The following is a 72,089-nucleotide window of genomic DNA, read 5'->3' on the forward strand; positions in this document are numbered from 1 at the left end:
CTAATGAAGACTGAGCTACGCAGGCATGGCCTGCACGAAGGATCAATATGTGTTCCTCAACCAACACTGCGTAATGAATAAAAAAGCAAATATTAGCGTGCCAAGTCCCTTCCCTACCAGGAAAACTCGCAGAGTTGACTTCCGGGTCTTATTGGAGCGGAAATGCGCCATAGGATTGTCAGACGGAACAATATGTGTGATACTGCGTATTTGATCGGCTGATTGAAGGTCCTCAGCTTTTACGACTGTAATGATCTTGCGTGCCAAGGTTAAAATAAATTTAGCTTCAAGAAATATTTATATTAATTAAAGCTGACCAAGTCGCGCAAACATAAGGATACTAGATTAAAGTTGATTAGACTATAGGAGCGGCAAGGCGTAGGGAACGGCTTGTTCTACGGTGACTCCCAATAAAGAATAAAGTATAATTTCCATTCAAATTGACATATTACATCACACCTTTATCAAAGTAAAATGAATCATCAATATCAACAATCACAATATTAATACAACCCCAGGAAACACGAGATAGCAAATACAGTATCAACAGATACAGTAGAATGTAAACACGATACTAGAACATTATCAGTACCTCTGCAGTTGCTGAATTACATACAAAAATTCTTAAAAGTAAGCCAAAGGCAAGTCCGCATCGAACTCGCACACAGCTACGGGATCGTCAATGAGCTTTCTTAATTTTATATTCATCACGTCGGTTACTCTGATCTTTTTCTTCATTTAGTGTTCTAGAAATCGCAAATATTCTGCCAATATCCCTACAACGATTTTTCGCACTTTACCGTTATAATTCAGTACCCCAAATACCTCATTGTACTGTTGTATTTTATATTGCCGTGCGAATAAAATTTAATTCCGTTCAAGCCCAGCATGTTGGAGGAGGTCAGTCAGAAAATCAAAAAATGAAAATTAAATTTCATTCTACTGAAAATGCAATGAAAAGCATTCTCGTGGAGTTCCTGAGACACCGCTCAGATACGCGAATCGCTGCATAATTTTTTACGAGATGCTTTAAATCAATTTTTAATTTAACATTTTCCATCCAATCATTACTGAATGTGAAGACCGATATAAGATTAAGTGCACTTCTTCCATGATTTCACTTTTTGATTTTTATTTCTATCGCTTCTATGATCTTACTTTTTAATTTAATCTATACGCTTCCATGAGTAAACTCCTGAAATTTTATTCTAGCTCGGTGAGAAGCCCATGCAGTGGCAACACCATACTGAAGATGAGCTGGCAACCCTCCTACGTCAACGGATTCTGGCTCCCAAGCCCTCAGCTGTCGTGCATCTGGCGACTGAGATGTCCAAGGCATATGACCTGGACGCTCTAGAAGCAATATTGGAAGCTGCTTCCAAGCCAACAAAAGATAAGAGCCAGGCTCGATCTGATAATCATGCTGGCTTAAGAGCTAAACGTGAAAATAAAAAAAGAGTCGACGGCAAATCGGTTATTCACGGAGAAGAAAGTATCATCAATGACAACTCTGGTAGCCGGTTAGTTATTTTTCTTCTGAATATTCATGAGATTCTGTGTGTTCTTCTGTTTTTTAAACTTCAATATGTTATACACACATTAATATCCAAGCGAAATAAAACTAATATGCAAAAAAACTTAGAAATTAAGTAATTAATTCTCGATATGGTATTAAAATTAGAAAGACTGTACTATTTCCCTCCATGATACGCATATGTAATTCATTTAAACTCATATTCAACAGTACTCTAAAATTCCACTAATAAATTACATTTTCATTTAGAAATCCGGCGAACTTGAGCTCGGCATGCCTGAGTTGCGGCAAGCATGGCAGTCGTGTTTGTTCTGGATGCAAGACGGCACGTTACTGTACGAGGTGAGAATTAAAATAGTTGCGTTATCAATTCAGTAAAAGTAACTGTACGAGGCGAGATTTTAAATAGTGTACTGCTTAATCAATTTGATAAAAACAACCATGATTACCCTCAAGATATTTGAGCTTATCAATTCAATAGAAGCAACTATGGTTAGCCTCACGACAATTGAAAAAATAATTTGTTCCCTCGGCCCTAAATAATAATTTCATCAATTGAAGGATCGATTCCTTGTAAAAGTCTTAGTGCTGAAAATCGTACTGCAAATTGATATGTTTAGTTGTTGATTTCTTGAAATACATCTCGCCTCTCAAAAATGGATTGAAATAATATTAATTAGATTCTTAAGAAAACCATTTCTAATTAACTTATTCTCGATTATTTTGCCTACAGTGCTTAAATATTGCTTTACTCTCGCAAAATTCTGGTGTTATATTAAGTGATTGACTAGCTGAATTTGTACATCATATCATCGATTTGTAATCTATATTCTCTATGTAACTTTTTATCCTTCAATGTTTGTAAATAGATATGTTTAAAAATAAGTTGAACCTAATGATAATAAATTAATTATAGCCAGAGAATTATTATTAAAAAAATCAGATGACCCTAATAATCTTGATTTTAGTTGGAATGAGCGAATACTTGTGCTGCGGTCTATAATTGTTGGGAATAATTCCGTACATTTCTTCCAGTGAACTTTAAACTAAAATTACAAATTAAATTTAGAGCAGTAAACCATTTTTAACAAATAATACCGCCTCACTTTACATTAAAAATGACAAACATTTTCTAGCTCTTACAATAGTCCTGGTTAGCTATTCATAATTTTACGTAATTTTACTGTAGGCTTCTAAAATTCGCGCGCAAGTTTAGAGTAGCCGTTGCTCAAAAACTTTCAGCTTCTAAAGTTCTTGAAAGTTATTGCCAGTGTCAATGAACGCATTCGCTATACTTTTAAATCGAGTTTGCGAGCATGAGGTCAACTTATCGAATGCTGTACTGAGAGTTCTCCCTAACATAAAACGGGCTGCCTCACAGCATCCATCTTTTGCAGTTAACTTAGACGGAAAAGAAATAAATTCATCACTGAAACCCCGTCTATTTCTAATTTTGTAAGTGGGAGCTAATGTATTGGAAATATTGGAGTTGCTCGGCATACCATTACCAACAAGCGTCAGAACAGATTGAGCGTGAACTATAATAATTCTGCGTTGCGGCTTCATTTCTTCGAACTGCAGACTGTAAAAAATTTGAAGACTTGCGAAATTTGAAGAAATAGAGTAAATCATGAATGAAACTAATTCAAATAAGGGAACTGGGTGAATCTATTGAACCAGAAATATATAAAGTAGTGGTCAAAAATATAAACCGCTTACACGTCATATAGTATCATATTATAGGATATAAAAGGTGGTATTTTACTATAGTTCAAGGGCAAGATTGAGTAACAAATAACTAATACAATTCGCCGATGTTTGAAAGCAATGTTCAAAGATATGTGTTCACCAGTTCGGCCACCAATCAAGAATCCATTCAAAAATTGTTAAACCAACAGGCCTCCCGGAATCGGTTTCTTTAAATAAGAAAGTTACTGGAAACTTAAAAAAAGTTAAAAATTAAAATTAATCCTAAAATTCCATACAAAACTTACGTTCACCATTCTAGTACTGATAAAGAAAGAACTCAAAGTAAACTTTTCGATAAAAAGCTAAAAATTTTGGAACATTCAAAGAGCAAGTTCGCACACATCTCAATTTAACTGTTTCTTTAGTCTCTTTACTTTAATTTGTTGACTTCATCAATTTGAACATTTTTGAGGACATGTCCTCATTACCTTTAATCAATTCTAGGAGATTTGGCGCAGTAATTTTAACTTTTTTCGTATGAAAAAACCTCATTCCGTGACAAATTTGGGCTTGTTCCTGGCAGTAGCTTGGTAATGAAACTTAATTAATAAAATTTTGGGAATTTTCATCACCTGACTCCACTTAGGAGCTTTTATTACCCAAAGTATGCGGTTCCTTAAGGAAAAAATTCTTTGAAGGACAAAAAAAGTGAGTTTTGGACTTGAGGAGCGCGACTGCGGCGAGGATAAGTCATGTCTGGAGGTCGCCGCTGCGTCTGATCTACTTTGAGATGTTTGAAGGTTGTTTTTAGCGTCGCCTGGCATTAATTAATGCAATGAAGCTTGGTTTACGCTTGCCAGACAAGGCAAAGAGAGGAGCAAGCGTTCTAAGGCGTGTGGCTTTATTACTTATTTTGATTAAAGTCATAAATATTCGTGGTCATCCTAATCATGCGGTCATGAAAAGGGCGGTCATTTCTTAATTGATAGACATAGCGGAGTATATGGTACTGCATCTGTATCTCGTGTCGCTTTCATAGAAATTATGAGACGATCCTACGAACATAATGAACTAAATTACAAAATAATTCAACTAATTTAACGTATGTAACGTAACACCCAATTAATGGTGTGTAGCTCTGAACAAAATCATTCGTCCGACATTAAATACACACATTTGTGCATGGACAATACATGTGAAAAATATCATAAGCTCTTGTTTGTTATTAGGAAGTAAAATCAAGCCACTCCGAGAGGCACATTTGCCCGAATAATAAATACTCCTCCACCCATTGCTTAGTTGATTGGGAAATCCGCATTTCCTTGCTCTACTGTATATACTTTATAAAAGAGCTATTACGAATCAACCGACAGGCTCCAGCTTACAAATCGAAAACCCTAAATGTTAAAAGATCTGTTCGATGGGCCCCGTAAAATAGATACCACAGGCTATCGGTGTTCCAATTATTATCTAATTTATTCATTAGCCATCGATAATTCTTCTATTAGCCATATCCATTTACGCAGTTCTGCACGAATAATAAATTTACAACTTAATGAGACATTTACAATGAAAAGGTAAATTTATGTTGAAACTTTCGATATCATTTCTAATCTGGCATGTTCGAATTTTATTAACAAAATAAAATTAAAAGTTCTGTTCTATTTCTATTTAGTTCTATGTTCTCAGTACTAAAGTGTGTTAGAATGAGTTTTGCTAGTATTGACATACTTTGGATTCAAAATTATAAATTGGTTTCAGAATTGCGGGAAATTGGGTGGAGTCCCTAGGATGACGGGATTGTTAATAACGGGAAGCCATAACTTCAGGGATAACACATATGGGGTAATGGGCTAACCTGCTAGCTATAATTAATTCGTTAAAGATAATCCAATATGAGGTAGTTGTTAAGAGTAAATGCTAGGTGGTATAATACTAATGACTTTTTAACATACAGCAGCATTATAGACTTAGTGAAGCTTTTGGAGGCAGTAAAATACTTGAAATATATTCTAACATTTCACATTTTTCAAAAGTATTAAGAAAATAAGTACTTCAATTAATATTGAATTAGGTATTGAAATGTTCATGATACACAAGATTTGCATCTATCAACAAACATTATAACATTTAGGCGTTCTACGCCATGCAAAAATAGCGTTAAAGTTCCAATATTTGTTATATTTTTTTACGCCGTCCAAAATGTTCACCAAATATTCACCACAAAGCACTTTTTGTGGCATAATATTTCCGTATGATATAAATTAGATCACATACTTTAAAGTTAGAATGATTGTTGCGATTTGGAGTACAGTTCTTAGTACATCTTGTTTTCATCTTCTATCTATTCAATATTATTCAACGCATATATTTATATTCCTGCTCCGTTTTATTTGTTTAAAACGAACTTCTATTTCTGAGTAAAATTTCTCGTTTATCTTAAACGAAAGTCTTTCAGTTCTGAAATGACTTTTTCATTCTTAAACAAATTGTATTCATTATTAATTAATTATAAGTCCTCTACTTCTTAAGCAAACTTCTTTTCTATTCTTATAAGGTATAAGTAAACTTCCTTTGCTTCTTAAACGAATTTTGTGTACCTTTCGAACTAATCTTTTATTTATTTATAGCACTTATAGCTTTTCTTTTATTAAGTATAATATATCTACCTTCCTGGACCATTTTTACTTACCTAATAAATAAATTTGTGTTTATTCTCATTCACACAATTACTTCTTTTACAATTATCACCTTTCCATAAGTGTGAAGTTTGTCAATTCGCTGGAGGTTTCAAACCAAAAAAATTCCAACGAGGTTTTTTTCCTGTATGACGATGAAGATGTCACTTGTCTCCCCGTAGCCCAACAAGTAATGTCTGATTGGTCCTCTCGATGAGGGCGGCGGTTGATTGCATTGCTGAAAAAAAAATCGATTTGTCTCTTTCGCTCCGATGTCGAAAGTTTCGAAAAGTCGACGGCGAGGTGCAAGGTTTTTGCTGCTATGGGTGTACTATAGGGAGTCCTAAATTAATGATCTCCATTGGATTACCAAGGATCAAATCTATTTCTGGAAGTCGTTTCTTCAGCTAGTATTCCACTATCGTAGTTCACTGAAAGAGGGCTAGTAGTATCACATTTTAATACGGCTTTTTAATTCCACTATCATTTTCACCCAGCCTAAATAATGCATACAGATAATAGTGTAAAGGATTATTCTAATCAATTTGAATCAATCAATAATTTGGATTTAGGATAACTGAATAGTTCATTCAACACTGATTTATTTGAAGAAAAAACATACTTTGCATTAATAATTCATCAAATCTTTAAATTGTAATTCCTCCTTACCTGCAATGGATTAATGAGGATCACTAGAAAATTATCCTGTATCCTACATACGTAGGATTTTTTCATCCATTGCAATGGACAAAAGAAAAATAGAAGAATAAATATAAAAAATATAACTCAGTACTCACTGCAGTGAGTGACAGAGAGCGCATTTTTTCGTTGACGAAAGCGTGAAGTCATGGACGGACAAACAGACGGACAGACAGACAGACGGACAGACGGACATGGCGAGCACAATAGTGCATTTTTTACTAAATGAGAAAATGCGTTAAAAATGGCCCCGGAACTTGATGAGCTGCGGGGAATTGCAGATCCTCAGCGTGACCTAATTAATATCGTAATTTTATAACTTATTTCAATTTTCATTTGAAAATATAACGATATCTCTGTGGAGCTCGTTAATTATCACTAGCTTGATTAATTGATGTCTGGAATTTATTGGCATGGCTGATTTTTTGAGCAGATTTCAATGAGAATTTATGATTATCACAAAAGGCTTCCCTGTCACGTGCATTGTCGAAAAATATCTTTTAATGCAAAGTAAAATGATTAAGTTTCATCCATTTTGTAATGTAAAACAATTTCTCAATCATTACTCGGTAATAATAATAATTATAATAAATAATTTCTCAGTCATTACTCGGTAATAATAATAAATATAATAAGTAATTTCAGTCATTACTCGGTAATAACAATAATTATAATAAATAATTTCTCAGTAATATACACTTCTCAGTAGCAGTAGGACGTAAAGCTGAATAACATTAAAATTGAATCATAACGAATTTGAAATATTTATTTTGCGTTATTGTATATTTTGAAAATTTCCCTAATATGATTCTGTGTTGGAAATTCAACGCCTTCTATGTGTGAAATCAAAATGGTAAGAAATGCAGCAAAAAAATAGTCTGACTGCCTACAAAGAAGAATTGATCAGACGATTAATTTTGCTGTGATCGAAAAACGAAACGCCCACCCATGAGACGAACTGCGTAACGAAGAATTTATTGGGGTAAGAAGGCGCAAGAAATTCAAGAGTTTATTTTAGGGACTGAACGCTTGGGCGTATTGGCAGCTGTAGAACCTTTCGGCGCCGAGGCCATCGATCTGTGAGAAAAAATTAAAAAAATATTAAAGAGGCCTAGGCTGAGGGCGGATCACCTGAGCACTCCGCCCATCTACGTCACCTGCAGCCGCACCCACACCTCCTACGCTCGTTCATTCATGGAGTGGGTGGCTCCACCATCATCACCATCATCACCCAGCCCTCTGACGTCATTTATGGTTCAACAACGCGGTCTGGTGTCACGAACTGCGCAGTTGGCGCTCTATCGATCTTTTGTTAACGCTAGTATTTATTATGAGTAAATGTTATTGTATTAATTTAGTTACGTAATTTAAGTAGAAGTTTTCGTTTTTAGTCATTTGCGTACATTAAGTAGGAATTACCGTATTAAATCACTTACTCATCCCGTATAAGTTACTCAGTTACGTACTCTACGTAGAAGTTATCATATTATTTCAGCAACGCACTGTGTGTAGAAGTTATCGAATTTAATCATTTATACGCAATTTAAGTAGAAGTTATCGGATTAAGTCAGTTATACGTACTTTAAGTAGAAATTATCGTAATAATTTAGTTACGTAATTTAAGTAGCAGTTATCGTTCTAACTCAGTTACGTACCTCAAGTAGAAGTTTTAATACTAAATAATTTACGCATATTAAGTAGAAATTATCATATTATTTCAGTTACGCAATTTAGGTAGAAGTATTCTTATTAAATCTGCATCTAGTAGATTATAAAACAAACACAGTATACCTACTTTAGGTAGGAGTGAACATCGAAAGATTCATCATGGGCGAATTCATGATACTCAAGTTTAAATTCACCTTAAAATCAACATTTATTAATTAATTAGATCACAAACTCAAATTTTATCGAAATGCATGTCATTTTTCATCTAATTTGTCATAATAAATCAAAGAAAAAAATAATCATTAAGTTCTAAAACCATTAAGTAAAATGTAATCAATTCATAAAATCGAGCAATCTTGTGCTAATTGTTTCATTTCGGCCGCTGATTACGACCAATCCAGTGGACGTTCGGCAAACTTTTTTCACCTGAAGAAGGTCACAACCGAGTGGGTGTTTGATGAACCTCTAAATTCACGTCCACATCTAATAGAGACACTGGGCTTAATTTTCTTGCCTCAAGAAATTCAGTCTTATAAGTAGGTCGCTACGGGGAATTTTAATTCAGATCGTTACAGCAAATTTTGATCGCTCGTCACGTGCGAAGGAAAGTGTTGGCGAAGTTAGCAGAGTTTCTTCCGTTATGGAAGTTACGCGAAAAAGTTTATAACAGGTCATTGCATTACGAGTTGTTTACGCTGAATCACTATTTTCACGTCTATGGGGGCGACCGTGAGAAAGTTCGAGGTGTTGAGGCTGAAAATTTGTGGTTCACGTTGCAAAACTTGAGCAAAGCTGGATAAGTAATCAGGGTTCGTTGAGTTTTTAAGTTAAGTTATATTCCCTTCAATGAAATTGATGAAATTTAATGAGACTGCAAAGAAATAATTTCATTTTTTGAAATTGCACAAAAAATATCCCGAAATCACTAATAAAGTTATAATACCATTGTTTGAAATTCTTCATCAAGAGCATCGCCATTTATGAGAAATTAAAAATGGTCCTAAACTGCATCTTGCCCAATTTTATTAGCATCTCGTAGCTTAGAATAATCTTCAGGCAAAAAAAGTGATTTATTGCGCGTGAACTTCAATTATTTGGCCATTTCAAAGCATTAAGAAAAGAATAGGCACCGTTGAACACAATTAAGAAAAAGGAACATGAAATACATAAGAAAATACATTAGTGCAAATTCTTATGAATAACGTCTTTTATCTGTTTTCCGACAGATCTTGCCAGGCGAATCACTGGCCAGTCCACAAGCAAGAGTGCAAAAAGCGCACTCTCCGCTCCTGCAAGTCTCAAGGCGTCCTTTGATCTCTTGTTGAGTGACCTACCAGTATTACGATGCTGATGTATCGGGAGACTCCGGCTCTTGCTGCAAAGCATGACTCGAATGGAAAATGTACCGTGAAGGTTTGGTGGCTCAGTCTGGTACTATCTGCCCTAGTCTATAGTTCGCTAATGTCAACACTATGTCAACAAAATTGGCGGGATGACCCAGCTGTATGCGTCGGGGTCGTTGGGAACTAGCTTTGCCATTGCCGTTATTTCTGTTATTTATTTATGCATGCTTGTCAGTGAGTGTGCGCCTCAATCCTAAGAGTAATTCATTTGTGGCGAAAATCATTAGGAACGAGCCACACTGAGCAGAACAATCACTAAAAGTCTAGTGGGATTATGTTATTTCAGCGCTACTTTTCGCATTCTGCATAGGATTGAGATGTCATTTTTACTAGATGAAACCCTTGCCTTTTCAGCTTTAGGCTAACAACATTTTCCTGTCCCCTTGTTTACTTTAAAAGTGACTGGCAATTGATTTTTATTTGAATAAGTTAAGTTTGATACAGACTTACCATACTCTGCGGTGAATGATTGCATAAATGATGCATCACATTTCCATTTCTGTTCAGGAACAATTTCCTTTTTCTCTCATTTTCTAGTACGTTATAGGGAAGCTGAATGTTAGGATGAATTATTTCACACCTCATTTGAAGCATCAAAATTAATTTTGTGTGGAAATTTCTGCAGATAAAAAAACTTTTTGTTAGTGAAATTGAATAGTAACCGTTAATTGATAACTTTAGATCTTTTAAGTAACTAATTAACTTGTAACTTCAACACCCTGCCGAGGGGATAATTAATGACACTACAACTTGACATAAGTTCTTGACAACTTGACATACAGAACTTATGTATGTGCTTGATAGATTATCACCTAAAATTCCATTGTTGCACGATAGATCTAATGAAATGGAAAATAATAGTGTCTGTCGATACTGAAATTTAAACGTAGGAACATTTTTGAACACCCATTTTAAATTTTCTTCTTTTTTAAAGGAAATCGGAGCTAGGGCGCGACTAGCATTAAAGGTTAAAAAATTGTTTTTCTTCTGGTATTGAACTGATAAAATTATTTTAAAAATCAAATAAAACGTCAAATTCGTTGTTTCTATTCGCATATTATTATTTATCATTACTTAAAACCATACTCGTCTCGATACGGGTCCCATTCTCGCCTGATATTTTTAACCTTTACCTTTACCTACCGTTAATTATAAACAAAATTTTCGTAGAAGATGAAAAAAAAATTGGACAATACGCGAATACCAAACTACGATCAATATATGCGTTCAAAGTTATATTAATAAATACTCACATTATTTCTATCCTGAACAGTATTAACAACTATGTTTCAACATCAACCTTCAAGTCAAACGATCTCTGCAATTCAAATTTCATTGATAATTTTCTCTTAAAAAAATCTAACAAACTTATTTGCATTGCCGCAATATCACTAGAATACGTTCGTTTGAACAGAAATAACGCGTTATCGGGTATAATAATAAAAATTATTATTAAAAAAAATGCAGCAATATCATAATTGCTGCATTTTTGTGAGAGTGATAATGCATTGCTGCAATATCACTCGAATTCGTTCCTTTGAACTGAAATAACGCACCCGATGAAGGGAAATGAGGGGACATTTGTCATCTGTAACGCCATTTCTGACAGCATTCAACCCCTTCCCTCCAATGTTGGAACAAATTCAATCGCTGATTGCTTGATCCCGTTTTTATCCCAGTTCTGAAAATGAACCCTGAGCCATTTACTGATTACATAAATGCTGAATTTTTGGCAATTCGCTTTTCAGGCAAAAAATTATCTATAAAGGTTCGTGTCACTCACTTTATTTAAGCTCATTTCGATGTAACGCAACGAATTTACAAAGGGAATTATTTTCATGTAATTCAAAAACATAATTTAGCTCATAAAATAGTTAAATTTTCCTGGATATTAATTTTATTAAAGTGATATTGGTGACTTTTTGTGGGATATAGAATGGGAATAAAAAACTTTCCCACAATTTTTAAAGTTTTTGTAGGTAATCGATATAAAGTTTTATTGAGAGTTTTTATAGGTAATCGATCATCAATTACCATAATATAATTTTCACACGGCAGCCGAACGAATGTTTAGTGTCAGAATTTTTTGTTGAATTTATCAGTGCAACTTTCCTTGCTGTTCATGTGAAGTGAACTAAGTCGAAATTTTTCTCCCACGCGTAAATTTATTTCAAATGCAATGATGAATTTCACACAAATCTCGTAAATACTTGTAACATACGGTTTCACATGAAATAGTTCGGAGACAATGATATATAGAAGTATTCGTTCCTAGTATTTTCTAGCATGGTCTCTAAAACATATATTCCTAATTTTCCACATGGTTCAGCTTTCGCAACCGTCGTTTCTATCTCAAAGCTGTAAATGATTAGTAAAAATTTTGACATGTAAGAACATGTGATGTGACGTCATAATTTCCTGCATCTCTTCAGTATAAGCGTTTGATAATTCTTCAATGCCACGTCGAAAAAAACCACCACTCTTTTCTAGAATCGGTAACATTTTTCAGCACCTCTGTAAGTTCATGAAAATTCCTTTTCACTGCATGTGAGTCTACTTTTTCGATCCGGAAGCCACAGATCAATAACCGCGTCGCGTTAATGGGCGGGATTACGTGAGCTTGACGTAATGACAATCAGATCAATGCCCGGTAATTCGCCGATTACACTCTACGCTTTCTGCACTTTAACACGTTGACTACGATTGCTTCATCTTGTACTATTATTTCATTTTTTGTACTGTTTTTAAACAGGGTAGCCAGACGGTCTTTTTTTCCGGACAAATTCCGTGATTTAGTTTTTCTCAATTGCGTAGGCCGGCAAAAATTTATGATAGGGGTACTTCCTAATTAAATTTTAAATACTGCAAAAAGAAAATAAATGGAATTTTTATAGCGGAACCTACAAATAAACTAGTATATATTGAGTTATCGGCCTTTTTTGGCCTTTTTTGTTCTCGGATTTGGCCGATTTTAGGGAACCTGAATTATGTACCACTATGTCCTGGAGAAATACATCTCGTGGTACGCATATGTACCACTTCGGAGTCAACGTGTTAAATTAGTTACATCAAGGATGCAGGCGAAAATCTGAGCCTTTTTAATCGTTATTTGGCTAACTGCACAAATAGTATGCGTCGTACTTCGAAAATTTGTAAAGTGTCTTCTTGAAAAAATCTAATCTTTCATCAAGAGGTATGGGCTATTTTTCAGGATCTTCATTTTATACGTATAAGTCAACTGTTAATCGAAATGATGTTCACTTGATTCTTTTCAAAGTGAATCGTTTTTATACATGCCAATTACACAAAATACATGTCAGTTACACGATATTTAAAAAACCAATTAATACGTTTATAACCGCATAGTTATGTTCACGTGTCTTACAAATAATTACTATGTAACTGCTTACTTATCCATTTTTTATCTTAAACATAAACTCTCAAGCTTTCCGTTTCACGATTCTTTCATCCTCTCTAAGAGAATCATGAACTAGATTCTGCTACAGTTCATCGCTTATAAAAAAGTAAAAGCCTACAAATGTTGTAATAAAAGAGTGGGAGAAGAGAAATTAAAAAATAAAAGTCCGCAAATGTTGTAAAAAAAGACAGCCTCTGCTCATCAATCTTTAGGATGGCTGGTAAACAAGCCACCAGTTCAATGAGGCCATCTACAAACTGTGGGATTTTCGTTGGGTGGAAAAGAAGGAGAGGCAGAGGTGCCAAAAAGATGAGCATTTTATTGGAAATTATTGCGTTCTAATCGGTGAAATTAGTCTGGTCAAATCTGGTCGCGATGTTTTACGTCATTGATTTGTGTTATTATGGCCTCTTTCGTATCGCCTCTGGCGAGTGTATTTCAGACAGTTATTGATAACGAAAAACGTATTTATGCCATTGAAGAACAGCTGTGCAAACGAATCACTCGGACTTTTGATATAGGATTTTTCAAGAAAATGATCATATAACGATTACTACAGTTACTACGTAAGTATAAAAGTAAAAATATATTTTAAGGTTATACAAAAATACCCTAACAAGTTAAGATGACTAGAAATTAATTAGGATAAATTTCATTTACCTCGAAATTTTAGAAATACTAATAATTATTTGTGAAGTGCAAAATCTTTTTGGATTTTTAAATTGTTAATATCCATTGCGAATTTCTTGATATTAAAATTACCATCAGTATTTCATAAATTTATGGTTAAATTTTATTTTCTGATTGGGAAATATACAATATTCTACGGACATTGCGCCTAACATTTGATTTATTCATGCCAAATCCCTTGCTACAATATTTCGCACAAGTTGTTTATAAATTGTGGCTACAACTCCATAAATAAACTTATATTCTACTTTTAAAAACCAGCTATGAAAACATAACGATAAGCTGCAATATAAAAAATCGGCACAGCACTCTCTGTACAATGAAGACTGTAATAGGCCTCCAATCAAAAAGAACGAGACGGAAGAAACACGGAATGGAGACAGCGCGACAGCATGGTTCTGTACAATCTTTAGTCCAGAATAATGTCGAGAAGCAGCACCAGCTTCGCTCAATGTTGGTCCGAGAACGCCAAATTTTGGCAATTCCGCCCTCATGCACCGCACAGAACTCTGATAGTCGCTTGGCGGGGATGCGCGGTTCACTTGCCAACTTCTACATTTTTTTTACTGGCATTGTTTTCTTTTCTTCTAAGTGTTCCAGAAATAAGATTTTTCGGAATTTCTTCTAATATTTTTAGATTCACGTTATTTTGATATGTACGATAATTTTTTCCGGTTGAGTACAGAAATTATTTAATTAAACTCATCTTCTGAAAAATATTTTTCACATATATTTTCCCGAATCTTAATCCTAATCTTGACTAAAAATTTTGTAGATAAAAATGTGAAATTTTTTGGGTGCTGCATAATTTCAGAACATTGCTAGAATATTCAAAGCGTTTTAAAGGTATACGAAATATTCTTCGGCTGAATGAGTGGAACTATTCATTAATTCTTATAATTATGTAACCTGTCAAGTTTTTTGCATAATTTGCGTTTACTTTCGTATATGGGTTAATTTTGAAGTCTGTTTGAACGCAGTGCAATCAATTTAAAAAAAACTATATCAGCAAATGTTTCTGAGGGCTCTCTTATTTTAATTCAACGCTATATTTACAAACTAAAGTGCAGAAATTAGCCAACAAAATGTATTTTTACCTATTCTATCGCACGAGAACAATAAATAAGAAGTTAATATCCATCGATTCCAAAATTTATTACGGAAAGTGTCCTCTCAGAATTACATTTACAGCACCATTTAGAAAAACGAAAGTGAGAAATTAATAACAATAGATTATAAAAAAACGTAAGCTTCTTAAATACAATGATCTATCTGTAAATTGAACACTTTTTCCAAGAAATCGGATGCCTGCAAAGCAAGAAGCAGTTTTAGGAAGATCCTACTGCAAATGATGGAGATATTTTTTTTTTGTGTGTGGTTGTGCGAATGCTTTTGCTTGTCGACCCTAAACAACAGTTTGCCTTCCGGCTGCCGAAAACGGCCTTTAGAGAATTTGGACGTACAGAGAAATGCTCTCTAAAGGTTTGTACAGTGAGATATTTAGCCGATTTTAATGATCAGCCACGATTTGAGTGACTTGTAAAAGTTACAGGTCGGGACTCAGAGGCTGTGTTTGGTAACGGCTGTAATTAAACTTTAAAATTTGATCTTTAATTACGTGGATGAACAAACGCACATTATGGTGGAGTTCATCTTACAAAAAAAATTTAATGATACTGTCATACAAATTTATGTAAACTCAAGAATGAGCTATCGTCAAATATTAATTGATTATTGTACATTATCTATGTAACTTTCAGTTTAAGCTATTAGGATTAATCTTATAAATGATTAAGCATACAAAAGTTTTCTCTAAGAAGTGGTTCTCACAGGAAATTTTAAATCATTGAATTACAAAAACGTACAATAGACGTAAAACATTATTTAATATTCATAAATAAATAGTTTTCAAAGGGAAGAGAAATCACTGCACAAGGAAAGGGGACCATGATAAGAAAGACGACGCAAGCTCGCCAGGAAGTTGACTGCGTCGGCTAGAAATGTTTGGAATTGAGATGCCAATTCATCAGAAATTTTAAGTCAGTTTGCCCAGAAACGAGTAAATTCTGAGGCCTGGGTAATCCCGCTATTAATTCTATTTCAGAATGGAATCCGAGCTCGGAATTTGTGGCCAAAGCCTGAAATTTATGAGGAACTGTCCCGAATAAAATTTTATTAGAGAACAATACGATTCAATTAGAAGAAATTTACCAATTTGAATATGAGTAAGATGGCGAAACTTTTTCTCATATTTAATGTAAGTTTTTTTAAGTTTTTTCTCTTATTAAATGTATAAAATAAATTAATGTGCAACTCTCGTGAACTTAAAATAACGAATATAATATGAAACAAGAAATTATGCTTAGCTCTTTTTAATATAATTGGATAAGAGAAGATTGCCCAGTATGTATCAGGATGACAAGGAAACTTGTATAATTCTAGACACAATTTCTATGCTAGATGTCTTTTTTATAGTTAACATTCAATATATAGCAAAAGGGATAATCGTTCATGTCATGAAAAATATTTATTTCTATTCATTGCTTAATTTATTTTTTCCCATTGTACGTGGAAATTAATATTTGATGTCAAATTGCTATTATTAATGATGTTAACTCCAAATTAGACATGTAGGAAAATTTGAGTCCTACAAATTTAATTTTCGTTACATTAAAAATTTCCCTCTATTGCATGAGATGAAAAATATTTGATATAATTATCCTGGTGATAACATCCTAGCACTAGATGATAAAATATTCACTGACAATCATTGGCTGAGTATTTGTAAGAGCGCGATGGTGAGTTGGCCGAGACATGCTCTTGAATACTGAACAAGAATTTACATGCCACGATCATTGGGCGTCCATATAAAAGCGAGAACTCCACGTGATCAACTCAGTGCCGGCCGAGGGTCGGTGCCGTGACCATGTCAGGCTCCCAGCCCCGGACATCGCAGCAAAACCTCTGCCGGCACTAAGATAGGCATCTAATATGTGTGCTTTAGTGACGTGAGTGTTCTTTAGAAGCCTCACAAGTTGAAGTATTGGGAGTTGTATGAGTAGAGTGGTAATTCAGACTATTGCACCATATCCGACATTACGCACATGACAATAGTCACAATTTTCTGGCAGAATTTCAGAATAAATGATAATGACGGCCTTTTAAACATTTTTTTCAATCGGTATTCCGTACTTTTCTCAAAAATTGCCTGCCAAATTTTATTTATCTAAATAGTTTTTGCAATGAGTATATTGCGCCGGCGCAACCTATGAACTATTTTTACCACTATTTTCGAGCTGAATTTAATTAAAAATATGACGAAAATGATATTTAACTTCATGTTTCCTAGATGGGAACATTCATCGTACAGGACAAGAAGCAAAAACACAAGAAATATTGCTATTTAAATAAAAACTTCTCAGAATAATATTTCAGTTGGAATAAACTGGCTGGCTGCAATTCGAGTAACTGTCTGTAAGCCTTACATCACACAAATCTTTTGCAAAAATAAATTTTTATACCCGTCTAAACAATTGAAGAATAATTGCGTCTTATTCTGATGTCTCCCAAACTGAATTACACTGGCTATGCAATGATAATAAAGTTACTTGAATTCACAAATATATACAGCGAGCCTCTCGAAATTTAAAATTACATGAATGTAAATTTCAAAAAGAGTCGCGTCTCAATATTTAAGCGTTAGACTCCACAGCGATTGAGACGATGAGATCTTGCGTTGTATGAGTCACCCTCGAAATTTTCTTATTCTCCCGACGATTTTGTCGAAAAGAGTGAAAAAATCTAAATTGTTCCTCTTAGAGTGTATTTTTCGAGCGGCTTATTTTCTCACATGAATTTAGATAAATTTCGCAAGCATTCGTCCACGTGATGGAATTAATTCGAAAATTTATAAAGAGGCTGCCAACTTTGGAGATATACAAAATTATCGAATGCGAATTGAATTTAATGACAATTGCATTGCATCGAAAAGTGCAATAGAACTTCACAATTCATGTATTACCACTCTTTCCTTTAACAGAAAATTCAAAAGATTGACATTAATAAGCAAATTTAACGACAAAATATCATCAGTTTATTTATTTTTCCACATGGCAATATTTAAAAAATTTAATACCTTAATTATAAGGCTTTCTAATATGCACTTTATCAGAAATCAAAAATAGGAAAATCAAAAAACCCTTCCTCTTCCCCTCTGAAAAAAAATTAATTGTCAAGTAGGAGAATTTTTAGTTTCTAATCCATTCAAGCTTTGCAATTCCAATAAAAAAAATAGTACTGCGAGATACTAATTTAAATTAGAATAATTTAAACGAGCGTCAACTTCAATGGAGATCCAGCGCCTGCAGCTGCTGCTGGGGCTCACTGTATGCCTCCTGTCTGCGACAGCGCAAGGTAGGTTATGAATTGAAAATAATTTAATAAATATAATACGATTTTGACATAGTTGTTCCATGAATTCTATTGTTTATGTATTGAGAATTTTTGCCTTCCCGATATGTAAATTTTTTTATCTATCATAATATTAATTGAAAAATCTAAATTCAATTAATGTTGACAAATAAAAAGTTTATCCCGTTTCCTGGTCAGTTTTGTATTTTCGTACTCGATTTCAATGGTATTGATTATGTAAAAAATGATTGGGAATTCTTTAGAGTCAATCAGCAGGCAAATGCTTCGTGTCTCTTGTGCTGTTTTTCTGAATATGATGAAGATATGAGAACGTTTAACAAAGGTAGACAATGTAACCAACTAAATAACTTTGAAGATAATGAAAAAAAAATTCTAAGCTTTATACATTCCTTCCTGAATAATCATAACCTGATAAAAATGCAATGGAGATTCTATGGCGTGTGAACAGCTCTGTGTTGAACACAAAGATTCCTTAACTCTAATTTGAAGAACATGAAGTCAACAATGCGTGAATTTATGGGCAGTGTTCGGTCAATTTACGTCGCTATAGACAGCTCGTAAAAACTCGGAACGATTCCATAGTCACTGCGTGTCCCATTTTTGGGTCTGTACAGAGCATCTTGTCAGGGACGCTAGCAATAAAACCAGTCACTGCATGCAGTAATGATCATCTACGTAAAGACGAACAATTTATCTTTCACTGCATAACAAAACTAGTAAATTCATGCAGTAATGATCATCTACGTAAAGACGAACAACTTATCTCTCACTGAATTACAAAACCAGTCAATTTATGCAGTGTTGATCATCTACGTAAAGACGAACAATTTATCTTTCACTGCATAACAAAACTGGTAAATTCATGCAGTAATGATCATCTACTTAAAGACGAACAATTTATCTTTCACTGAATAACAAAACCGGTCAATTTATGCAGTATTGATCATCTGCGTAAAGACGAACAATTCATCTTTCTGTGAACAATAAAATCAGGCACTCCTTGCGGTACTAATCATGCATGTAGATATATAGTTTTCCATACCGATTCGTTTACTACAAAAATTTCATTGTATTTTACGATAGTTTTCCTTCCCTGTTTGTTTACTACAATAATTTCCTAGTATTTTACCCAAAATCAGAGATGAGCAAGTCACTAACAGCGCTGATCCATTTGATGAAGTTATTGACAAAGTAAATTTCAGTTTTCATAATGAGACATTAAAGCAAGAATCTTACTTTACGAATTGTTACAAAAGTAGAGATCATCGTCTTAGTCTGTTTACGTTTTTATATCGGGACTCCATTATTAGTTATCGTAAGAAATATTGAGTGACTGTATGAAGTTATGAACTGAAATCAGACTTGCAACACCAAATAACGGTTGTTCGAAGCAAGAAATTTTAATTAGTTGTTAGAACGGAAAATGTCAGTTTTTTAGAAGAACAGAAGCACAAATTATTTATTCAAGTACGGATGAACTTATGATCTCATGAGCAGACGTATTCGGAAATTGCAGACATTGAGAAATAAAGTTTCTCAGGAGCCCCTTTTATTAAACTTAAGAAATTCAGAAAATATTATAAATGATTCCATCCCACCGTTCTCTGCCACAATTGTGGATTGTTTCTGTCTGACGCTCAGTAGCGGAGGCTCTCTAGAAGAATGGCTATGGGCGTGCAGAGGCAGTTAGGCCAACAATTGGCGGAAAAGTTCCGGATGTTCGCGAAAATCGTTAGGTCCGTCCGGTGATCTGATTAAGAACCCCAACATAAAACGCGGATCAGTTTGTAAAAGTTTTGTCAAGAATAGAGATCGTGGTTCGTGATTCACGGGCGGTTATAAAGATTACAAGTATTAAAGTTTCCAAGTTAAATTTTTTTGTACAAATGTCTCGCACGTGTTCTGCAGTGTTCGATTGTGTTCAAATATCAGCACCCGTGAACGAATAATTCTAACCGTTTACCACCAAAATGTATTGTTTCCATTTAGCCTCGATATTGTATTCGCTATCGAATTTTTTATCGTAAATTTGTAATTTTTTCGTGTATGTGTTAAATGAACGCGCCTTTTTCGCGATTTTGTATATGTTACTCTTCACGTCTGAGGCTCGCGGTTGAGTATATTTGTGTCTGTGGGACTGTTTGCTCGAGGGAAACGGAGCTAGGGAGAGAAGGGTGAGCGTGCTGTGCTAGGAAAAAAGCTCCGGACACAAAAAAAGCCACAGACACCAAAAAAGGCAGGATAGATGAATAACAGACGTTTGGTAAATTAGGGCTGTTCTTAATGGAAAGTGCGGCCAAGAAAAAGAGTTATCTACCTTAAAAGGGGAACAGAATGGGCAAATTTCTGTTTGTTGCTTTCCATTATTTTTAATTTGATATCTCTCAGATAAGAATACTGTAACAAAGAGTAGGAAAGTTAAATCTACATGACTCCTAATTACGTTTAAAGTAGGAGAACGATGAAAAAGAGAAGAGGGTTGAGCGCTGGGAAAAGATCTATTTAACATCCTGTAAGAAATTACAATAAGAAACGTAACATATAAGAACTAAAATCATGTGAGTACCTTAAGATTTAATATGCAATGAACCGATTATAATTAGCAGAATAATATATCCTGCCTAACCTGTCATAATATACTTATATTTTTTGGAGATTCGGCCATAATGAGCCAATTCCAAGCAAAATTACGGGAATATAAATGAAATTTCTGCAAAAAATGCAGATGAAAAGAAGCATAGTATGAAGGACCAAAATCTGGTAGAACTTTAAATATATTCAAAGAAATGTGCTGGAATTTTTCGAGTGTCTGCTAAGAAAAATATTCGTTTGAAACCTCCTTTGTGATTGCTCTTTAAAAGTATTCAAGAGACACAAGAAATAACGCTTCAAGAAAATCATCTACTCTTAGGTAAATAATGTAGCATTGAATGCCAGGATTCCAGTTGCGAAGTTTCTAATTTCAGAATGAAACCTAAAAAGTAGGTATGGCGTTGGCACAAACTAATGTTGTTTGGGCTGACAATTCATGGCATTCAGTTCCTTACAGGGGAAAAATATAAGTGAAAAGCGTGTTCTGGTCTCAGAACGACATTTGCGTTCGCTACAGAACATGTAATAGAAACAATAATAAATATTCCGACGGCAATAATCAATAATCAGAGGTTATTATTTAGGAAAGGCATAACGATATAGCGACTAGAATAAAAGTTAGTTATTACCGCACAGACCAGCAAAGTCGTTGCGGTATCATCGCATTAGTGTCAACAAACGATGGCAAAGATCAAATTGACGTGGGCAAAACAAGACGGAGTTGATGGATGAATGAATAATCAGCAAGAAAAACTCGACGGCAGGGAATAAAGAATCGTAAAGGGAGATCTCCGGAAGACAGAACCGTCAATCTACCCCGTGGCCTATAAGTACGTCACAAGGCTGTCTGCTGGCCAGTCTGATGGACTGAGAGCCTAATTTATTGACTTACTTTGTTCTCCGTCTTCTCCCGCGCATCCCTCTTGGATAGCTGAGTAGAATGGAAGTCATTTCGCAAATTAGGTTCTTTTTAATCTATTTTTCTTGTATGTTTGGGTTGCGGTAAGATTATTCTATAAATGAAATATTCTTATTCCAAACATTCTTGAAATAAGGCCATATTATCCAGCTATAAAAATTAGAATACTTCATATGAGACATGATTAAATAACTAAACGTATGACAATAGTCGTTAAGCTTCACATTGTATGCATAAATTTCTGAGGCTTCGAGTCAGAATTTAAAGGTTTAAAAAATTGAAATAATTGAGACAGCCAAACGGCCCATTAGAGGTCACTGAAAGTAGTGTCTGGAATTTCCCTGCTCGTTTGGGTGGCAACATTCGCGAACCGTAAGTCCGGCGGACACTGCCGTTGTGTCACAGTGCATTACGGCCCGGAGTGCGACACAAGTTGAGTCGTAATGTCGGGCAGATTTTGGGTGCGCCTCGGTTGGGGATGGTTTAGAATGGGGAACGAGGAACTACAGGCGTAGGGGGAACTAGGTGTTGGCTTGTGGTTGGGGCGAGAGGAAGCGCGTCTGGACGTATGGGACAAGAGACAGTGCAGTCCGTGGTGAGCGGGAAGCTGTGGCCTAGGGGGAGGAGGTTTGGTTAGTGGGAGATTTTGGACCGAGCGTTGGTGACGGATGAGGTGCAGGCGGGGGATTAGAAGGGAATGGGGAAGAATGAGGAGCATCCCTCACAGACTGAGGAGAAGAAATGCGTCAGATGGAAAAGACAGATGGAAAAGAGATGGCTTGGAAGAGAGAAAGAGCGTCCCAATACGATAAAATCAAAGAAAATTAGACTTAACATAAGAGACATGTTCGGCTGAAAACCTTGCCTTCCAAAGCACCCGAGAAAAATGATTCCTCGAAATATTTCATTTTATTATACAAAATATGTATTTATCATAATCATTCCACCGAATTATTTTATCAATAAAGAAACTTCATATGATTGCACTACTTCATTTGGATAACTGGTTTATTATGTACGCATCCGCAGGCATGACGTGCTCCATGTCAGGACACACGTACCAGGTCGGCGACGTGTGGCATCTGCGCCTGCGTAACACCGAGTCCAACTTCTGCGTCACGTGCTCCTGTTACGAGGTACGTGATTCTGGTAAGAGGTACGTGCTCCTGTTACGAGGTACGTGCTCCTGTTACGAGGTACGTGATGGTAAGAGGTACGTTCTTCTGTTAAGAGGTTCGTGATTCTGATAAGAGGTCCGTGCTCCTGTTAAGAGGTACGTGATTCTGGTAAGAGGTACGTGATTCTGATAAGAGGTACGTGCTCCTGTTACGAGGTGCGTGATTCTGATAAGAGGTACGTGTTCCACAGAGAGCTACGAGTATTTAAGAACAAATACAATTGCCATATTAATTTCTTGTGATTTCATTTATATCATACTTGCCTATCGTTGATAGCCGGACATATTCTGTCAGGGCTATATTAGGTTGCAGATATGGGCACAGACATTTATTTATTAGTAATAATAACAACTGGAACGAAAGCAGAACGAATTGTATCAATGGGAATGAGAGACACATTCCTCATCAGGTATTACCGCTGTTGGAATGTTAGCAGCATTATTGAAAGCGGCTGGAATTGAGCATCACAAATTATAGCATCACATATTAAAGGTACGGGTGTGAGTGCATCAGGAATGAGAGCGTCAGGAATATGAGCGTCAGGAATAAGAGCATCAGGAATGAGAGCATCAGGAATAACAGCATCAGGAATGAGAGCATCAGGAATGAGAGCATCAGGAATGAGAGCATCAGGAATTAGAGCATCAGGAATGAGAGCGTCAGGAATTAGAGCATCAGGAATGAGAGCATCAGGAATGAGAGCATCAGGAATGAGAATGTTAGGAAAGAAAGCATCTGAAAATGAGAGCATTAGGAATGAGAGCATCGGAAATGAGAGCATCAGGAGTGAGAATATTAGGAAAGAGAGCAGCACGAATGAGAACATCGGGAATGAGAGCATCGGGAATGAGAGCATAAGGAATGAGAGCATCAGAATATTAGGAAAGAGAGCAACTTGAACGAAATACGTGTCCGAGAAACAAGAGCACTAGGAATAAGTGCTCGAAAATGAGAGCGGCAAAGTTTTCGGGATTTTTATTGCCAATAAAGGCTATGATGGAGCAAAATTCTCAGCATTGGCGCTTAAGAAAAATTCTGAGCATCGCGGCTCAGTTGAGCGAGCTTTTACGACCAGCGCCCTCAGCGGTTCTGCTCACCAGCCCGCCCGTGAGCAGGATGTTTGAACAACGTGACCTGCGGTCACCGTAAAAACTTATTTTTTTATACTTAAGAATTATCAAGCAGATTTATTTTTAAAGATTTAGAGATTTGAAAAGATTTATATCTGAAAATTTTTTACTAGAATTTTGAAAGCGAAGAAAACTCAACAAAAATTCAGCATTTTTCTATTGAAAACGTTTCGGAGACCAGTTTCATCGTCAGCTCGATAAATCTAGAACACAAATTCAGTCAGAAAATTAATAAAATTTATAGTCAAAATTTATTATTTATTACTTTATTAATTTTCTGACTTTATTTGTGTTCTAGATTTATCGAAATGACGATGGAGCTGGTCTCCAAATTTTTTTCAATAGAGAAATGCTGATTTTTTGTGGATTTTTCTTCGCTTTTATATTTCTAGTGAATCTGCGATTCAATCAATCTAGTGACATTACTACTGAAAATTTTAAAATTGGCGTAGTTCGGCAAAAGTTGTTCTTTAATGCAGGGTTCATTGGAGACCAATGAGTATTTATTATGGACAAAAAGGAGAATTTACTATAAAAACCGAAAATCACCTTTTTAATAATGAAAAATAATCCATGCGAAAAGTACGGACCATTACCTGAAGCCTATGTTACTTACAAATATTCGTGCCACAAATAAGGTTACTGACTTCTCCAGAACGTAAATTACATCGGTTTGACCAGCACGACTGGATATATAGCTGCAGGATTGCAGGATATATGGCTGTAGGATATACTTTGAGCCTCCGCCTAACATGCCACCTCCAGACCGGAGGACCGAAGAACCACATGAGGGAGGCTCATAATGAGACCCTCACTCGCGCGACGTTGGAGACCCACACCAGAATCGTCATTAGATGCCCAGACGCCACAAGACTGGCCATAGCTGAGGCTCTCAGCATGGATGAGTGTCCAGCTATAAATTTGTAATCTACTGGTTTTGTAAGGACGTTGAAACTGTTTTCGTAATTCAAGCTTTAATTGTTCTCGTAATTCAAGCTATCGTCTTTCTTTGTACTAACGTCATTTCGAAAATTTCAGTTTCAAGTTCTGCAAAACTCATCTACTACTTGACAATAAATGTATTTGCATTCGAAACGCCGTAAATTATAATAAAATGTCTAATGGAAACCTAGTATTTGAATTTTTAATTCCTATCAAAAGCCTAATTCACCGAATTGAAAAAACTGTCAATATGAAATGCCCTCCGGTCTTCAATGAAACCTGCATTAAATCTTAATATTTATATAAATCAATGGTTTCATTCCTGAATCTTATAATGAAGAAGATTGCATCAATAAACGATGTTTGTAAAATAAACATTATGTAATGGAAACAATTATACAATGAAAACGAGTGTGAAATAAAGAATATTGTACAATGATGAAAATTGTTGAATAAACAACGTTATACAGTAGAGAAGATTATAAATGACTCCAGATAGGCTCAGCTAACAGTGGTCATTACCATTGAAAAAGCCGCCCGAACCGATGAATATAACAAGATAAGAATGTTCAGACATGAAGTTTCAAGTACGCCTCCGTAAACTTCCGACCAAGTTTTTCGTTGGAGTCTCCCGGCATAATTCTATGATTCGAACGTTATGCGTGTGTTCATGTGGAACATGGATAAACACTGTCTACATATTAATAATGCAATTACTTCATGAGTAATTTTATGCATGCTATTACTAGTCGTTACTGCGATTATCGTATCGTATGTTTCGACAATTATCGTATCGTATTTTTCGACAATTATCGTATCGTAGGTTACAGCGATTATCGTGTCGTTTGTTACGGCGATTATCGTATCGTACTTCACTGTGATTATCGTATCGTATGTTATGGCGATTATCGTATCGTACTTCACTGCGATTATCGTATCGTATGTTATGGCGATTATCGTATCGTACTTCAATGCGATTATCGTATCGTATGTTATGGCGATTATCGTATCGTATGTTATGGCGATTATCGCATCGTATGTTACGGCGATTATCGCATCGTATGTTACGGCGATTATCGTATCGTATGTTATGGCGATTATCGTATCGTATGTTACGGCGATTATCGTATCGTATGTTACGGCGATTATCGTATCGTATGTTAAGGCGATTATCGCATCGTATGTTACGGCGATCGTCGTATCGTATGTTACGGCGATTGTCGCATCGTATGTTACGGCGATTATCGCATCGTATGTTACGGCGATTATCGTATCGTATGTTACGGCGATATCGTGTCGTACTTTACTACGATTATTGTATCGTACTTTACGGCGATTGTCGTATCTTACGCTACTGCGATTATAGGATCGTACGGCCATGGAATGCTGAAGATGAATGCCATCCACATTTTAATGCTGAAACTACTGCATTATAAATCCCGAAGAAATTTAAAAAATAAACATGGCATGTGAAGATAACTTCAAGTTTATGCTAGCATGTGATACATTTCAATGATAATCCGGTAAAATAAATCCAATTTAGTCCATCAATTGGATGGAAAGCGTCGCTGTTAAATATTGTGTAGAAACTCTTTTTCATTTAATTTACACACATTTTATATCATTACCATTGAATTTAGTATTGCTCTAAGGCTGCTCATTTAACCACAAAGTCGTAAGTCGCCTGGAAAATCAAGTCTGGCCGAAGGAAAATTTCTCTTGAGGTCTTTGCCTCTGGCATCGCTTGGCATTGTGCCATCTCATGCTTTTATTGGCTGTAGTGCCACAGCTCATGTTGTTATTGCATGCAGCGCCTTGTCATGCTGTTATTTCACATGCAGTGTCACATATCATGCTGTTATTGCACATGTTGTGTCACACATCATGCTGTTATTGCATGCAGCGCCTTGTCATGCTGTTATTTCACATGCAAAGACACATATCATGCTGTTATTTCACATTCAGTGTCACATATCATGCTGTTATTGCATGCAGTGCCTTATCATGCTGTTATTTCACATGCGGTGTCACATATCATGCTGTTATTGCATGCAGCGCCTTATCATGCTGTTATTTCACATGCAGTGTCACATATCATGCTGTTATTTCACATGCAGTGTCACATATCATGTAGTTATTTCATTTATTGCCATATATAACGCTTTTATAGCGTGTAGTGCTGCATATCATGCTGATGTTTCATCTAGTGAGACATATCATGTTGTTATTGCATGTAGTGGCACATATCATGCTGTTATTCCACGTGATCTATATATCATGCTGTTGGTAATAGGAGTATCTCTTATCTTGCTTTTGCTTAACCATTCTATTTGTACTAACTAAATTATTTCGCTTCACGAGCAGCTAACAAGGATGTTATTGAGCTAACCGATTAACTTGGTTCAGCCACCGAAATAACTCATTCTGCTCAGTTTCTAAAATGTAACTCTTTGTTTTTAATGCAGTCTGGAGTTTACCGCAAAATTTAATGCTCAAGTGGAAACATAAATTGAATTTACAACTGACACCTTGAAGTTTTGTTCTTCCATGATACTATTAAGGAGCCCAGGAAAACCATGTTCTGTTTCGAAGATTTTTTTTCCCATGATATTTTAGTAGAAGTTGAGAAATCAAAATATTTCAATAAATATTAATCCTAAGAAAAAGTTAGCGTTTGACTCTATTTTTTTTAGATACAAATATATGATTTCATCTATTGTAAACTATGAAACTCCCGTGCTGAGTGTATATGAGTTTGAACCCACTTCGTTCGAAATTCTCTATTTCAGCTATCATTTCAGCGCATATCAAGCAATTTCTCTGCCTAGAAATCATTTTCGGCTTTGAACAACATAGCTCTTCTCAAAAAATCCACTCTGTATTCGAATTTATTCTATTTTAACTTTTCTCCCTGCCTTGAATTAAATCTTCACTTCGTTTTCCATTCCTCGATATCATTCTAAAATAATCCAGCCTATCCAGGGATTCTCCCGACTCTATTTTTGCAAGAAGACATCTTGCGATTCATAAGCTCCCAGACGCTGGCCTGGAGAAGGCCTAATTTGCGGCTTCTACGGCCATTTGGTAGCTCGCAGAAAGACGTCTCAGTTCCTATTGAATAAATAACCTTTCAAAAGTCTCTTAGGCCTCACAAAACCGAGATTTTACAGCCTGCGGTTTTTTTAAAGATTTTCTAGTGTATTTGACCCATAAATTTATGATAAAAAATCAAAAGCATTGCTTGCATGCCACGCAATGAAAGATCCGAGGTCATTGCTTGCAAGGGTTTGGTTTGGTATCAAGAGCGGTATTTTCTTTGATTTTGTAAAGGTTTAAACTGTTATTTTATGATGCAGTTGAAAAGTTAGCAAAATGAAGAATAATAGTATGAGGCAGTAAATTCTATGCAAATTTTCTTTTGTATAATAAGTCCAGTTCTAATCTTGTATGTCAGCGGCCAATTCACTTGACCTGATAGAGATTGAGGACGAGTCAACATCTGATAGACACGTGATAGATCACGCGATCAAGACCGCAGTAGTGGGCGGAAGCGAACCTGTCTCTTATACACATCTAGATGTGTATAAGAGACAGGTANTACAATGGAAATTGTAGGAACAATTTTCTCCAAAAAAGAGAGGGAATGAATGATCAATATAAGTCAGAGAGAGGAATCTAAAATCATAACTAACCTCCAACCGTATTGATGTCGTCTGAATCTAATCAATCATGACTTTGTTTATAAAAACAGGCCTAGTTAGCTACGAGTCCAGTGTGTCACCGAGAGCTTGCCTTAAACGCTGAGTCGGCAGCTTAACCAGCTTATGTGTCACAAGGACATATGAACCCAATGAACGGAAGAACGTAGCAATGAATACCACGAGGTGTTATGAAAACCACGAGGTGTATTCCCATTGGAGATTTCCTCCATAATTGTGTTGGAGATGGACTTGTTCTTTTCTTTTAAAAGTACCATGCTCCGGTTTTTCATACTTTCAAATGAAGGAATTATATTATTCTTACATTACTGTTATAACCTTCATTCTTGTATACTTAAGATATGAGATACGATCGGACCGGAGGTTTTGAACAAGATGTTTTTTGATTTTGTGTCCATACGATCGGGACGATCTTTCCGGAAGAGGGGAGGTGTCAGCGGCCAATTCACTTGACCTGATAGAGATTGAGGACGAGTCAACATCTGATAGACACGTGATAGATCACGCGATCAAGACCGCAGTAGTGGGCGGAAGCGAACGTTATAAAAGGGCTAGCAACCTAGAGCAAAGCCCCCCAGTAGCTGATAAGCGCTCCGCGATGTAGCGTGTAGCTTGAGTTCTCCGACCTTACGGTCGATGCCGTAGCTCATAACTCTGTATCGCAACTCTGTATAACCCCCCCGTATACAAGATACGTTATCTGGACTTATGTGTCTTACTTAATATTATCCCTCACTACCTTAGTCAACGAAGAACCCGATCCTCAGGTAGAGCTTATATAATGAGTTCAATGTCTTGAGCGCAACCTCGGACATGTAAGTCCAGTTCTAATCATATGGAAAAATCAAAATTATTAGTTCATTTCATTGCTATGCATTGAAAATGTATTTCAACACTACTTGTCATACCTGCTATACCTAAATGAAGTGGAGATCAGATCTTACAACAAAATGATATTTTGACAGAGATTTGATGTCCAAAAATTTGTGTTTCCTGGTAGTACTCTGACACCATAACCATTGTGAATATGCCCCCAACCTGACCCTAACATATATCTAGTACCAGTCTTTATACAACAAATACATTTCAGTCAATTTGTTTTTGTGAAAGTGAAATTTCCAAATTGGGATGTATTAATGTACATATGAATAGAAACAGAGCTTCGTTCGTATTTTTAACATGATGCAAATGTGAGTTCCTTGTAAAATGTGATATAGGCGCTTGAATAGGTCAATCCTTAATTAGCATATTAAAGTTTTGTTATCATTTAACGGATTCGGAGCACTATATGATTTCGAAATTTCTGGAATTATCGATCAACTGCAACGCGGTGCTAACGTGCTGGTATACTATATACGCGGCTTGTCGATTTTAAGTTCCTCATTGGCAACACTGTCGGGGCCCATTCGATAAATAAATGATATATAAATAAAGCCGTCAGTGGCCACCAGACATTTACTTAAAACGTGTCTTAATAATTAATGCCATTAAGAAGGATGAATAAAACTGAATAAATGAACAAACAATAATAATTGAAATAAACAATTAAACAACAAACAATAATAAATTGTCATCCTTCACAACTAATACAATTCGTATCTGATATTCTCAGGGTCGGGACGGACGTGGAGTTTACAACTGCAGCAGCGAAGACTGTCCACAGGGATGCTCCGAGTCTCCAGGTCTGAACGAGTGCTGCTCCATTTGCACAGGTTAGCCAATAAAATGGAAACTATTTCTTTAATTCATGCTAACATCTACAGAAATTCTGAATAAATTCATAGGCCGTTTCGTATAAATGCAACAGCCCAATTAAAGCGCATACGAAACAACAGCTTCATGGCTGTCATGGTGGAATTTCCGAGAAGTGGAGAATAGTTGACATGAGCTTCCTTCCTTTCGAAATGGTTTCTACGAAGAAAAAATTATTATGGTATTGCAGTTATAGACAACTAATATACGTGATTATTTGTGCTGGAAATTAAGTGAAATTTTGTTAATGAACTGAACTTACCAAATTATTGAGAGTTATCTTGACTACAGAACGGTATGTATTGCATTGTTACTTGACAATGACTTACACTGACAAGAACCAAAAATTTGAACTAAGCTTCTGTCATGAATGTGCCTACTATGAATGCACGGAAAAATGTTCACTGTACAACTAGTCTATTTAGACAATTCTATATGGGTTTGAGATATAAAAATAATTCGTTTATCCCGTTTTGGTTGCATCACCATCATATATTAATTATTTTTTAAGGTGCAATTGTACTCGCCATTCAATTTTCACATTGTTCAGTTCCATTAATCTCGCCAAGGAACATTCGCTTACCAAGCGCAAAAAATTCATAATATTTCAAAGCTATATTAAAAGCGAACAAGAATAATTAATGGAGTTAATAGAATGATCGATTTACCAGTTCATAGATGAATGAGAAGGTGATTCAAAATAAATTTTTCCGGCAACATCATCATTTCGGTGAAATTGGTGAAATACAATTTTTTTCTGATAGCATGCATAGCCCATTAACCTGCAATGTAGAATTGCAGTGTGTATTATGTTGGTATGCTTTCTGGTGGCGTAACAATAATACTTCTGACTACATTAATCGTTTTAAGCTTAGAGGCAATATTTACATAGCTTGCTATTTTTTAAAAAATTTTGTGCACAAACAGGAACTAATAATACAGCGATTGGATTTGTGCCCCATCATTAAGTACAAGATAATCATTGAAAATAAATAATAATGAACTTAGATGAAAAATCCCCCAAGTCAACTTGGATATTTATAGAAGACACGAAAGGAAATGTCTTTTCAAGGTTTTTCCGGGGCCAAGTTTCTCAACAACTAGAGTTCTAGCAGGAACATTGCAATAGTGGCAGTCGATGCGTGCAAATCTAAAGTTGGAACTTATTTAAATACATATTTTATTCATTCAGTTTAAAATCGCGCAATTTCTTGCACCAAGTTGTTTCCTCAAAGAAAAGTAATAATGTCTATATAATCAGAATTTTGTTCGCATAAAAATAGAAATATTTTAATGCATTACATGAAATTGTTTACACTAAAAAATAGCTTTAATTCAATAACGATGTGAATTTTTTTTCAACTACTTGACATCTGTTTTACGGTTAAGAATTTAAGACTATCTTTCTATTGATATGCTGCTGTTCATAGCATATTTGTTATTATTTTGTTATAAATATAATTCCTGTTCTGAAAAATAAAATCAGTAAACAATAATTCAATTGGTCGCGAAACTTGAAAATATCACAGGATCCCAGTTAAAAATGACTGGCAAGGAAATTCCTAAGCCAGCACTTTATCGTGTGGGTTCGTGTAGAAAACAACAGCATTGTGAACCGATGATGACTTGATTGAACCCATATTATCAATAAATGATATTCTTATGATCAATAACCGCTCTGATTCCCTTGTACCAACTTTTTCACCAACTTCATCTCGATCAATCTTTAAATTTCGATTTAAGCAAGTTTTTGCTTTCGAGTTAATTACGGAAAGCCTGAAGAGATTATACGTGTTGGATTTTCAAAAATTTTAAATGAATACGCCGATAAGGTTATTCCCTCATCGATGACTCATTACAGCAGCATCGGTAAAAAGCTTTCAAACTTCCCTTACGATCGTCCTCTGCCACGGGCTAATCACATGATATGTTAAATATGCTATAGATGAAATGAACATAGACGGTTTTTAAGTCACTTTTTGTTTTACTGATTTTTGTTGAGTACTTCACAATTTTTTTTCGTTTCAAAGGAAATTTGCGAGCGAAGAAAGAAGGTTCTTCACCGAGTCCGGCACTAGGCAGTGCCAAAAACCCAAGCCTTGTTAAAACCAACACCAAAGTCTCACAAACTCTAACGCGGCCTCACTCGAACCTGAGCGTTAGGAACCAGTTTAGAGGTACGGTAGAATTTAGATTACACTTAGTTACTCTTAGAGTAGGTTAAGTAAGTCACGACGAAGATAATTCGCTTGACAAATGCCTGATGGTAGATTAGGTGTGTTACATAATCTAGAATATTCTAAGTAATTCACTAACACAGAACTTCATTCGTCAAGTTACTGACGATGGAGCCTGTATGATACTTATGTCGCCAAATGATTTTCCAAGTACACCAAACCAATTACATCGATTTGGCAAGTATAAATTTTCTATATTTTTCATTTGAAATGCAATCAAGAATCATTTAAACCTCGATCATTCTATAAATCTTTCGGAACCTCACACAACTATAAATTGTCCAGTGCCAATGATAGTGCATGCTCCCTAAGAATTAGTTCAGTGTATGGCGACGTAACACATTAGTGCTCATAATTTTGCACCAATTCTTACTGTAAGTCAATATAACCATTGTATTTTCTTCATAGTTACATTTGAAGTTTTGACCGTACGTACCACTGTTGACTTGAGTAAACAATCGTTTATTCTTTATTAGTCCTTAATTCACAAAAAATAGTGGTGTATAACATTTAAATAATTCTAGTTTCAAACCAAATCAATTTAACACAGGTGAGTTAATCTAATTCGGATATTTAACCATGTATTATTTCGATGCGTGAGTTAGGAAATTGCACGCACACATATTCCATCTGATGCAGTTATACGTAGATTTTTGTCATATATACATTCAATAAATTCTTCTCAAAAGGCATCGTACAGAGAATCAATGCGCCGATTGTTCCGACGCAAAATCCAGTCATTTCTTGTGTCACTTAAGTCCATTAAAAGTATAATTTTATATATATTGCCACGCTACTAAGAATTTTCCCTCAGCTGCCTTTCGTCTGATTTCCCCAATCATTTAACGGATATAAATTCTGTTACATAAGGAACTCTGCGAATGCATGCGTCTTATTCCGTTGAATTTTACTCGGTAAATTTTTTTAAATGGTTGCGCTTTCTGATCACTTATTGATCTATCAATTGTATTCCTGTAAACCAAACCAAAGTGTATGATAAGATGCAGTAATTTATGAGAATACATTACGTAAAATAATTAAGGCAAATTTACTCCCGCTTGCCTGGGCATAAAAGTTCATCATATTTTGCGCAATTAAACAAGGTTTCTGACATTTGAAGATGAATTATAATTGTTATATAGATTATACAATATATATAGTCGCAGAAACACTATACAATCACTTATGTCGCAGAAACACTTTGTGAAACTCTAACAAATTATTGATTTATATAAAGTTCATATTATATCAGAAGGTCATGTAATTCATCGATGTCTGGCTAATTGTTAAATTAATCTTCATTTGATAAGTCATCCACATAATATTTTATTGTTTTTTTAAATCAAACTAAACAAAGTGGAAATTTCCATAAGTATTGGTTGTGATATTCTCTGTGATCGATTTCAATCTCTTTCTAAAAGGAAAACGAAAAATACATCACATCTTTCAATGTGTTTAAAGTGTTATTTTCACTAAAAAGATAAATCAAAGTAATCAGCAACTTTTTTCAAAACGAATTAACTATTCAGAGCTTTATTTGTCTTGAAACGTTCCCATTACTTTAATTAAAGGAGGCAGGTAAAATTTTCACAATTTCTTACCCGCAGGAAAGTCACCCAGCGGAGACCAAACTACGATTGGATCATCCGAAACTTTTTTTATTTCAATCTCAAGTCTGTATGTAAAATGTTCACAATTTCTCACCCAGGCAAGTCGTCCAACGAAGACCAAACCACGATTGGATCCTTCGAAACTTTTTTTTATTTCAATCTCAAGTCAGTAAATGAAATTTTCACAATTTCTCACAGGCAAGTCGTCAAGCGAAGACCAAACCGCGGTTGGATCCTCCGAAACTTTTTTTTTAATGCAATCTCAAATCTGCAGGTAATATTCTCACAATTCCTCAGCCAGGCAAGTCGTCTAGCGAAGACCAAACCACGATTGGGTCCTTCGAAACTTTTTTTAATGCAATCTCAAGTCTGTAGATGAAATTCTCACAATTTCTCACAGGCAAGTCTTCCAGCAAAGACCAAACCGCGGTTGGATCCTCCGAATTTTTTTTTATTTCAATCTCAAGTCAGTAGGTAAAATGTTCACAATTTCTCACCCAGGCAAGTCTTCCAGCGAAGACCAAACCGCGGTTGGAGATTCCGTTCCAGCGGTTAGGACGGGAGCCACGGCGCAGCCCCGCGATGCAGGCGCGGATACGCGGGTGGGACTGACGGGTGCAGCAGCGATGGATGAGATGGAGGGCACGCGTAGATGTGCCGTGAGAGGCAGGCTCTACAGACACGGAGACATCTTCGCTAATTTCACAGACACTTGGATGGCGCGATGCGAGCTTTGTGTTTGCAATGTTAGTTAATTAACATGAAGAGTTACAATAAATTATTTTTAATAATTTAATTATTCACTTAATTGTATTAAGTTAATTCACATCTAAATTTGCACGTCTAACTGAATGAATCAATTCAATTTACATTGAAGAATTACTTCTACTAATAAATTTAATCAATTACACAAATTATGGACCAAATGCCCGACTGTGATTAATCTACGGAATTAAATGCCAGCATTTAATTTAATATGTACAAGATGTTTTAAGAAGGGCTAATGGAACCCCAAAAAATTTATTTGTTTCTAATTAATACAGGAATCAACTTACTTTTATGCAAAAATTTCACTGACTCTCACATTCACTTTCACTAATGTTTCATTTCAATGTTACCTGAATGGGCTTTAGTAATCTTTTAACACTTCTTTTTGAGTTACAGAAAATTATTCGTATTATTTTAGTCCAACGAAAAATGGTATCTAAAACTCTTTTATTTTATATTTCATCAGGGAACACAAGTTAAATAACAAGTTTAATAAAGTTAGTTAATACCCTCGATTTTTTTTACATTTAGTGCTATTATCCCAATTCTCATTGTTCAAAGAACTTCGAATTTGAATTTAATATGTCACCTCTGATATATTTACTATTAACAATAAACCAGGACTGTCTTTATTTCGATATTAAGAAAAAAATTTGTCAAAAACATTTTGATCCATTTCAATTTACTTATCAACTTTACTTACTTACTCATCAATTACTTACTTACTTTACTCATCAATTTTCACTTAGGATGGAATAGCGAAGTGTGCCATCAAAGGTTGTCCTTCTGTATCGTGCGCACTGCCCCTCACACCGCCCGATGACTGCTGTAAAATCTGCCCTGGTGAGTATAATGTCCATTGTATATGTACACTGTATATGTCCATTGCATATGTCTACTGCATATGTACACTGCATATGTCTATTGCATATGTCTATTGCATATGTACACTGTATATGTCTATTGCATATGTCTATTGCATATGTCTATTGCATATGTACACTGCATATGTCTATTGCTTATGTACACTGCATATGTCTATTGCTTATGTGCACTGCAAATGTACACTGCACATGTACACTGCTTATGTACACTGCATATGTCTATTGCTTATGTGCACTGCAAATGTACACTGCACATGTACACTGCATATGTACACTGCATATGTCTATTGCATATGTGCACTGCATATGTACACTGCATATGTCCATTGCAATTGCAAATGACCATTGCATATGTTTGCTCATATTTACATGACTCACAAAAACAAAGCAAAAAATACAAAAAAAAAACACAACTCCGCAAAACTTGTCGGCGCTCAATCAAGCTCATAGTCAAGTCCTAAGCACTTTTTTATTAGACTTTTCTTCTCTAATAACTTAAGTAAATAGGCTAAGGATTTTACATGCGTTTATTTCAGCCGATTCCGTTGTATCAATCAAAGGATTAATAGAATTAAGGGATTAATCAACGTATAACATTCATTCACCTGTAAATATTTTTAGAAAAATTGCTCCTCTAATATTGCCATAAGTATGGAACACGTTTCCACTGATTAAAAAGTTTGATATTGATGTCACAGCAAAGTATCAAAATTATTTATGTGAAAGTTTGTAGTTTGTTCCACTGCGATTAATTGCGTTTCTCGTCGGTCTTTCCAGCGATTTCGAATATTGCATAAATTTTCTTGATAATTCTCTTAAAATTTTCCATCCACATTATAGTCATATTTCAAAATGAAGTTATAGCTACCTACCTCATCTGCATTGCCTAATTCGCACGATGAGCAAATGATAGAAAAGAAGGTCAGCGTTTACAAGGGCCTTGGATACCGAAGAATAAAAGGCGGTCCAAGTTTTCTTTTTTTTATTATGCCTCGAGACGAGGCATCCATGAGGTTTTTTTGCGCTGCTGCTGTGAGATGCAGAGGACTAAGTGACACTGTTGCTAGGCAAGCCTGGCAGACTGAGGAGGTCAGTTCGGTTTTTTAAGACTCGTTAAAAAGAAGACATCGGACTTTCAAAGCTGACCAGCCAAACTCGTCTTTGTCTAGACTGGAATCTTATGCTCGTCCTAGTTTCCTTTCCTGCGTGAACTTCATTTTTTGTTGATTTTTGTTTCAATTTTTTTCTTTAAAGTTGCATTCAACATTCAAAGCTTTAAATGAGTTTTTAATTTTTTTTACGCTAACGGTTGTTAGGTTACGTGTTTATTAATATTCATTTTTCACATTATTCCTCCGTGTGAATTACATAGATCTCGGTTTAAACTACTATTCAATTGAAATATACTGCATTAATGAGATGGAAGGCATCTAGCAATGAAGTTGATGAAGTTTACAGGAGTCAGCTTACTTCGCTACAAAAATTCCCCCCCCCCCTTCACATTCACTTCTCTTTCATTTCAATGTTCCCTGACTGCGCTACAACAATCTCTTAACACGTGTGTTTGAGTTGCAGAAAATCATTTGCATTATTTTAGTTAAACGGAAAAATGTACCTAAAATTCTTTCAGTTATATATATCTTGAGAGTTCATGTCGTTATATATTATACAATACGAGTTCGTATCGTTATCCTAAGACTACAACATACTTAATCAAGGCATCTTCTAATTATGATTTCATCCTCAATATATTTTCTGCTATGCTGTTCAAATTGTCAAGAAAGCTGCGGAACTATACTTTGTATTGAAATAATTAATATCAAAGAGTGCAATGAAACTGACATTTGCGCAACTTTTGCTCAAAACATTAAACAATCTTCAAGTTAATGGCTTTCTGCGTCTGAAGAATCTTGAAGGTCAGGAGAAAAATTCAACGAAGAGACGAACATAATGTGAATATTTACAGGTAGTGAATTCCGTCAATGGGCATTTGGTGTCATTTTAAGGGATCCAGCAGCAGATCATAGCTCTGTATGATCCGAGACGAGATCAGTTCTTGATTTTTATGTCACTGTTTACAGGATATTCATGAAACGAGAGGCTGCTAAATTATCAGATATTTTATAGACTCTTTTGCTTAATGCATGGCAGCTGCGATGATGATATGCTTATCAATGCCAGAATAAAAGCAAGATAAATGTCCCTTCAGTGCTACGACAACTGGTCAGTTAATTTATCGTATCCAAATTCGTAGAAATAACTTGGATCCATGGTTAAATTATTTATCTTCTATCGAGGTTCATTTTATGCCAGCATAAAGAACGGTGCATTTCCATTGAAATATCGAAAGCCTCACGAACGCTACAAAGTTTGACTTAATTTCATTTTATTTTACCGAGAAAGTTTCCTGAAGAAGATCTACTTTTTGTTCAGCAAATGGGTAGATAATGAGGAGTCACTACTCATTTCAGAACAATTCAGACTCACATCAGACAATTCTCTTCATATAAGTCTATAAAAATAAGGAGGTTGGCTTCGTTCAGCTCTTTGTGCGCTTCCATAGACATATTTTCCTATTATAAAATTTTATTATGAAATTTTGACGAAACATTTTTGTAACGTCCAAAAATTATCCAGTTGGAATGTCATATAATTCCAAGGGAATATATTCCTTATTCAGGAATAAATTAATCGGTTTTCAATTTACTTCGCTTGAATTTTTCAGCAGTGACATTTACAAGTTGACATCAAATTTTTACGTCGGTTGACTTAAAACTTACGTAATATAAAGTTTAACGCAATTGTTCAGGAGTTAAAGTTTTTCAGGAAATTTTCTTTTAAAATTCGTTTCACTGAAATGAATTACTTGCCTTACGTGTATGCAATGATTATTCATTTTTGAATATTCAATTCTAGAGAGGAGTTAGGCAATGCCGAGTAAGCTTGTTGCTACGGCCAGCTCGTTGTTAACCTAATTTTCCGAGGCATTCCGTAACTTCGAAATACCTTCAATTTTTTTTATTGTGGTGACCATGCCGGAGTTCTTGTTGCCGACATCCAGCAACGCTCCCCTAATATTAAGAGCAAAACTTTTGTTGTCAGGGAAAGGATCCACCGATCACAATCGAATTAGCGAAGTTAGGGTTCGTATGAAGATAAAGTTGCATGATGGACTCAAAAAGAAAGTTGTCACCGTTTTTAAGCCGAGAGTGTCACTCTAGCCAAGGTATATATATGGGTGGACAAGTGTTGAATTGGAGTCTCTGTGTGTCTTCATATGTTGAAACATACGCATATCTCTGATTTCATTTATATACACGTATCAAAAGATTTTTTATCAGTTATTTGGTAGTAAAAATCAAGTTAAACTCGTATTGGGGTAAATATGTGTCTTGACACCATAATATTTACGGCTATTCGTTAAATTGAATGTTGACGTAAATTGAATTTTTTATTAAAACATTATATCAGTAGACTAATGTGTACAACTAAAAGCTCATGTAATGATCATTAACTAAATCATAATTGGTTTAATAATATGAAAGTAAATTTACTCGTTTGTCCCGCACGTCCACTATTTGTCTATGCAACTCACTTTATAGACTCGAGCGAAACAGCAAGAAAACAACTATAACAACAACCATAGATAATAATGAACTAGGCGCTCGACCATAAAATGATCTTACTCATCTCTAAAAAGTCCATATGAAGAAGTCCCCAGCCAAGAATTCCCCGACAAATTTGTTTCCACGAAGTCGAGCAATTTCAGGCCAGCGAAGACCGTCTCAGTGAGAAGTTCTTTCGCTGGTCAGGCGTCAAGCCAAGAAAAACTTGGCATTTATCAGCAAGCATCAGCAAGTAGTGGGACTTCCGGGTTCTATTTTAGTCTCATATCGGTTTTAAGACTTCACGTTCCTTCGATATGAGGCCGTGGTTTTGGTAATGAAGAAGAGCATCTCGAATTTGATCCTCTAAATTGATAGTTCCTTTTTGTTTATAGGGAAATTTCGGGGCGGCTTTGGTTGTGATAACGAAGATGTGCATCTCCGGGAATTGATTCAAATGTTTTTGTCTCCAATAATTTTTTTTCTGAATTTATTTGAAATTCTATGCGGAACTGAATTGGTGCATATAAAATCGTTCGTGTACGTTTTTTCCATACTTCAGCAGTAAAGTTTTCTCTGTATTGCTCTTCCTGCTGTATGTAAGCTGAGCATAGCGGTCTAGGAAACGGCTTCTTTCATCAACTGCACAATTTTTAGTGATGATGCGATTTTAAAAATTGTAATCGCTATTATCAATGACATTTTTCGTCATTATTTTATTTGAATAATCAGAGAAAACATTTCTATTAAGGAGTAGGTTTCAACGCTTTTAATCAATTTCGTTAGAGGAACAATTTCATTAAACCAATTGAAATGTATAATTCTAACATTAGCTAAGATTTCAAATTTTCATCGCAATCAAATGTTTTATAATTTACTGAATTTTGGCGTTGCAGTATCACCGCTCTTCTCAGTGTAGCGTGGAATTTCTATTTTGCAACAATATTTTCAAACAACGTAATTGGCGAAATGACATTCTATAAAAAGTTTTTTTTTTTACATAGAAAGTTGAAAGATGGATACGTCGTACTGCCTCTCGATGCACCTTAAGTACGAAACATTCACGCTGGGCTAATATTCTGTTTTCACGTTATTAGTGGAACTAAAATAGTTGTAGAAATTTTGAAATTTTTAATAGTCTCGTTATTTCAGCCTCATTTAATTTAATAAATTGATCAAACTTCACGATTCATTGCGACTACAGAAATGAATTGGCTAAATTCGATCGCACTTGATACTTCACAGCCTAATTGGTCTTAATAATTCATCTTAGTTATCATTAGATAAGATTTATTAGCAAGGACTTTTGAATTTAGGAAACTTCTAGGTTCGTTGACCACACAGTGGTGAGAATACGTCACTTTATTTAAGTCAATCTGACAAAACTAACTCATATGAACTCAACTCAGATTTATTGCAACTTCTTTACATGGATGAGATGAAAAGTTTTACTATGAACCGTTACCTAAAGCTGAATTACCACAGGCATCCAAAAATTTACATTCATGAGCAGGCTGAAGTCGAAGAATTATTGGTCCTAAAGTGAATAATTGAGATTTGATGTACTGATTGAGAGACTCAATCTTATGGATGTTGATTAATGAATGACTGAACCCAAGCTAAAACTGATACCAACTTAAACTACGGAACTGAATACAAAAAACTCTGAATACAACATAAACAAAATAACAACAACGAACAAATTAAAAATAGCAAAGAACAGAAATGAGCAAATGAACAATTTCAGGAAATATTTCCCACACTCCATATATTTTTACTTTGAGCCAGGGCTAAAAATTTTTATCACCCACCTTTCAAACAACAAAATTTTATGAATACTTTGCTGCTTCGATATTTCCCAAGTTCCTATCATCACAATTTTATAATCCCGAGATGAGAGCGATATCCTAAGTTGGAGATCATGTCTATCAATATGTTGGTCATGAATTTTTATAGGTGATCAAGTTGACTTCAGGAGAATACATGTTTAACTTAGCGCGTAAAAATCCCCAAAATAATCTAGAGCGACTCCGGAATTTCGGAATAAAATTTTTGAGTGTTGTTCGAGCACCCACTAAACACCAAGTAAAATTAACGCCTGTTCTATTGATTTCACAACACAGCTTTTTATTTATTTATATTTAAAGTTAAGTTTACACATTTTTCTGTTTTTTTTTTAAACTGAATTCCTTTTTTGTTTTTTCTATGTGTTATGCTCCTTTTCATAATTAAATTCCGAAAACATTACCTCTCCATTTCAAAATTTCTGAATCCAGATAATTCAAATACCACGAATACAATTGGTAAAAAAATGTGTAATTTTTTATGACATTCCAGGTTATGAATCGCCTGTCAATTCTTTCAGAATTTTGAACAAAATGATAAAATTATTATTTTCTTTCTCTTTATTAAGTAAATAATATGTGATCACAGTACGGAGGCCATCAATACATTATATTAGTCATTGGTCACATTGCCAGCCATGTTCGACTGAGGCTTGCACTCCGAAGAATGTCTTACATAGTTAATATAATTCACAAGATTAAATGAAGAACATGATCAAACCTCGATGTAATGAATAACGGATATTCATATCAAGAATAAACTTTGCTCACTTGAGTGTAGGAACAAATTGAAGCTTTCCAAATCGACATTAACTTAATTATCAGCATTTTTGAACTAAATCTTATTAAAAGATTGAAACATGCTAGTATCTTTTTACCAGTACATATATTACGCAGATTGCCTTTTTCCAAGTTAATGAAAAAAGTCTCTGTCTTATCTAAAAGAATTATACACACAAATATCTTTTTTGCAGATAATACAATAGCGAAGAAAACGCAGCAAAGAAAAATATAAATTAAAGATACCTATTTGGTAATTCACAGTTTGGTAGTGCAAATGGAAAATGTATGTTCACGCAAATGTATTAAATTCATGATATATTATAACTGCAAAACTTCGTTTTGATGACACTCTCGAAGTGGAAGTAAAATGACAAGTTTCTATCCTATGGTCAGCCGGACCTGAACGGATATTTTCTATACAGTAAAAATTGTCTACGGTAAAAGTCGACCGTCACCGTCGACGATGGCTCTGAAGTCGGGGCTTCCTGACTAGATTCTCAGGTGATACGTCACGCTAGCGGCCAATAAATACAATATTATTAAAGAATGTCCGTGGGAGATTCGCGTGGTTGTAGGCGCCAAAACGTTGAGTCTGGATCAGTGCCGTTTACCCAGTGAAAATCTACGGACGAGTCAGCTTCTGATTTGGTGTACCAGAAGCTGGGGCAACTCTAAATTTTATTAGGGTTTGAGCGATGAAAAAAGCTGGCATACGCGTGTTTATTTCAACACCAATCTATCAGACGAGTCAGTAATTAAGGGTTAATCATGCAGATAAGTACTTAATTGCAAAGCAAGCAATCCTGCAGACTATTAATTCTTCCAGGAAAAAAGTTTTTTTTTATATTTGAGGGACTACCCTGCATGCATGTCTTTGTTTGAATTATAACCAGGCAGTAACCTCTTCTTGCACAGCAATCAGATACATTATATATTATCCAGCCATTACTCAATTTAAGAAATAATTTGCTGCTACTTTTTTGGTAACAGTAATTATTGTCCCGTAATATTTTTAATAGACGTGAAAATGTCGGCATTTTCAGATCAGCAATGGTCATTCAAGATATCATTCTCTGAATCTTCCACGACTCAATTCGAGAAACATTCTTTCAGTTATTACATTTTTGGGCAACAATTACCATTAAATATCATTGATTGTCGTGAAAATGAAGCAAGAAATTTAACTAAACTCGTACACCCGAACAGACACAGCAATGTCGGAGCAGCAATGGCCGTCCGAGATATCCTTCTCGGATCCTTCAAACTCTCCCTCCTCCCGCACCCGCGACTGCCGCAGCGGGGAACGCTATTTCCTCAACGGCTCCAAGTGGCACCCGATCATAGGGCCTTTTGGGGAGATGAGCTGTGTAACGTGCCGCTGCAATAACGGTGAGTAACGTGCCGCTGCAATAACGGTGAGTAACGTGCCGCTGCAATAACGGTGAGTAACATGCCGCTGCAATAACGGTGAGTAACATGCCACTGCAATAACGGTGAGTAACATGCCGCTGCAATAACGGTGAGTAACATGCCGCTGCAATAACGGTGAGTAACATGCCGCTGCAATAACGGTGAGTAACATGCCACTGCAATAACGGTGAGTAACATGCCGCTGCAATAAATGCCGCTGCAATAACGGTGAGTAACGTGCCGCTGCAATAACGGTGAGTAACGTGCCGCTGCAATAACGGTGAGTAACGTGCCGCTGCAATAACGGGTGAGGCCCGTTTAATACCAAGCACATAGACCCGTTAATGCTAAACATAAACACCTAGACCTGTTAATATGTCCGGGGTCGTACTATCAAAAATGGTCAAAAATTCCTAACTTCGTCAGTTTTTCAAGAAGGTTTTCCACGTTAAACTCACTAACCGCTAACTTAAATCAGCCGCTACGTGTACTGAAGTAAGATTTGAAAGCACGCTTCCGTTAATTGCTAGTCATAGAGACCTGTTACCGTTATAGCAGAGACTTGTTAACGCTAAAACAGAGGCTTGTTAATTATTAAATAACAGAGGCTTGTTATTGTTACTTATTAATCCGAGAGACCTGTTATAACCAGGCACAGTGACCTAATAATTTCTAGTCAGCGAGACCTGCAATAATTACTAGGCTCAGTGACTTGTTATTGCCAGGCGCAGTGACTTGATAATTACAAGTCATAGTGACCTGATAATTACTAGTCACCGAGACCTGTTAATTGCCAGGCTCAGAGACCTGCTAATTTCTAGTCACAAAGACCTCTTACTTGCTAGTCACAGAGACCTGCTAATTGCTGGTCACAGAGACCTGCTAATTGCTGGTCACAGAGACCTGCTAATTGCTAGTCACAGAGACCTGCTAATTGCTAGTCACAGAGACCTGTTAATTGCTGGTCACAAAGACCTGCTAATTGCTAGTCACAGAGACCTGCTAATTGCTGTTCACAGAGACCTGCTAATTGCTAGTCACAGAGACCTGTTAATTGCTGGTCACAGAGACCTGCTAATTGCTAGTCACAGAGACCTGCAAATTGCTGGTCACAGAGACCTGTTAATTGCTGGTCACAGAGACCTGCTATAATTACTAGTGCCAGAGACCTGCTAATTGCTAGTCACAGAGACCTGCTCACTGCTGGTCACAGAGACCTGTTAATAATTACTAGTCCCAGAGACCTGCTAATTACTAGTCCCAGAGACTATAATCCTCCGTGTACAGGCACCATCGGCTGCGCGCGTATCAAGTGCGCGTCGCGGAGCGAGCTGCCGTGCGACCATCCCGTCAAGATAGACGGCCGCTGCTGTCCCGTCTGTCAATCCCAGAACGACGAGAGTGAGTATATACTTTCTATTGCTAGTAATAATATTTTTGCTAGTTATTATTGATAGTTATTAGTGCTAGTAACCCCCTGGCCACCGATGTTTCCCCCCCTTCCCAGCTTCGGGGTAGGAGAGTGACCTCGTGATGTGGCCTTGATACTGTCATCGTCCAAAGCTTGCTTTCATTAATTTCTTTATGCAAGCGCGATTAAAGACCAAATAACGATTTTTATCAATATATTTGTTGCGTCTTTTCTATATAACATGAATTATTTTAAATATAATATGAGTTCTCAAATGCACGTCTCGTTCAAAACGGGAGAGTATTTCTTATTGTAATCTTATTATCAAGATATACTCTCATGTCTTCAACAAAATGAGCATTTAAGAACTATTTTTCCACAACTATACCATTACTTATTTATTTACACTTGAATTAACCGATAATTTTCCACGTATCCGCGATTGATTAGCACTTTATAATAAGGCATCTGTGCGATGTCTTCGTAGGTATGCAGATTTATTGGAATTTCTTTCAATCTTGAATGTTTTGAGTAAATCGATAAATTTCATAGGAAGTTTACAACAAGACAAGAGCGTTGGTACAACAGTTCGCTGTAGCTACCCGTTACAATCTCATGTCACGAAAATTGTCCGTGGCACACGAACAGCGTTGCTGGTTAGAGTTTGAACACAATTATCACTTCAAATAATATTATCATTATTTCCAGTTTATTATTTTTCCTGTCACTTCTCGATGTCGTAATTAAGAAGGAAATCTTTGCTCGCCCACATTTAAAATTGAACAATTTATTAGTGCGCTCAATTGTGATGAAAATCCTCAAATCTTTTGGGTGATGATTGGGATTTTTGATGAGATTAGGAATCAGCGAATAATCTTTTTCAGTCTTGTATCTGACGAGTGAGAAGTCGTTGGAAGAAATTGTTGCATATGAAATATTTTTATTGCTCAGGTTGGAATTCAGTGAGATATTTTCATATTATATTCATGAAATTCTAGTGATGTTTGACGCCTTGAGAAAACAAATTCCCCCGTTTCGCCAGAAACGGGGGTATTTCAGGGTGAAATTGAACATTTTCATTGATTATATCAAATTTTTTTTGCTTGGAGATTGGGAATTAAGAACCATTTGCCTACATGAATTTGTGGCACCATAACAAATACTATACTAAATGCACCGCTACATCCAAACTTAATGTGTATTATATACCAATTTCAATATCAAGTGAAATAGGAACTTGGAACAAAAATCGGTCATTTGTGGAAACAATAAATTTAACAACCCGTATATAAAGACCGCTGGTTTTGTGGGGCGATAATTTAGACCTGCCGCTTCTGTGTCCAAGCTCCATATCTCCCCAAATTAACGTGGACGCAGATTTATTCAAATTTTTGTCCGCGTAAAGTTTCCACTAAAGCTTAATTTTTCATTTCCGTGTTGGGTTGTCTTTTGACATGGTAAGACGATGCCTTTTTGTACGTCTGGCTTTCGCTCGAGCGCGTTCGTATGTCTCTTCGGAGAGCCGAAAATGCAGCACACCGCAACCAATTGGAGTAAATAGCTCGGTCTGGGTTATTCCAAATGATGGTTTGTGATGTCTAGACCAAGTTTTTCCTCCAGGTTATCAGCAATCGCCAATGCACGTCGATATGCCGGCTTCGATGGCCAGCAAGTGATAGAAGATGACACTAATCACCGAAGTTTCCCTCTCGCAGCCCTCGCTAGACTTCCTCCCAATTGTTGAAAGAGTACAATCGTCGAATGAGGGTCTCAGAACGCCAGTCAAGGTTACAGCTTGTCCTTTCAACATCAAACTCACAAACTGAAAGAAGTCTGAGAAGTCACAAACAGTCTATTGACCCTGAGACTGTATCTTTCTTCCCCAGTGAAGAAAGATACTGTCTCAGGGCCAAGAAACTACTGACCCTTCGATATTGACTAAAACTTGATTACTTGAAAGCAATCTGCATCGGTTAATGTGTCGACAAACTACATTGTCTGATTTAATAATTTTACTATCATATTAATTTGCTGAAGAAAGCTAATTTATTAGTAAATGAGCGTTGTGTAAGTTTACCAAATTCCTAAATGAGAGCAGCCGGTATTATTGTATGATTTTCCAATTGTTAAAATGATACTAATTGATAACATTCCGAGGTTTCTCTAACTTGAAAAAATCGAATATCGAATGCGAATATTTTCTTTAGAAGTCATCAAAATGGATGACGAAGGCTCCAAACAAACCTTATAAATTTTCATTGTTATATATTTTGGTAAGTCAATGGATGCCGTAAAATACTTTAAAATGTCACTGGATGCCGCAAAACATTTTGATGAGTCACTGGACATCGTAAAACATTTTGATGAGTCACTGGACATCGTAAAACATTTTGATGAGTCATTGGGTATCGTAAAACATTTGGATGAGTCACTGAACATCGTAAAACATTTTGATGAGTCACTGGATGACACCACACAAATGGATGGCATATAACATTTAGGATATTTTTGAACATATATCGAATAATTATTGGTGTCTTTCGTACCTAATGCTGAAATAACAATTTTATCTTATTATGTTTTGTTCCGTGATGCAAAAATATTTCTTTTATCGCATCGTTTATCTTCGTTTGTTCAACCACTGACTCCAACATGCAAAATTTATCAAGCCAGATCCATGCCTCCTTTTTGCAAACGTTTCTAAGGTTCAACAGTTCACTTAGAATGATTAGGGTCTGCATAGACTTGTTGAGAAAAAATATGAAATTCTTGAATTTACCGAATTATTACATATATTCAATGAAAAAACAACAATTAACATGCTATCGTAAAATTTAATTGGAATAACATTTCAAATAATATTTAAATATAATTAGAGAATTGAAAATACAAGTCTTCCATATATTTAAATACATCCTGTCCCTGAATTTTACAGCCTTAGATGTTTCTCAAGTGTAGGATTGCATTACTAAGACCTTATTATTATATCTAGCACGGATGTTTGAATAATACGCGACTGATACTTCAAATGTGATAGTATGATTATATTACATTATATAATACGCGACTAATACTTTAAATTTGAAAACATGATTATTTAATAATACTTCAAATGTGTCACCCACGTATGGAAATGCTACGTTGTACGTGTACATAAAAAATACCTCAGAGGAATGTGAGAGTGAATACCTCAGAGAGTGCACTCAGAGGAATGAGTTAGACTATGTTTAAAAAGTGATTGTCTACTTATTGTCTTGCGTGGGTCATCCTGATGCACCTTCTCCGCGCAAAAGGGCGTATCAATGCTACGTGCGCTATCTGCTCGTACTGTGGGCAAGAAAGTGTGTCACTTTCTTCTTTCATCTGTATGAAATGTGTCATTTGTGTCTTATTTTGACCCATTAATTTATCTAAGAGTGCCATGTTGTAAAGGGCGTAGCAGTGCTACGTGCGCTATCTGCTCGTACTGTGGGCAAGATAGTGTGTCAATTTCTTGTTTTAATTGTATGAAATGCGTCATATGTGTCTTACTTTAACCCATTTATTTATCTGAGAGTGCCATGTTGTAAAGGGCGTATCAGTGCTACGTGCGCTATCTGCTCGTACTGTGGGCAAGATAGTGTGTCAATTTCTGGTTTCAATTGTATGAAATGCGTCATATGTGTCTTATTTTGACCCATTAATTTATCTGAGAGTGCCATGTTGTGGTGCTTGCAGGCAGTTTGCCGTCGTCGGGAGGCGGGCGCGCGTCTCAGGAGCTGAGCGGCGGGGGCGGCGGCCGGACCGTCAAGTGCTTGCCGGCGCGGTCCACTTACGCGGTCTGGAAATGTGACTCCCGTAATCCCATAACCAGGATTTTGCAGGTTTGTTGACATGTTTTTATTGTTGTTGACAGGTTTGTTGACATTTTTTATTGTTGTTGACATTTTTTATTGTTGTTGACATTTTTTATTGTTGTTGACATTTTTTATTGTTGTTGACATTTTTTATTGTTGTTGATATTTTTATTGTTGTTGACATTTTATTTGACATGTCTGATGAAATTTTTATTGTTGTTGACATGTTTGTTGAAATGTTTTTCATTGTTGTTGACATGTTTGTTGACATTTTTTATTGTTGTTGACATGTTTGTTGACATTTTTTATTGTTGTTGGCATGTTTGGTGACATTTTTTATTGTTGTTGACATGTTTGTTGAAATTTTTTTATTGTTGTTGACATGTTTGTTGACATTTTTTCATTGTTGTTGACATGTTTATTGACATTTTTTATTGTTGTTGACATGTTTGTTGACATTTTTATTGTTGTTTACATATTTGTTGACATCCTTTATTGTTGTTGACATGTTTATTGAAATTTTTTATTGTTTTTGACATGTTTGTTGAAATTTTTTATTGTTGTTGACATGTTTGTTGACATTTTTTATTGGTATTGACATGTTTGTTGACATTTTTTTATTGTTGTTGACATGCTTGTTGACCTTTTCTTATTGTTGTTGACATGTTTGTTGACATTTCTTATTGTTGTTGACATGTTTGCAGACATTTTTCATTGTTATTGACATGTTTGTTGACATTTTTATTATTGTTGACATGTTTGTTGACAGTTTTATTGTTGTTGACATGTTTGGTGACATTTTTTATTGTTGTTGACATGTTTGTTGAAAATTTTTTATTGTTGGCGACATGTTTGTTGAAATGTTTGTTGACATGTTTGTTAACATTTTTTCATTGTTGTTGACATGTTTGCTGACATTTTTCATTGTTGTTGACATGTTTATTGACATTTTTTATTGTTGTTGACATGTTTGTTGACATTTTTTATTGTTATTGACATATTTGTTGACATCTTTTATTGTTGTTGACATGTTTATTGACATTTTTTATTGTTTTTGACATGTTTGTTGAAATTTTTTATTGTTGTTGACATGTTTGTTGTTGTTGACATGTTTGTTGACATTTTTTATTGTTGTTGACATGTTTATTGACATTTTTTATTGTTGTTGACATGTTTGTTGACATTTTTGTTGTTATTGACATGTTTGTTGACATTTTTTTCATTGTTGTTGATATGTTTGTTGATATTTTTTATTGTTGTGGACATTTTTGTTGACATTTTTTATTCTTGTTGACATGTTTGTTGACATTTTTTGTTATTGACTTGTTTTTTGACATTTTTTCATTGTTGTTGACATGTTTATTGACACTTTTTTACTGTTGTTGAAATGTTTGTTGACACTTTTTTACTGTTGTTGTAGATGTGTGCCTATTGTAGTTAACATGCGCCTATAGTTGGTGAAATTTGTCTCTTTTATTGTTGTATTGTATTGTATTGCATGGGCCTATTGTTGTTGACACGTTTGTTGACATGTGTATACTGCTATTGACATGTTTTAACATGTTAATTATTATTCAAATGAGTCTATTGTTGTCGACATGTCTCTATTCTTGTTTACATGTTCGTTGACATGTTTTTGTCATGTGAATTATTATTGACATGTCTCTATTCTTGTTTACATGTTCGTTGACATTTTTTTATTAGTTCAAATAGATACGTGATGTACCACGGATAATACTATTGTATTTTTCCCCAAAAAATTGCCTTGCCATAATTTTATTAACAAGCTCCAAATTGAATCCTGAATCTTAATTACGGATTTCTCCACTGACTGCAGTCAGAAACTTATTCGTCAACTACGGTTAATTTACAGCTTACCCTACAGTCTCTATCAAGAATTAAAAATCGAATAAAATACCAAATACTTATTTTATAATTCATTTTCTTCTTCACCATATCTTCATTGAAGATGTTTAATACCGCCGTATTTTCAACTTGATTGACTTTTTTCTATGCCTTTAAGTTCTTAGTAAACAATGAATCTAGCAGAATTATGATATAAATGTGGTAATAATATAAGTACGGCATACATATAAATACGGTATAAACATAAATACCTTATAAATATAAATAAAATGGCTCTTTCCACTCCTTTCATAGTACCTATTCGTGCCTCTTCAACAACCCAACCAAGGTGAACGCTATATCCAGCACCACCGCCTGATCCTGAAGGGGTCGTGGCTAGAGGAGGTCACCGTGCAGAACATCAATCACGAGATGTACAGCAGGCTTACCTCTTCGTTCAGCTTCGTGTCCGTGGGGGGCACCAATGAAAGTAAGATCTCAATAAATAGCAATTAACAATTACCAATAATAATAATAATAATAATAATAATAATAATAATATTAATAATAACAATAATAATAATAAGATATAAATTAATGAGAGTTATTGAATATGATTTCGAATAATTTTCCTTTTTACACTATTTCTCATGAAAATATAATAAGTTTTATCGTAAATAGGAAAATTAACGAAGACGGAATAAAGAGAGAAGATTAGGTGGAAATGAACATAATTAATTATTAATTGTAATTAATTAATTAACTAAAATATACCAATTTCTCTAAACTATCTAAGAATAATGTAAATAATTTTTTATACCCAGGGCGGATTAGGAGGCTAAAGGTGCTGGAGAAAGAGCTGAAGAAAGACTGCCAGTCTCCAGCCCAGTCTACCCTCACGGCCACATCTCAGTCCACTGCTGTTATGCGGTCTGGACTGCGCCAGTCCAGCGATAATAGCTGTACTCATGGACTTTTAAGACTTGAAGACGCCCTCAAACTCAAGACTGCCAGAAAAAGAGATCGGTGTAGGGACTCTGAACACCAACTTAATTAAATTTTCTTTTAAGTCCCGATAATAGCCAGGGCCTATACTTTCTAAAAAAGTTAAGAGTTCGTAAGTTCATCAGCCTCTCAAGCAAAATCCACCATAGACAAGAAAATAGAGCGTAAGTACTTACGTTCACTTAGCGAGTTTTGAAAGTATGGCCCCAGGTGCGCCAATGGGCAGATATGAAGATATGGAGCGGGCCAATATCAGCACGCCTATCCTCTAGTCCTATTACGAGTCATTAAATAATAGAGATATTCTCTCTTAATATAAAGAATCGAAATCCGCCAGAAGCCAATTGAAATAAACGGAAAAGCGACTAGATTTTCGATCAAGTCTCAAAATTGCGCAGTACAAACTGTTAAGAATTTTTGGTGATTAAAATGCGGATTTCTTGTGGCTATAAATTCATCGTCCAAATGTAGAGAACGTGTTGCTACTATTTAAATTATTCTATAACTCATCTAATATATATGTTGTACAATACTCAAATGGACACTTATTTCTGATTAGCAGAAAATCCAAAAGTATAATTCCTCGCAACCGAAAACTCCTGAAATTTCTTAAGAGGGAAGACATTTTCCTCAGCCTGACAAGGCACATTAAGGACCCAGCAGCATTTGTTCCTACGACGTCTTTGCTGCAACGCAATAAAATTTCAGTCATAGTACGAAAATGATTGTAGGGGTTTGACTCAATGAACACTTACAGTACGTTGGAACATCGTTAATTACAGGTTAAAATTGTTGAGACAACTTTACACCAACGTTGTTTCAAAGTCAGAAGCCTGGTGGAGTATAACTTCGAAAGTAACTGAGTTTGTGTAAATGGTACCCACGAAGATCAAAAGTGACCGGTAATTTATTCATTATTTAACAGAGTGCTGAGTAAGTAAAAGTAAAATTGAAGTATTGCTGAAGTATTGCGTACTACTACTACTTTTTAGTAGTAATCTTTAAGATTATTACAAAGAAGCCAACGATACTCATGATTTGAAACAATATAGAAAGACTTAATCTGTACAAGACTCGAAAGTTGTGATTAAGCCAAGGGAAATTTTTTTGCACTTCTTATACACCAAACGTATATCCCTGCATCATTGAAGTGATCAAAATTCGTGCCAATTGAAAAATGGTCTTAACTGTTTAATAAAATATCTTCAAATACAAAAAAGTTTTAAAAATAAGTCGCTGCTCAACAAAATAAGAAAGCAAGTCAACAAGAGTTGCACATGGCAATATGTAGTGGACAGTGCATGTAAATGCAATGCAAGAATGAAGCGTAAAGCTGTCAGTATTATTGTGTCGTCTCATAAGTGTACAATCTTAGAAGTGATGTTCTCAAGGCCGTAGTATGAGAGCCAATGGATTAAGCACGCTGCAGGATTTTAGTAAAGCACAATCGTTCTCTTCTGCCTCCGAATTACCTAATTTAAAACTACTTAAATACCATTTAAATCATGTTGTATCTACAAATGCTTTGAATGGCGAGCGTGGGACATTCTGAATAACGATGACCAGCATTCATGAAAGAAGCTAGAAAAAGTTAATTTCATTGTTTTCTAGTGCGTATCTAACTAGGTAGGATTCAAGATTCCGAATTCGTTTCAGCCATTAGAAATTTTGCTTCATAGAATATATTTATGTATGAAAAGTCAAATACCGTTAACAATAGCCAATTAATTGTATATCAATGTAATAGATTCTTCATCAACTACCACTCACTTTTCCACGAACGTTAGTTAAAAAGTTCATCAAGGGTAAAAGTCTCGGCAGCAATGCTTGAAATAAATAATCTTGCTTTTGGAAGTTTATGACATGTTTTTGTTGACATTGCAAATTTTTTCAATTACATTGTTATTTTATGACTAGTTCATGCATTTTCATGCACCAAGAATACCAGATGAATAATTTGGCTGATTATGAAATAATAATTTTGATGATTTCTTGACTAGCCAAATATCATTAAATTTCTACTTTTTTTCTAAGGTCAGTATCTTAGATGAAGATCAATTGAATGAATTAATTCTGCGCTTTTAACACCTTATTCATAATAAGTTTTGAAGTACTTAGAGCGCTCGATTTGCTGAATCGTAATATAGCTAGAAATTAAAAAGCAATAAAAATAAATATTCATATTTCAGTTAGCATAGCGGAGCATTGCGGAGTAGAAGTTACGCCTCAATTGAGAAATAAAAAGAAGTGTACGTTGTAAATTGTACATAGTTCGTGAGCTAAATGTTTAATGTCTTGATTTATATTTTCTGTCATGTTTAAATAGGTTATTTTAAAATTTCGACGGCATACTGTCATATGTCAACGCGATTTTGACGCTGAAACAGCGTAGAAATGAAAGACGTTAAAAAATTACGTTACTTCAATTTTCATTCTAAACTAATATTCAACGTTATTTCAACATCGTGAGTTTTGTTGTTTCAACGTTGATTCAACCTAACATTGCATGCAGGGAATGCAGTTGTTAAAATAACTTAAAAAATAACTATGTTAAAATGTTAGGCAATTAAGTTTATGCAAGGTATCAAAAATTCTAAGTACTAAATACTCGGCATGAATGAGTTACATTTTCTGCACAAAGTTCTACTGCATTCAAGCGTGCAGAGACGATTTGTTCAAGTTATTTTTAATCGCGGCAAATGCTAGCTAATATCGTGGCAAATTAAATTTTTAATTTTATTCGCGGCAAATGGCCGGCTAATTTTGCGGCAAATAAAGTTTTTATTTTATTTGCTGCATATGGCTGGCTAATTTCGCGGCAATATATTTTTTAATTTTATTCGCGGTAAGTGACCGGCTAATTTGGCGCCAAATTTCACTGCAAATAAATTTTCTAATTTTATTCGCTGCAAATGGCTTGCTAATTTCTAGCTTACATGTTAAGTGGCGAAGTCTGGCCTGTATGTGGATGTGTATTAATGGAATTAATTCGGTTGTCTAAACTATTTCGCGTTAATAAATAAATACAAATTCTGCTCCATAATAAGAAATCATACAAACGGTGAATGGTTAAAAATATTACAGTAAATAGCGGACGATAAAATAAAATTTGAACTTCATTGCTTTCAAAATAAAAAAGACGTCTTGATCATTATAAGAACTTTTCCTTCAGATAGTTAATTAGAAATAAAGTTATTTACGTGCGAGTGCTTCATGTGTTTGTAGTGCAATTAATTGTTTATGGTTAGCTGTTGTTGTTGTTTGTATCTAAGCAATATATGTCACATAAGTGAGTGATTAGTTATAAGTACATTTGAAAATAATGATATTTTCCCCAACTGCATGAATATCTTTTTCATCACAAGAAGTTAAATTAATCACTGAAAAACCATTAAATGAATAATGTATTGAATCATCTCTTGTTTATAAATGTATATAAAATGTAAGCTTTGAAAGCTGCGCTGCTTTGTATTTACGCATTTTATTTAAATCAAAATGAAACATCATTCTTCAAGTTAATATCACTAAGCAAAAGTTAGAGTTAAAATATAATTTCAACGTTTAAAGCCCCGTTGCAAAGAAAAGTGTTAAATTCTTACATAAATTCATAACTCTAGGCAAATGATAATTCTGATATTAATATATAGTCAGACAGGTGTTATGCATTATAGATAATAAATTCATTTCGTACCGTGACGAATATAAGAATCTTTGTATGAATCTGAAGCTTCAACTTGGGATGGTTCTGAATAAAACATTTTACAAAAATTTTCATTCACGCATAGAAAGGGTGTAATGGGTCAAAATTTTTTATTTGATACATTCACGACTGCTTCGTGAGGCTTGCAAAAGGAAAGATGTTCATAATCAACAACATAACGGCATTGAGATTGTGCTTTGAAAGATTCGAGCTCAAAGTACTGTGTTCGTGTCCAGCTCATGTGTGTCGAGTGGTTACTTTTGTGTTGTAATGTTAAGTGCTAATATTACGTAACACTGAAATGATGTCGTCTCAGTAGATAGAACACATATAAATCCTTTCGGTTCGTAGCCTCCAGGCTTAGAATCGATCATGTTCATGTTTGGAATCATCCTTTTACAGGCTTGGACTCGTCCTTTTCCTGGATTGGACTCGTCCTTTTCCAGGCTGGGACTCGTCCTTTTCCAAGCTTAGACTCGTCCTTTTCCTGGAGTGGGCTCGTCCTTTTCCAGGCTACGAAACTTTTTTTCCGGCATGAAATATTCCTTATTCTGGCTTGGAATAGACTTTTTTTAGGTCTTTGAAATCATACTTTTCCAGGCTTGGAATAGTCTTTTTTAGGCTTGGAATCGTTGTTTCTAGGCTTGGAATCGTCCTTTTCTGGGCTTGCAAAAATATTTGTCATTTTTCAGGCTTGTATAATCGTTTCTGTTTATCGTGTTTGCTGAGCTAGCTCTACAATGAGCTTGAAATCAATGAAATGCTGAATTACATTTTACGTTTAAATTGAATTTTACGAATGTCTAAAAAAACAATTTCGTTTTCCTATTTCTTTATTTACAACACTATGGACGAGTTTGTTTCTCTATATTTATTCTTAAAGTTAATTTGGAAGAAATACATTATAAGAAACTTCCTTCTGATTGTGACTGTTACGGTTACGGTCATTCAGAACCGACGTGGCATGAATTAGTATAAAAATATCAAGTCACTCAACCAGTGCTAAATATTTTACAATACGTGTTTTCTTAGCTATTAATAATGTTTCGCTTCACACCAAAGCTTCTTACAGCGTTTCAAATTCAATATTATCTAGCCATCATCATAATAAATGAGTTATTGCAGCAAACTTCGTAACGGGAAAAAATAATCAATCGCAAAATGCAGTGTTGTACTTAGCGCTTCAATGAACATGAAAAGTTGATTTCAATTTATTTTAGGTATGATGCTACACTGATCTTTGACTGTAAGAATCTTTGTTTTTTATCCTCAACATTCTGCATTCTTTCTGTATTGCCTCGATTTTACATTATAGTTGTTTCCGCTGCATATATACAAAAACGTTATTAGTTGTTTTAGAAGTGAAAAACCTGTTTTATGAAAATTATTCGCGATGAAGAATAAATATAATTATATTTCACCACTTCTAAATGATTGGTTTAGTTAGCTCTTTTAACAATAATGAGTACATCAAGTTATATTTTTGTTAATGTGTTAAGGAAAATTTTATAACTTTATCTTGCTTTCTCCCTCTGGGTATAAAAGCTGCCAATAAACATACGCTTTTTTCTGCGACTTTAATTAACAATATTTTTATGATATATTTCCTCCATCCACAGAGCTCATGATTGCGTACAATTTTTTCCGAATAATGTTCGTGTTTCCGCCATAAATGATCAAAAAGGCCTCTTCATTAGTTCATAGTGGTATTCCTCCAGAAATCTAACTTGAAAAAAAAAAATTATTTCTGCTTCCGGAATCCATCGACGACATTCAAAATTCATTTTAACCGATTTTCGCAAGCATTTTTCTTATCACTCTGCTTATGAATAAAAAATCGATATAGTTTTATCAAATTTCACGTTTTTCTTCGCGAAAAAAGTTACATCCGTCATAAAAATTTCTACTGCTGAAAAATTAGTTAAAATTGGATTAGATGGGCTTTTTGAATATCAGCTTATCGGAAAATACTGTTCTTAACTGACTGTTCCCGCAACTGGAAAATTCTGAGTCTCTTCAATAAACGCGGAGTGAATAATATTTTATAGATTTAACTCTTAGTAATAAAAGTTTACTTATTAATCGTCAAAATTGCATTAAAATGTGAAATGACGAATGAAGCCGTTGTTAAAGTCCTGTTAATGGATCGATGAACAACTCGATGTGAGTTATTAAGCTCTGGAAAACAAATAAAATAAAATATATTGTGCGCCGTAAAACGACGAAACAGAAAAGATTTCTATAGTGAAATCTTGTTAGTGTAAGTGAATGTCTTATCAATAAATCATTTCATTTTTTCACTGATTTTCATTTTTGGCTGTCATTTCTTTTATGGTGTTATCAAAGTTTGCCTTAAGTCAATTGCAGCCATTTGTAATTTTTTTTTAAGTTCAAAAAAATAACAGGCAAATTAATCCACATAATCCTCGGCATAGGAAGTTGTAGGAGGTTTTAGTCCCTCGTATTTCAAAAAAATAAGCAAACCAGGAAACATCAATCGAAAAAATACCATAGAAAACCCATTCAACTTACTATATTTAATTCCCGTTATAAATTTGATTAGATTTATTGATTTCATTAGTGTTAGTGTTTTATTGTCGGATAAAATTTTAATTTCCTAATGGTAAAATGGTCACCCTCACAAGTTTTGCACTGCTTTATTAACATCTTCAGTCACATGTGTCTTCGGTTAATGTAGATCAATTAAACACAAAAAGAAAATACATCTATATAAGAGTGACCCAGTGGTTACAGTTCAGAGTACCAAGATTGGCGCAGAGAGGCGCGGGTTCGATCCCAGCTCTATGCGCCAGTTTCTGGTCAGAATCGGCAAGGAGGCCGGGCGGTTAAGCAAAGCAAAAATCGGATCTGTGACTTACATGTTCGAGACAACAACAAGCTGTGGATGCTCTGCTATATTAAGAATCGGCGACAGGTCTACGGCCTATTGAACGCTGAAACCACTATAAAAAAATTCGAACATCAAAAAGTAAAAAAAAATAAGAACAAAATGTGCCGTCAAATAACGCTGTTTTCATTAGTTTATGAAGTTCTAAAGCTGATCGTTTTTTTCTGGACACTATTACAATTTTAGTGGGTGTTCCGAATGGTCTGAAGTGCAGTTAACAGCGCTGTAATCAATTCACCGATTTTCTCACTACAAAATGCGTTGGTTTTTATTTTAGTTTATTTGTGGAATTCTACATTTTTTAGTGTCGAAAACCGGGGAAAATATCCTTATATGCAGCAAATATTAATTGCTATATTATTTATTGATACCTGCATTAAAATTGCATAAATCGAAATTCCAAAATTATCTATTCACTAAGTACTCGTGTCATTCATGATAATACCAATTCAATTATGAACATGTTATTCACCTATTATTCGAAGTTAGTGTACATATGGAAGTGAAATTGTGTTATCTTTAATGCTCACTGATAAGCTCGTTAGTTCACTGATAACAGATCAGGACAAAGCCAGTGTACCGGCAGTGGCTGTACAGTGTAGGGGCAGTCGCTGTACACTGATCTGTGCGAGGACAGTGTAGTGGCGGTCAGTGGGAGGACAGTGTAGCGGCGGTCAGTGGGAGGACAGTGTAGCAGCGGTCAGTGTAGCGGCGGTCAGTGGGAGGACAGTGTAGTGGCGGTCAGTGGGAGGACAGTGTAGCGGCGGTCAGTGGGAGGACAGTGTAGCGGCGGTCAGTGAGAGGACAGTGTAGCGGCGGTCAGTGGGAGGACAGTGTACTATTCATTATTCATTTTCCAGTGCTGGTTTAATTTTTTTATCAGAGCTAGCAGTTCGTATTTATTATTGTAACTATGTTTGTTATAATTATATCAAAACAAATATAATTATAATTGGTTCGCATCACTAATATCTACTACTTTCAGGTAACAGCTATCTATACATATATGTTGTCTGGCGGTGCTCACTGCTTAATGATTAGTGCTCTAGAACTAAGTGCTAGGTGCTCTAGAACTTAGTGTTAAGTGCTCTAGTACTAAGTACTAAGTGCTCTAGGACTATGTGCTAAGTGCTCACTGCTCGATGATTAGTGCACTAGTACTAAGTGCTAACTACTCATTTCTAGTGTATTGTTTAGTCCTTAATGCCCTTTCAATGTTCAGTTAAAAATACGACTGCAGTCGTGTTCACGTATGTAGTGGTTAAAAACGCGACTAAAACATAATTACAAAAATGAAAACAATTATTCAAATGTGTTTCGCAATATGTTCGGCAATGTTCGATTTAAACATACCAAACTCGTTTAAAATGACTCAAGCACTCCCATCCCACACTCCTGACCATCTCAATACCAGCTATTTAATCATATATTTAATTTATATTATTTACAATTTATTATTACTCTTTCATTACTAATATAACATCCTCTAGATGTGCTATAGGATCCAACTTTTTAAGTTTTAAATAAACGGAAATTTTGTATAATATTGAAAAGTGGTATCTTCTGTGATGCCGACATTCAGTGAAAGGAAAACAGACGTAAGTAAAAGATGGAAAAATAATCATTCGATTGAAAAATTCTTTGTCGTGCTAATCAAACGTGTGCATTTTGCACCATTTGACCATTATTCTGCAATTTTTACAGGTAAATATGTTTAGAAATTCATTTCCTCTAGAAAAATATGCTTTTGGTGTCTGAAATAATTTATTCATGTTTCACTGCACAGCTGCATAGATACTGGATCATGTCTACGGTGCAGTGCGGTGCAGAACGCTGGTCTCGGGTACTGCTTCTACACCTCTTCAGTCATCCTCTGCTGTGCAGACACGCAGTCATCGTGTCGGGACATCAACCACAGCATCAACATAACAAACTACAACATCAACATCATCAACTACAGCAGGAGTCTGACGAGCAAAAATGTTGCATCGTGGATGGAGCAGCGTACAGGGTAAGTTTAATGCCAACCTTCATGACAGGTATGATATATGGGGCTGAACTATCAAAAGTTGCTTAAATACACGTGGTGACCTAGATCACGTAGCGGCCTACTAAGTACTCGTAGCGGCCTAAGTACAAGTAGTGGGCTAAGTGCACGTAGGGGCCTAAGTACAAGTAGTTGGCTAAGTGCACGTAGCGGCCTAAGTTCAAGTAGCGACCTAAGTACTGGTAGCGGCCTAGGTGCACGTAGTGACCTAGATACACGTAGCCGCCTAGGTACACATAGCGGCTTAAGTACTTGTAGCGGCCTAAGTACACGTATATAGCAGGCTAAGTACACGTAGCGGCCGATTTCAGATTTGTGGTTGGTGGGTTTAGTTTAAAAATCCTTCAATGATTGGCTGACGGAGGACGAACTCGTAACAATTATACAGCCTCCACTTGACAAGATCAGCTCGCTGTATAGCCCATGTAGATGAAACAAAGGGGCAGTCCTTGATATGAGCGAGACTTATTTCAAACAGCGATGTACCTTTTGCCACGGGCAACTCTAACTCAGTTTACTCCTGTCAAAGGGCGTATCAGAGCTACATGCGGGAAGTGTGTCACTATTTGAACAACAAGACATATTAATTTTGCCGAGTGTACAAAGTAATTGCTGTCAGCATATAAGGTGAAGCTAAGCTTTTTACGCTTCACAGTCAACGCTTAACTGCATAGTGGCAGTAATTAACCTCACGTTCTCGATATAATTATTTAATTTCAGTCTCAATGGTAATTTTAACCTCAATAATTCAGTATCCATCAACCCACCCAGATACCCATGCGCGTGATGAGTCCAGCGTGCGCATACGATGCTCTGTGTGATGACGTCATTTATTCAGAAAGCTCACCACCCTTCGGCCTGGTGGCGTTTGTGGTGGTGGTGAGCCTGATCATCAGTGTGATGGTGGTGTGGTTGCCCCGGCTGGTTATATACAGAACTAAAAACCGACTCCTTGCGAAAATTCAGGTGAGCAAAGAATTTTCTGATGAAAAATGACGTAGAAACAACGTTGATAACAGGTTGAATTGGTTGAAATAACAGCGATTTATCTACGTTATTTCAACATCAGTTGCTGTTATAAGTTACGCTCAAGGACTACTACACACAGGACATGCATAGCCTATGTCCAGCCTCTGCTAGCAGAGGCGATCGCCTACACTATGAAAATGCTGGTGTTTTAGTGGCATCAACAAATGATATGCCCATAATTGTTTCATACAATAGTATTACAATGTGTGTAGTAGTCCTTGGTCAGAANATCATTTGTTGATGCCACTAAAACAACAGCATTTTCATAGTGTAGGCGATCGCCTCTGCTAGCAGAGGCTGGACATAGGCTATGCATGTCCTGTGTGTAGTAGTCCTTGGTTACGCTATATATAATTTAGGTTATAAGTTAGGCTATATACATCAGTTGCTATAGAACTGTTATGAAATTGTAGGCCTACATTGTAAATGAAAAATTGCACAATTATTTGTGAATTAAAATGTATTTATGTTAGGAGGATTTGCGATGGATTTTTTAAATGTATTTGGCTAAGTGGGTCCATAGAACTGTTTCAAAATTGCAGGCCTACATAGTAAATGAAAAATTGCAAAGTTATTTGTGAAAATAAAACATATATTTGTTAGGAGGATTTGCGATGAATTATTAAATGGGTCAATGATGCATCATCACTGTTATGTAGCAAATCAACGATATGTAAGCACCATTATTATCTCTCAATACCTTGTGATATTTGTATTTTTCAGAATTCGAATGACAAGCAAACGCTTAATATGTATTGAACGGTATAGATAATTCATTTGATCGATGTCAGAATATTTTACATTTGAGATGTGTTTTTCCTAAGGAAATTTATCTGCAATGTACCTGGTACCTACGCACAATGTATTATTATATTAATAATAATGTAGTACTAATAAAAATGAATCATATATAACATTAATTGAATACAATAACATATATTAATTTTATTAATTTTTAACAGAAACACTGTCGTCGAGCGTTGCTATGTCACATTAATTATGTAAAATAAAATTTATTAATTTTATAAATTTTTAACAGAAACACTGTCGTCGAGCGTTGCTACGTCACATTAATTATGTAAAATAAAATTGATTAATTTTATAAATTTTTAACAGAAACACTGTCGTCGGGCGTTGCTACGTCCTGTGCTAACCATGGCCGTGCTTAGAGCCGTCGTAGACGTCGCTTGCACTCAATTAAACGTTAGCACGGGCGGCCTTCCTCTGATAATTTTAAGTTTATTCGTGGGTAGCATTTATGTTTATTATTACATCAAGTCAACAAGTGATACCATTGTTGGTACGAACACACTCCATCTACGAACAACGTGATGAAAATATTTTGGTTTTAAATGTTGAGGTCTTTGTCTCGAACACCGTGACTAAAAAGAGATCTGGGTTATTAAAAATTATGAACGAACGTCATCCAACCTATGCGAGTCCTTTTTTTCTTCTTATATTTAGTATTTTAGTTTTCTTAAAAATAAAATATACAAAAATTTTAATGGAATTTCATTCTATCTTGGGGTAAAGTTTAAATAAATAATTTTTGCGTGGAGCTGACTTAAAATGTATGCTCCCATGTTAGAAGGGAAAAATTAAAATATTTACGCATCTAAAATCATTTATTTTGGTTTAGTAAAGTAATTACACAATAGGTACAAGAAACGAAACCCAAATCAAAAATCAGTCCAGGTTGTGCCGTTAAGGAAAGGTATAGCGTTTCAACCTCACGTGGTGAAGTTCTAAAAGATGTTTGAACATTCATTTGTTTTGTAATGTCCTTAAGTTCTTAAGTTTAAATAATTTTTTATATCATCAATTGAATTTTTGATCTCGAAATTTTCAGGTAGGCACAGCTGGAAAAATGTAAGAAAAATGAACGGCAACAACACGTTTACAGACGACATTTAAATCGGTTTCGATATTTGAATCGTGGGACTGAATGTAAATGATAATTGAAGAGTTCAACGTCCATTCGTGAACTTGATGAATTTACTCACGAATAAAAATTTTATGATTATCACTATAATTACCACACATTTTCCAAATGCTGCGTTTCAAAAATAATACATGAAATAACATGTCAACGGTCTTGCAACATGTATAATACTGTCAGTATATTGTTTAATGTGCAAACACAGAGTGAGTTTGCTTACAAGTACAGCTTACAATTAATGTAAAGCCAAAATTCAACCAAAAATCAACGTCTCCGGAAAGATTTTTCTTCTATGTCTGGTTAATATGATTTTCTGTACAAAAGTTTTATAATCATTATCCCAGGGATTATAGGTATTACATGCACAATTTACGAGATCGCGTTGCAACAATATTAATGTACAAAACAAATCGCCATTTATTTATTAGAATTTTTTATTATTTATAGCACAAATGAATAAAATTTAAATTGCATGGGATACCACGATAGTCAGCACGATATTTGCAATGCGTTTATTCTACAAAATGTTATTAATTTTGTAAATGAAGTATATTTTACCAGTTTAAATAAAATTAGCCGTTCTATTCATTGTTACATGAAAAGTCTTATTGTTGCTTAAAACTTGGATAATTACCGTTTGTCCTAGAAACCTGAAATTTGCATTTTTTTAACTGGGCAAAAAAAGACCAAATAATTAGAAATATCTACAATTTTCCACATACCGTATGTTACAGTCTAAATTTGATTGCCCTTATGACCCATAATTTTCTGAAATATGATTCCATATTATCCGTCCTGATGTAAAGTATTAAGGTTTAAACACGGGTAAAGTATTAAGTTTTAAAAGTATTAAACTCCACGAGCTCTCTGCTCGAGTAGTGAGTAAGAAAGTGTCACTTTTTGTACAATATGACCGATTAATTTTTTTGTGTGTAGCCAGATAAACATTTCAGATTAAGAACAATCTTCTTCTAAGCTGGCCTTAATTTGTTCAGTACAATATAAAAAAGCTCGTTTGTTGTAGTTCACACACACAGTGCTAAATAACTGTTTTTATTAAAACTAGATCATCTTTCATACTATTTTAATTTTATTACCTTCAACGAAACAAAACATTAACTCAATCCATCCTGCTTCACTAATCCTCATATCTTAATTAAGTACAACAATTCGAAAAATATAATCATTATCATGGGGCAGAAAAGTGAATGTTTGATATGATCGAAAACAATAATAATTATATTTAACATTAATTCAATGGTAAGAATGATAATGATAACGATCAAATGTAATGATAAATAATAATATTACTAAAAATTCTTTGGCTTAATGTTACTCGCGATCTTCCTGCACCCACGCGATGATCTTGCCGTCAACTCCAGGCAAGATGTCGTCGTCGTTGATTATCTGTAATAATTATTAAATTACAGTTATATTATATTATATTATATTATATTATTATATTATATTATTATATTATTAATATTATTATTATTATTATATTATTTTACATAATATATACACAAATACGATAATATAATATATATTATCATTTCGTAAGTAACGTTATCAGTTAAGTATACAAAAGTATTTAATAAGTGGCTGCTCATGATTTATTATATTAGCTACATTACGACATAAATTAAAACTCTACTTTTTCTCTTGACATTCATTACTATAATTAATTTTCTGTTCAAAAATAGAATTGACCCTTAAAATGTAAATTTTTCGGCGGGAAGCATTCATGCGCAAGAACAATAACGTTAATTTTAAAAGCTGTGTTAGTCATCATTGTAATAAATGCTACAGGCGTGCAGCATAAACATCAATGATAGATCACTGGATATCAGTAGAGAAAATCTATTAGATATTCGATCATAATCACAATCATTTCATTAGAATATCATTAATATTTTTACTTATATGATCAAGTCAATGATCTCTACCTCTTCCTTACCCACGCATTGTTATAATCATCAACTAAATGTGGATAGCTAGTTCTGTTATGTGGTGCAAGCGATGAAAAAGGTTCATGGTGATGAAAAATATTCATGGTGACGAAAAAGGTTCAGGGCGATGAAAAAGGTTCATGGCGATGAAAAAGGTTCATGGCGAAGAAAAAGGTTCATGGTGACGAAATAGGTTCAGTGCGACGAAAAAGGTTCATAGTGACGAAAAAGGTTCAGTGCGATGAAAAAGGTTCATGGCGATGAAAAAGGTTCATGGCGATGAAAAAGGTTCATGGCGATGAAAAAGGTTCATGGCGATGAAAAAGGTTCATGGCGATGAAAAAGGTTCATGGCGATGAAAAAGGTTCATGGCGATGAAAAAGGTTCATGGCGATGAAAAAGGTTCAAGGCGATGAAAAAGGTTCAAGGCGATGAAAAAGGTTCATGGCGATGAAAAAGGTTCAAGGCGATGAAAAAGGTTCATGGCCACGAAAAAGTTTCATGGCGATGAAAAAGGTTCATGGCGATGAAAAAGGTTCAAGGCGATGAAAAAGGTTCATGGCGATGAAAAAGGTTCATGGCGATGAAAAAGGTTCAAGGCGATGAAAAAGGTTCAGGGCGATGAAAAAGGTTCAAGGCGATGAAAAAGGTTCATGGCGACGAAAAAGTTTCATGGCGATGAAAAAGGTTCAGGGCGATGAAAAAGGTTCATGGCGATGAAAAAGGTTCAAGGCGATGAAAAAGGTTCATGGCGATGAAAAAGTTTCATGGCGTTGAAAAAGGTTCAAAGCGATGAAAAAGTTTCAGTGCGATATGAAAAAGATTTACGACGATGAAAAAGGATCATGGTGATGAAAAAGGATCATGGTGATGAAAAAGGTTCAAGGCGATGAAAAAGGTTCATGGCGTTGAAAAAGGTTCAAAGCGATGAAAAAGTTTCAGTGCGATATGAAAAAGATTTACGACGATGAAAAAGGTTCAGGGCGATGAAAAATATTCATTTATATATTTATTTGATGAGAACAATAACCCACCTCCTCCTTGACCATGCCGTACTCCGGGTCATAGTTCTTGAAGTGGTAGCGATGGAGGCCGGGCCTGTCGAAAACCTGTTTGAAGTCCCGCAGCCTGACCTGCCCCAGTGCCTTGAACACCGTCGACATGAACGGTGTCACGGTGCGCTCCGTGAAGTAGATTACTTTAGTTTGGGTAGCGCCATTTTCTGTGTAGTTAAATTAACAGTAAAGTCACTTACATGCACATACTAATTATACTATCACGGTCATCGAGAATATAAATCACGAAAGGTCCATTGAAATTAAATTTTCAATAATGAAGTTTTTTAACAGACGTTTTCGCTTTCCATTGCACAATTTGCAATTAAATCGACTAAAATTAGTACTTATAGGATACATAATAAATCAAACACATTAATCCATAAAATTAAGATGATATTTTAACTCTGTCATTATATTGCATCCACTGCTGAACTAACGTCTCTACTTGCACTGTCCTAATAACTAACGTTGTCAAATAATTCCACTATTATACTACGTCTATGATTCGCATAATAATTATAACCCAATTACCAATAATATTTTTCAAATATGCTCTATTACAGAAATGCCGTCTAAATAAAAAATCTATCGGTGGTCAAAATTAGCTTAATAGAAATAACTTATGTCGAAAAGAAGTGAACTCAATAGGTCAGTAACATTATTATATTATTATAGGCCAGATTTTATTAATAAAAGACAAATTATTAAAATAAAATAGTTGGTTTATAAATACGCTACTTGTGATAAATCATCTTATAAACATAAAGATCCCAGCCTCATTTTCACTACACCACAACATTGTCATTTTGTCGATTCTCAACGGAATCTCTGACAAGAATCTCTGACCTATAAGCAACTTAATTTTATTGTTCGTCCTTCATTGTTCATTTCATATGCTCCCTGTACAAGCAAATGAATCAACATAAAATTCATTTATCTATCATAATAAAATTAAATTCTAAGTGCAGTAATGTGAAGAAGTCGACTTTTTTTCAAATTCAACACTTGCATTGCATTCGGATCACCTACTTGTTAATTATGATAACCTCTGATGGACTCTAAATGGCATTGAATTATCTGTATTTATTTAATTAAGTTATTTATTTCATAATTACGTGTTATGTATCGTAATTTTCGAACCTGCACCACTCGAGCACTGGTAGTGACTGTCATCTGCAGGAGATACAGGAGCGCCGCCCCCAGCTACGCTCTTCTCCATGAGGACTCCTATGGCCTGCTCCAGCGTATCTAGGATATGCTGGTTAGGATCCGTGCTCCTGTACAGGACGCCAAACTTACATGAAGAGTCGAATAAAGTTAATATAATCTCTGAACTTGAGATCTGGCTGGTCAAATTAACAGAACATTATTTAGTGAACAGGATGGTTTCGGTTCATTCACCATCGGTTATCACCACAACTAGAATTGATTTATTTCTTTATAAATGAAAAATTTAAATATTGAATAAATAAATGAAAAATTTAGACATCTTTTAACTAAATAAATAATTTAAATAATTTTTTTGAAATAATAAAATAATTTATTACAATTTTGATAATTTAGTGTAAATTTGAATATCAGTGACCTCTACAATTTAAAAATATCAATCATAATAAATTTAGATGAAAATTTATTTAAGAAACTACTTTTGGAAGCAAACCACACCATCATTTCACTTAATATTTAATTGCTGGCTTACACGCTCAACGAAATGAGACCTTGTCCAAATAAAGATGCATTTTTGCTTTTTTGTACGTCATCCTAATCCATTTTTTTTTTTTGCCCGGCCAAAAGGGCGCATCATTGTTACGTGTAAAAAGGGCGTCATTTTTTGTACGATATTACACATGCATTCTTCTGAGTGGTCCCCTCTTACCTGAAGTTTGTTCTGAGGGCACCGATGGCTTCCCTCACTAGGCCGATCTCCTCCCTCACGCCCTTTGAACCGAGGGCACCGGGGGCGTGTGAGCCACGATTCACCTACGAGAATTATAAAAAATATATATAAATATGTTTACATGTAATTTTCCCGCAATTTTGGCGAGTTTCTTCTCATGCCTAATTGTCAACTGTAGACAATTGTCAACTGTAATTTCTAACATTTCAACCCTAAAACGGACATCTATACTATACAGAAAGTAGCAATCATATGAAAATTGAAATAATAAAGTGAATTTACTATCGTATTTTCTTGCAGTTTAATAACTGACATAGATATCTTTTTCGACATGGCAATGTCTTGTTTTAAACGATCAAGTCAATTTCCTTATCCCGATTGACATATTAAATACATAGACTTATAATAATTATAAGTATATAAATATTTTTGTCTCAGCATCAACCTTGCATCGGTTAATCAATCCAAGACAGAAAGTCAATAACATCATCCATATTGAAACCATTTTGTTTTATTTACATATAGACAACCCCGAACCTCCTTCCTGCTCGATACACCACGTTTAGTTCATTACTGTTATACTTATACACTTATAACGTAATATAATATGAAATAATGTACTATAATATAATATAATATAATATAATATAATATAATATAATATAATAATATAATATAATAATATAGCACATATAACATATATAATATAATAAAATATAACATAATATAAGACACTCACCCTAGACGTAACCTCATCCCCTGCAGCGGTGGGCAGGCCCTCAGCCTTCCTCTTGAGGGCTGCAGACGAAGGCACTGTAGGACGCGCGGTGCCCTCAGCTGGTGCTGAGCCATCCTGCAGTAAAATAAGATATTAATAACATTAAATAATAAAATAGTAATAACATTAAATAATAACAAGCCTAAGCTTTGCAAAGTGAACACACGTCTTCGTATGCAATACAAATATATACCGATTTCTTTACAACTCCTGCAGTTGTTTTTATTTCTTGGAACACTAAGTAATGCTAGTAAAGTAGTAGCATGGCACAATTAATCAGAATACGTCATAGGAAAAATCGCTACATTTTTTGTTTTCGCCTTATGGACCACGCAAAAAATTTTCACCATTTTTCTTCAGTTGAATGGAAATAACGCGCAGCATTAACGTTCCTGCACACGATATGTTTTACTGATTTGTATAAGTTACTTTTACTGTATAAGTTACTTAACTACAGAAATTCTACGACGTCATTCCCGATCCCTTTCACAGCCATCATTCAAAAACCTCCGAGTTCTTGTCGAGTGAACATAATGGGGAAATTTGATAATAAGAACAATAATAATAATAATAATAATAATAAATACCTATAATGAGGAGAGATACCCTAATAATATTTAATCGTGTACATCAAGAAACACATTTCAGAAAGAAAAGAGATCTAAATAAAGTTTTTTTTCGACGGCATCACCTTGAGCATTTGCCTGTAACGAGAAAATGCGCTGCGTCTGAAAGACTTTCTTCTAGCTCTTGTCTTGCCACTTCGGAAAGATGATTTTTGCTGCAATTTTCTTTCCTTATGTCGGTGTGGTTTCATCCTTCTTTCATCCTTGATCGAATCCTTCTTTTTTATTTGCTTTAGAGGAGCTTTATCCAAACGAGGATCGATTATATTAACCGTTTTATCATTATTATTTAGACGGTGCAATTTTTTATTGCGCACTTGAGGGGGATTTTCGCTCAAATTTTGAGATGTATCTATGAAACTGTTCGTTTGCAATCGATTATTTATTTCATTAGAATCTAAATTGTTGAGATGTTGCTGATGAACATTAGTCGCTAATTCTGCAATAGGCTTTAAATTGGCAGATTTTTTATAAATGAAATGCTGTTCTGTTGGATCGAACTGTTTGACTCGAGCTCGCACAATCCCATCGTTTTGATAATAATTGTTTCGTATATGCTCGACAATATCCGTTGAATTAGTTGGTAGTTGATTTATTTGGCTCTGCCCAGAAGGCTTAGGGTAACAGTTTTCATGAGGTAAAAACTCCTCATGAACATGAATATTTGGTCGTTCGTTCAACGACATAGTCTCATCATTAGGAAAATTTATTAAATTACTTTGAGCAAATTCTTGAATTATGTTTGAACGAACAGACGAGGCTTGAAATTGCTTAAAAGTTTCAGACTCCGGTTGATTTCTACCATATGTGGTTTGGAAATCATGAAGCTGATAATTTTTTGCTGTACATGGTTGGTCCCTACGTGACTTTGAAGCCATTTGATTTAGGTGTTTGATTTGATATTTTCTAACAGCATTTTCATCTGAACGTTTATTCACCTGATATTGTTGTTTAGTTGATTCATCTTTGCGATCTTTCCATAGAAGTTTATTAGACCCGTCACCAGTAACACAGTTCCCCTGGCAACATGTGCAAAATTGCATAGAATTGTTTCCGCTTCCACGAGGTTGGTAACTTGTAGAGGTGGGTTTCGCTGAAACAACCTGAATATCTCCCGTCTGTTGTTGAGAACAGCAGGAGCCTGAACTTTTCAAAAATGGATTTGACAAATCGTTTCGAGAATAGTAACGTGCAGAATATGTCAAGGATGGATATAGACTCGTAGTTTCCTGTTTAATCTTGCCTTGCTCTGCCGAGCCTGCAGTAATTGCTGCTGTACATGTTTCATACACGTTGTTCCCTGCATGAACGCGTTGTGGCTGTGGGTATTTTTGTATCGTTTTCTGGTCTGAAAAAGGCTCGTTAAAGAAAAATACGACATTTTTCATGGGTTCTAAACTATCTTTTGGCGAGAAAGAACTTTTGTCCGAGATGACTGCTGACGAAGAACTGCCCATGCCCAAGAGGGGTTCCTGAGACGATGTTTCGAATGCATGTAGCCTTCGTCGTAGTGCGCTCTGATGACCATTTTCGTAGGATTTTCTTGTCCTGCGTCCATGTCGCTCAGGATAATTTTCATTTATCAAAGCCTTATTCAGGACTGATAAGTGACTGTCATCATTTCCTCTGAAACTTTTAATAGAAACAGACGTCGGAGCCCTACAATTTCTTGTGGCATAATGGCGGCGACCAGAATGCCGGAGTTTCCGCTGGCAACGATGAGTTTTCACACTTGAAATTTTCCGTGAATGTCGCAACTTGGTTGCACGGCTGCCGGAGAAGCAAGCTACAGTTTCTGCATCTGAAACATAATTTATTTCTCTACTTATATTGTCAGCGTTACTATTATAATTACCGACCGATAAAATATCTTCTTTTGCGGGAATGGGCATTAAATTTTCATGATTTTCATCGATCGTCGTTTGAATTTGGTTAACATTTCTCCCTAGTTTTATGAAGGAATTCACTTTTCCGTCCTGTTCACATGGTCTTTCACCCGCAAGGGCATCGTCCGAATCCACTTTATTTTGACCGGGGTTTCCACTTTGTGCTGTAGCTCTTGAATTAATTCTAGCATCGTTATTGCCACAAAATTGCTCAAAGAAAATCTTTATTTTCTTCAATTTGCTTCTGTTATCAACGTAACTCTGTTCTTCACTTGCATGTTGAGTTTCTCTTTTACAGGCACAGAAGTTTCCCATGCTAATGCAAAAAGCTCCTCATTTTATTGACAAGTTTTCAATAAATGTCAATATTTCATCACTATTCACAATTCCGAACTGCAATATCAGATACAGTTTTCTTACTTCTAAAGCAATAAAAAATTGCAAATTCAATTAAACAAGATAGTTTGAATAATTTAACATTACAAATTATTATTATTACATAATTACTTGATGACATGCAAGCAAACCGGTTAAAATTAAAACAAATTTATACTTAGGGTTAATTCCTGCTGTACCTAGTGTAGCCTAATGT

The 72,089-nt window shown here is 35.2% G+C and overlaps 3 protein-coding genes across 5 annotated transcripts in view; 2 read left to right on the plus strand and 1 right to left on the minus strand.

Annotated features, from left to right (window-relative positions):
- Positions 1-30,316: 30,316 nt before the first annotated feature.
- Positions 30,317-51,756, plus strand: LOC125178652 (kielin/chordin-like protein). Its single transcript, XM_047882921.1, has 9 exons — positions 30,317-30,402; positions 32,473-32,619; positions 34,791-35,035; positions 35,807-35,900; positions 43,380-43,562; positions 44,871-44,984; positions 48,712-48,857; positions 50,991-51,165; positions 51,500-51,756. Exons 3-9 carry the CDS (start codon positions 34,916-34,918, stop codon positions 51,730-51,732), a joined length of 1,065 nt encoding a protein of 354 aa, XP_047738877.1. The 5' UTR covers positions 30,317-30,402; positions 32,473-32,619; positions 34,791-34,915; the 3' UTR covers positions 51,733-51,756.
- An 8,027-nt stretch (positions 51,757-59,783) lies between these two features.
- On the plus strand, positions 59,784-62,374 carry LOC108676459. Its single transcript, XM_018164531.2, has 4 exons — positions 59,784-59,886; positions 60,075-60,299; positions 61,107-61,301; positions 62,327-62,374. The coding sequence occupies exons 1-4, from the start codon at positions 59,857-59,859 to the stop codon at positions 62,372-62,374; spliced, it is 498 nt and encodes a 165-aa protein (XP_018020020.1). The 5' UTR covers positions 59,784-59,856.
- Positions 62,375-62,976: 602 nt separating this feature from the next.
- LOC108676477 overlaps positions 62,977-72,089 on the minus strand; it is a 51,564-nt gene continuing 42,451 nt past the window's right edge. For all 3 annotated transcript variants that reach the window (XM_047882916.1, XM_018164556.2, XM_047882917.1), the window contains 5 exons: positions 68,947-69,060; positions 68,187-68,290; positions 67,451-67,587; positions 66,287-66,474; positions 62,977-64,710 (listed from right to left, as the gene is read on the minus strand). In XM_047882916.1, coding sequence (XP_047738872.1) covers positions 64,636-64,710; positions 66,287-66,474; positions 67,451-67,587; positions 68,187-68,290; positions 68,947-69,060 — 618 coding nt within the window. In that variant the 3' untranslated portion in view covers positions 62,977-64,635. The remainder of the gene's footprint in view (positions 64,711-66,286; positions 66,475-67,450; positions 67,588-68,186; positions 68,291-68,946; positions 69,061-72,089) is intronic.

Source organism: Hyalella azteca, unplaced genomic scaffold (assembly GCF_000764305.2).
Source record: "Hyalella azteca isolate HAZT.00-mixed unplaced genomic scaffold, Hazt_2.0.2 contig11629, whole genome shotgun sequence".
Taxonomy (NCBI): domain Eukaryota; kingdom Metazoa; phylum Arthropoda; class Malacostraca; order Amphipoda; family Hyalellidae; genus Hyalella; species Hyalella azteca.

What these genes read in the sequence shown, in the direction of transcription:
- LOC125178652 (XM_047882921.1), top strand. Translation starts at nt 34,916, where the DNA reads ATGGATGAGATGGAGGGCACGCGTAGATGTGCCGTGAGAGGCAGGCTC. An exon ending in GCGAGCTTTGTGTTTGCAAT is followed by an intron (nt 35,036 to 35,806) that starts GTTAGTTAATTA and finishes ATTTTCACTTAG; the next exon opens with GATGGAATAGCGAAGTGTGC. An exon ending in CGTGGGGGGCACCAATGAAA is followed by an intron (nt 51,166 to 51,499) that starts GTAAGATCTCAA and finishes TTTTATACCCAG; the next exon opens with GGCGGATTAGGAGGCTAAAG.
- LOC108676459 (XM_018164531.2), top strand. Translation starts at nt 59,857, where the DNA reads ATGCCGACATTCAGTGAAAGGAAAACAGAC. An exon ending in TCAGTGAAAGGAAAACAGAC is followed by an intron (nt 59,887 to 60,074) that starts GTAAGTAAAAGA and finishes TTCACTGCACAG; the next exon opens with CTGCATAGATACTGGATCAT. An exon ending in TGGATGGAGCAGCGTACAGG is followed by an intron (nt 60,300 to 61,106) that starts GTAAGTTTAATG and finishes CAACCCACCCAG; the next exon opens with ATACCCATGCGCGTGATGAG.